A 72089-nucleotide genomic window follows, 5' to 3' on the forward strand; every position below is an offset into this window, starting at 1 on the left:
CCACAGAGCACTCCATTTGAGGAGGCCTATTCATTTCTGGGCTCTTGCCATTGGCATTGTCCTCTAGCTCTGGACTTCAGGCTATGCCACTCTCAGCCCCTCAGCCCCGGTCCCCTGCCCTACTTGGGACTTTGAAGATGACGTCACGTGCCTCAGAACTTCTCTCACCTCAGCTCTTAGGACCCCAGCCATACCTGCTCTGCCCCCCTCCTGTCTAACCCTCCAGCAACGTGGGCTTCCTCTGGGGACCTCATGTCCAACCCTGACAAGCAGCAGAGCCCAGGGAAAAGAGAACTAGGTTCCGCTCTCCTGCCACGTACCAGCTAGATGACTCTGGGCAATTCTTTCATCTCTCCAGGACTCAGTTTCTCAACTGGAAGATGGGAATTTTTAAAAAAATCCATGCCTAAATCCCAAGGCTGTCATGAGAATGGATTAAGGCAAAAGCTGTGAAAGTGCTTTACAAATGAGAAAGCCTCCTTTCACTTTCTTCTGATGGCAGATCCCCAGCTCTCCTTCCCAAGGTTCTTGCTCTCCCCGCACAATGTACCCTGAGCACTGCAGGTGCCTGTCCACCTTTGCTTCATGAAGAACCATGATATGTCGCCATTTAAAATCCAAATAAAGCCTCACGAGTGAATCTACTTACGGGAGACAGAATAAAGCAATGGCTAAGAGCTCTAGCAAGAGTAAAAAATCAAGTCTCCAATTTTTAGCTCTTCCACTTACTAACAGTGTTAACTTTGAACAATCATTTTACCTCTCTAAGCCTCAGTTTCCCCATCTATAAAGTGGGATAATAATAATAGCTGTCTTATCAGGTAGATAATGTATATGTAACATTCCTGTCTTACCAGGTAGACAATGTATATGTAGCACTAGGGACATATTAAATACCCAATACATGGCTACTGTTGTTATCTCCTCTTATTTTAGTCTCGACTCTTGAAAAATGAATCAGTTGTCAGACTTCATAGCTTGTCACCTCTCTCTCGATGGTCCCAGTGTCAGTTCCTTGGCGCATGTCCTTGTTTTGTCCTCCTTCAGTGATGACCACAGCCTCCTTTTCCTGCCCCCAAGTCACCCACCGCACTGTGTTCTGACCCTATCACCACCATGGGATCCCAGGGAGCCAGACCACATGAGGAAGAGGGAATGCAGACGAGGGGAGGGACCTGCCCAAAGTCACAGGGGTGCTACATGGGCAGAACCGCTTCTAGGCTCATGAGGCCAATCATTTGGATTGTCTCCACCCAAAAGGCTGCTTCCCAAATCCTCCCAAAGGGCACCATTCCTCTTTGGAAGCTATATGCATGAGGTATTTTTACCTCCTTTTAAAAACTGCACCTCTCTCTCTCTGTTGATGTAATATATATGGCTGACATTTTAAAGTCCATTTTCAAAATGTATACTATCTTGTCTGTGTTTCCTGAAAATAAAAGTCCGTGCCAGCCATATTGTATTGCATTTGAAACCCCTAGAGGTAGGGATCTCAGTTCTGTGTGAGTCTCAGGATATCAAGGCCCAGAGGCCATAGCAGGAGGGGGCAGCCAGGGCTGCCTTTGGGAGGAGAGGAAAGGCACCCACAGAGATGCCAGAGCCACGCAGATGTCATTGGAGGAGGAGATGTAATGTTGTGGACGTTAGGGAAGGAAAAATCCATTTCTGAATGTGGAGAATCCAGGGATGCACCCATCAGCTCAAATGCTATGCCCATCAGGACAGCTTCTCTGATCCCCCAACTGCACTTGAGCTTCTGAGGAAACACCACAGTTTCCCTGGACTCACTTTGTGACACTTAGTGGATTTTCTATGGGAGTTTGGGACAGTTAAATTTGTGCACAACTTTGCTTTCTCTATTTATGACTCAATTTGGTGAATTCCTCCTGAAAAGAGGCCAGATTCTATCAACTTTTGTATCCCCTCCCTCCGCAACATCCTCCTAATGTCATGCCTCATACTAAGTAGGTGCTCAATAAATGTTTGAGGAGGGGAAGAAAGAAGGAAGGGAAAGAGAGAAAGGAAGAAAGAAAAGAGGAGATAGAGGAGAGGAAGAGAGGAAGAAAGGCTGGAAGGAAGATGGGAGGGAGAATGGAAGGAAGAAGTGAAGGGAGGAGAATTAAGGACAATGCCCGTAGGTGGAAGAAATCCCCTATAAATGCAGGGGCTCTTCTCCGTGCTCTTGTAGTGCCACCAAGGGGCCCTGGGAACAGATTTAATTTTCTATTATCACCCTGGGGATAGAGCCCCTGCCTCCTAAGCACCCTGTGTGGAAACCAACACTTTATGGATAGCACTGAATATGTGTTGCCAATGAGAAGTAACAGCTGCAAACTCATTAGGATGATTAAGATGGCTCAGATCATCAACCTTGAGCAGGATCCAGTAAAATTTAAAAAAATCCATCAGCACCACTACCTCCTTTCAGAGAAGGAGGTTGCCAGGCAGAGAGGAAGTGCCAGCAGCCAGGGTCCTCTGGCCCAGGTGCAACTGCAGCTTCCAGGTGAGAACACAACCGCCAGGTGGCAGACACATGGTGATGGCTGGGAGGCCCAGGGGCTTTGCACCTTTCATATGGGGCAGGAAAAATGCAGTCTACTGAAGTGTGAACCAAATGGAAACGTATTCTCACATTCCTCTTCCTTTTTCTGAGACATAGTGGACCTCGGATTCTCATGCTGGTTTCTTTGTAGCAGGGTAAGGATTTGTCCCACGTGCAGGGGTGAGCCAGGCCCAGGAAGAGCAGCAGGCTGGGGCAGAGCTGCTTCCAGCTGATGGCATGGCTTTGGGCTATTTGTTTGCCTGACCTTGTCCTAATCTGTAAAATCTATTTTTCCTGCTCAAGGGGTACCATGTCGCAGTTTGTCTATATAGACTTTCTAAGTGGGATTTGGAAAGTTGTTTTTTTTCTCTAGAAAAAATCTTAGAATGCAGCTCTCGTTATTTCTATTCAACACAAATCCTTCTCCCTCTCCACATACATCTGATCTTTCCTTAAGTGTCGCTAACCACATGAGAGTCTCCTCTGCTCCGAAACTCACTCTGCCCTCTGTGTCAATGACCTGGTTACTCTTCATCACAGGCTTCCAAAAAATCTCCAGCCGTTCACTCAGTCAGAGGATCCTTTATCAAGAACATGCTATGTGCAAGGCTACAGGAGAAACAAAGATGGGTCACACAGTTTCTTTCTTTAAGGAGTTTTTTTTTTTCCAGGAGAAATAATTTAAACAAACAAGTATTATAGTATAATGTCCTGTATTTCATACACATAATGCCCTACGATGAATGTCAAAGTTGATCAAAATTTTAGAGGTCATCTAGCCTTTAAAATATCCGCTTCCTCAAGGTGGCCTTAGAAATCCCATCACAGCATCATCTTTGCACCTAGCATTTGGAAGGCCTAAGTTCTGTGGTTATGGAAAGAGATCAGAGCTTCTTCATGGAATTATTTAAGAGAAATGCCTGTTCTTCTGGGTGTTTCCATGTCTCTCCCAATCCTGCTGGCCATTTGAATCCAGGATTTAGCCTCTCCAGTCCTCAGTTTTCTCTTCTGTTAACCGAGAGGGTTGGACTACGTGGCTTCTGAGACCCTTCCAGAGCTAACATTTTATGATCTATGATTAAGACTGGGATGACATTGTTCAGCCGGCTGTCCAGAGGGTGACCCGCCAAATTTCATAAAAACAATCATCATTAACCTATGTTAATTGGTCAATAAAACCAGCTACTAGTTAGTATCTTTAAAGAAATCTGTGCATTTTCTTCCTTCCCTCTCACTTTACCCTTCCCCTCTCATTATTCCTCTCTCTTTCTCTCTCACCATCTTCTCTCTCTATCCATTCTATTTGTGAGCCAAAAATTGACCTTAATAATGACTGATAAATGCAAGAGCAGTTCTCAAGTGATCTGTCTGAATCAATGAGAAGGAATGTGGAATTAGTTGTCGTAAAGAAATGGTGCCACCAACCTAAAAAGTCCTTGAACATGCCACATCCTTCTCCAGAGTCCCCTCAAAAGTCTACCCCTTCAACATCCCTTAATTGATTCTCTTTCTTCAAGAGGTCAGCATTCAGGGTACATGCAAAAACTAGTATATTCAATTTTCAGATGCGTTGTTTAATTACTCACACAGCAACAATATTATATGCTTGTTCATCTCATTGAATGCACAGATGTGCAGGTTCTTAGCTATACTGTGAGTGGCTGATTAGGGAAATCTAAGGACCATTTATATTATTATTTCTATGCAAAAGGTCTGGACTCCTGAGGTCCTTTGTAATTTTTATCCTCGCTTCTGAGAGTTGCAAGCAATCTGGTAATCATGGAGAAAGATCTTTCCATTGGAGATAAGACCACCCAAATTTTAAAGAATGCTGGCAATGGCCTGAGAATGCCAGGTCTTTGCTTTAGGATCTAGATGGAACTCCCAGACATTTGACCTGGAACAAGCTCTCAGCAGCATGGGCCCCAGGATCCAGGGTAAATGAGATTCATGCAAAGTCTGCAGCAGCAACAGCAGCAATACTTTGCAGAACTCCATTTCCACCACCCTGAAGGGATCTGCTGTGCCTGGGACCTCTTTCTGCCTGTCTTTCTGGTACAGCTGTGCTTTTCCTCTCTCACCATCCAGCCATCAAGGGGGCCTGCAGTCATAAGATCATAAAAATCACAGCAGCAGCAACAACAGCAGCCGTCTTTCATGGAGCATCTCCAAGTGTGTGCCACACCTTTTGCAAACACTGCCAAACAATTTGCAGATGAGAGGATTCAAGCTAAATGACAGAGACTGGGTCAGGAAGCTGAGGTCTGAACATCTCTGGCAGCCCTCTTTCCTCTAAGCCCCTGCATCCCCTGTCCATTCTCGGTCCTAGGAGCTGACATGAGTGTGTCTGGGTTCCTGATCCAAGGAGTCACTTTATACACAGTAGACAAAACCCAAATTGCAAGTGTGAGATGCATACAGAAAGCAAGGTGAGCCCTAGAGAAAAGCAACCCAGATCCAATCAGAGGGGTAAGGGGAGAGGGAGCAGAGCAATGGGCCTGAAAAGAGGAGCAGTAAGAGCAGGCATCCCCAGGTCCAAGACTCAAGATAGGGTCCTTGGGGAAGGTTAGGGCTCCACGATGCACACCTGTTCAGACATGTCATGGATTTCAAGGCAACAGGGACACCAAAGTGCCAGAAATGGAGCAATCACTTGCAGAGCATGTGAGCACTCACACCTTAGGCAGTAGGTGGGGCTTTGCAATGTTATATATTACACATGGACCAAGTCCAACTTTCAATGCACCAGGGAAATGCACTTGTTAAAAGGTCTCCAAGAAGAATAAAGAAATTTAAGACAACTAAATAGGGAGCCAATTTAAGACAACTAAATGAGGAGCCACCCCACCTGTCCTGGCCTGCAAGCTCGTGTTCTCCCAAAGCAGGTCTTCCTGAAGTGGGACAGCTGGGCTGACCCTAGCCGATATTTTATCAGCCCACCTTGGTTTCTGATGAGCAGCGAACCACTGATTATTGCCACTGATGGCTGCTGTGTCCTATTTGTAGTGGTCTCGGGGGAGGAAGATCCACAAGCTTCTTCACAAATTCATTTCAGCTCCTCTCCTTCTTCCAGGCTGAGGCTTCCCCTCTGCTGCCAATCTCCCACCACCCCCTTAAGATGAACAGGTTGGGTCACTATCCCCTATAGTTCCTTTGTAGGCTAGCAAGCCGTATGAATTTCATAATTCTGCTTTTTCTTCTAACACAGGACACCCAGGTCTACCTTTTTTTTCCTGAAAAGAGAGAACTACAGGACACAGAGCAAGGCATTGGGGCATAGGAATGGCACAAGTCAGACTCCTGGGAGGGGGTTCCAGCTTTGTCACTTATCAGCGGGATCAGCTTGGCCTTGTGACCTGGCTGCTCTGAGCCACAGCTTTCTAATCTGTAAAAGGTAGACAGGAGCAGCAGTTACCATGAAGCATTCTCAGGATTACAGAAAATTGTGTGCAGGGCACCTGGCACAAGGGAACTATGACTACTACTGTGTCAGCCTCACAGACACAAAATAATCTCTTCCATATGGTTAGGTTTAAATCAGGTTAACAAATATCCATTGTGACCTGTAACACTAAGCCAAAGTACAATTTGGGAAATGAGAATGGAATATTAGACATGGTTTCTGTCTGAAAAAGCTCGTAAGTGATTTGGCAGAGACACCCAAACCCCTCTCACCACCCCCGGCAAAACACACAATTCCATGCCCCTGCAGCAAGATGGTCAGGCTAGGTTGTCGAATGGAGGCAAATTCTCTGGTGGGGTTTTCTTCCCTTTGGTCCTCTGAGCTCTCTGTGAGGTCTGTGGATTGTGGCTCCTGTAGATTTATCTGAAAGATCGAGCAGAGGTTCCTTACCAGAGAATAAGAAGTGGAGTGACGAGCGGGGAGAAGGCCACACTGACAGTAGGAACGTGCCCTACTGTCAACTAGGCATGTTCTCTGCCTTAGTCTCTGTGCTGTATGTGCATTCCAATCATTTCACTTAATCCTAAAACAGCACTGCAAATACTACAGTGGATGCTGTCCTGCTTCACCCCGATCCCCCATCAAGATTAAAGGACTCATTTCCCAGCTCTTGGACCTGTCTGAACTACCCTTTATAAAGAGAGCCAACTCACCCAAGGTCAAGCCCCATATCCAATGATGGTCATTATAGGGCTCTAAAGGCCTGGTCCCCCTCACCCCAAGTCAGTACCACTCTGCAGAACCATCCAGCTTCAGGGCTCTGCATCACCTACATTGCTGCTCAGTTTCTTCCTCTTTCCAACTCTACTTCCTTCTCTTCCCCAGCAGATTCTGCTCCCAGAAACACTCCACAATAAACTTCCTGCACACTTATTTCCCTATGAAGAAACAGAGGCTCAGAGAAATTAAGTAGCTTTCCCTAGGTCATGCAGCTTTTAAGTGATAGAGCTGGGCTCAGACCCAAGGTTGTATGACAACAAGACTGTCATTTTCAGTGCACAGGATGAAATCCCTTGTTAGGAATTCAATGGCTCAAACTCTAAAATTCCCTGGAAGAAGTAGGATGCATACTTCAGACCAGTAAACATCCAAATGAGATAAGTTCTTATAGTTTAAAACAGATTCTAGCACTTAGTCCCTTCTCCTACTGCAAAGCTGTCCCTAACCATCTATGCAGACTGTCTCATGTAACTAACAAGTGCAGCACGGCCCAGCTGGACAGCCAGCAAGAGAAGCCCAAGAACCCAGCCATGGGGTTCTTACAAGCCACGTACAACTCTCAGCTCTACTATGACTTTAAATAAGCTACTCACCATCTCTGGATGGGCTTCAGTTTTCTTATCTATAAAATGGAAATAATAGTCCTACCCCATAATTGGTTTTAGAATTAAATGACATGATAAATATTTTTAAACTATCTTGAAATGCATAAAATCGTCCAGTTCAATGGGAATGCAGAGCCTAGAAAAGGTGGGGATAAAAGTGTGTTTACCCAGAAACCCAAGGCTACTTCCACCAGCTTCTCAGCCTTGAGACTCTGGGTTCATGGACTACTGATGCTCTCAGGGGACCGTCTGACTAATGTTCACGGTCCACCCTGGAGCAGCATGCGACATGGACATACAGGAGATTGGACGTCAGAAGACCCAAACTGCACAGTCCTAGTTTTCTCAAAAACGAGCTCTGTGAACTTTATAAGCCACCTCCCCCCTCTGACTCTTGTTTTGTCTTCATTGAAATGAGGCAGTTGGGCTGGATGCTCTTTAGTGCTCCTTCCATCTCAGGCATGTAGAATTCTGTGATGCCTGGTGGCTTCTTCGGAAAGTGTTTCTCCTCCTCCACCCGACTCCTCAATCTCAGACTTCAGCATGAATTCGTTACACCAACTTGCTAGCTCCACCCTTCTCTCCTGTTGGGGGCCAGGGGCAGGGGTGGTGGGGAGTGATGCCTTTGCAACCCAAGCAGGAGGCAGAAAAGGAAGGGACAGGATTACTAGCAAACCAAAGGTCACCTAGAGTCCCTGGTACCCTTGGACAACAATAAGCCCACACTGGTGGCTCTTTTCAGGAGGATGTATGAATGCTGCTTACCTAAATGCCAAGCCTTCACAGGCAGGTCTGAGTGTGCACCATGCCACGTGCTGCCTGGTTATGCATTTATATCAAGCATCACAACACACCCCATTGTTGACCCTATAGAGCATCTCAGGAGCTACACTCAGATCTTACCATAAGTCACAGCAAACACAGTTAGGAAGGAAAACGTACTAGAGAGGAGTTGAGTAGATATACATCAAAGTGAAATAAACCACAGTTGTTCAGAAAGTCAGTTTGCAAAGTTAATGATCGACAAGTTCTGCCCAGGCTAGGCCTTGCTGCCTTGCCCCTCTGCACCTCAGCACCTGGGGCAACAGAAAGAGAGAGCAGCTGTAACTATCACCTCGTGGAAGCTTTGGTTTCCCCTTTTTGCAAAGCTCTGCTCCGAGAAAGATGTGCTTCCCAGGAAAAGAGAAAGGGTGATTTGGTTTGCAGGCATAGAGAATGTTTCCACAGCGAAAACTCATCGTAGTATGTTGCAGTTTTTAAAGAGATTGCTTTCACTTGAGAAAGGTTTTTAAACCAATGGAAAGGTTTCAGGAAGAAACACAGAACACTGGTGACGCTGAGGGCAACAGGAGGGCTTTCACTTTATTCATTCTTCATGTATTCATTCAAAAGTGCTTGATAAGTAGCTGCAGTTTACTTGACTGTCAACCAAAATTGTGAGAATCCCAGTGTGATTTCAAATTGCCCTTTTAGGAAATTAAATAGAAAAGTGATAACGAGCAACTTTTTGTCATCAGTTCTAAAAAGCCATTTGTGAATTTACTTTTATACAGGTTTTGTGACAACAGGGCCACCAGACATTTTGTATTATACATGCCACTCCTGCCAACCGTAGATGTGATGTTTAGAGATGGTTCTGTGCAGTTGCCAGAGAAAACATGACATATGCATAAACCCAAAGTCGTTTGCTAGTGTTGAGTTTAACTCTCTAGTTTAGAGATGATCACGAGTTCATCTTATGTGGCAACTCCATTGGCTGGGGTGCTGTGTTGAGACATCTCCTGAGGCCAATATGGATCAGTAGGAAAAGTGCCTTAGGATCTGGGCAAGACGGATACTTGGCATCCTGGCTGCTCCATCTTGAAGGCTGCATCGCAGCATCCTTCAGGCCTACTGATCAGGAGCATTCTCCAGCTGTTCATTTTCTCCTAGGAATGCATTTGTGATGAGGTCTGGGCTCTTTTTTCCAGGGGCGAGTCTGAACTGGAGAGATGAGTCGCATGGCTACAGCACGATACCCAAGTGCTGGGCCCAGACTGTCTGCCACTTCCCTCTCTGTTCCACACAGCCAGCAACAGAGCAAGCTTTTTCCTCCCAGCAGAGAGCCAGTGTCAGGCATGGTGGAGGCAAGGCCAAGCAACCCTGGGGGCGATAGAGGTGACCGGGTTTGGGTTGGACAAGCCCAGTAGGCCTATTTCTCCTAGGACCATGAAAAGCCTGTCCCCCACATTTGGTTGGGAGCTAACTGTAAAGGTTGCAGCTCCTTGAGAGTTAACTCCAGAGACAGCTGCACTCCTCACCTTGTGTCTGCATAATTAACCAGCAGTTGTTCCTGCTTTGTGCAACATGGACCAGGCAACCCCCGTGAGGTCCTGTGGGGACATTCTCAGTCTGATTGGCAGACAATTGGCAGGCAGACACAGCTTCTGCAATGCCTGACTGAAGGGACTGAGGACAGTCCAATTTTTTCTTTCCCATCTCAAATCACATTTATCCTTCTCTTCTGTCTCCCTTCCTCAAGACCTTCCCACCATGACCAGCCCCTCTGCACACTGACCCTGCTATTCTCCTTGAGGTGGTCCAGATCAGCCCTGATGTCTGCTTCTGGGTTGGAATTAGAATTGAATCCCTAAAACGTTAAAATGTAAATTCTACAGTGTCTAAGCTAGGAGAACCTTAAATATCTTGTGGACAATCTCACCGTTATGCAGAAGAGGAAACTTCACCTTGGCATACCCAAGGATACACAGCCAGCCAGGGCAGGGCTCAGGCTGACTCTAAGGGCTGATCATGGCCAAATTCCACTCACATTTCATCCTCCCCAAAACCCTACAAGACATTCAGTCCACAATCACCTGGAGCTGCGTGATCTCCCTAGATAAGCTTCATGCCATCATTTTAACTCCCATTTCTATACCTTCAACACTAACATCTTATTTTAATTCCAGACCTATTTTTTTAGGTACCTAAGATTCCTCAGATGCAACCCAACAGAACCTTGTTGCCTTCTTCTTTCCTAAACCTATGCAATCTTCTGTGTTCTTGCCTGTCTCCATTACATTCTTCTGGATGTGGATCTATTCTGGGAGGCAAATGAGGTACCTGTTCCTCTGGAAGGGAAATGAAACGTGTCTCCCAGCCAGATGGCCACAGGGAAATTGCTCTGGGGCTGAGCCTCAGACATGAAGATGAACATGAGGCTACCATGATGACTGGCTTCCCACTAGTGGACTCTCAGGGAGTGCACACAGAAGCTTGGACATCTGACATCTCTCTGTTCTCATCCAGCCTCAACTGTCCACTTTCAGGGACTGAAATTCCTTCCTCCGAAGAGATTCAATCTGTGGTAGTTCAATCTTTTTTCAGGCGAGGGAGGTGTGTTAGAACCTAGTACTTCCCAAAGGTGAAGTGAAACCTGCCTCTCTCTAAATTCCACAGTGCTAATTAAATATCCCATGTGACTGCCTATCTAATATTAAACATGACCCCCATGTTTCCCAGACCAAACACCTTCCCTTCTCTAGACCAAGCATCTCCAGGTCCCAGTGTTCACGGGACCTAATCCCCAAACCACCCCAGATACACACCCTGTTTATGCCCATGGGGGTTAAACCCTGCATAAGGTGCTAAGGACAGACCTGGACAGAGGAGAATTTCACCTCATCTGCCGTGTTCCAGCAGGAAGGTCAATCTGCTTGAAAACTGCCTGAGTTTACGGCAGTTGTGCGGGCCGCCCAGTCCACAGGTCCTCTTCCCAATCCTCCAAGAAAATGGGGCCCAATTTCCATCACAATGTCTCCTTCCTGCCCTCAGCCAGGACACCTGCCTTGTTTTCTCACAGCCTCTCCAACGCTTTTTTCAAACTCCTTCTCAGATCCCTCCTCTTCTATGGGTCTATGCTATGTGCACCTCCTTACTGAAAGTAGGAGAGGGTCATTTCTCTTAAACATTACCTATAAAATGAGGAACTGAGCTGGGCAGTCACTAAGGTCTCTCCTCACTTATATATCCTGTTATTTAATTGTCTTATCTGTTAACTTAATCACAGCTTCTAGTTTGCCTTCCTCCTCAAGGGCATGATAGGGTCTGACCCAGTTCTATTGCTAAATAAACACTTGCTTATTAAATTGAGTTGATACATATTAAGGAATGGAATGAACCAGGAAAGGGAGCTGTTGATAGGGAAAAGGTAGGTGCTGGTTCAGAAACAGGCAGAGGAGGGGACCCTTCCCCAGGAAGGTGACTTGGGTCAGGACAAGAAAGATGGGAATAGGCTAGAAACAATGGACAACACTCAGAAGGGAAATAGGAGAGAGATACTATCATGGCCACACATCTTGTTTAGGATTCCGGGTTAGGGTGGCGATCGAAAAAGAGATTGACGGGCAAGGGATATGATTGTCATTAGTCCAGGAGCTTCAAAATCAGGATTTGCAAGCCACTCACATCAACACTCTCAGCCTCCGTTTCCTTCACCTCCAAAATGAGAGACTTGTAGCAGAGCCTCAAAGTGTGGTTTGGGCTTGTTAGGAATGCAGGGTTCCGGGCCCCACTCTGAGATGGAGTGGGCATTCAGCCAGATCCAAGGAGATGCATGCTAAAGTGGGAGAAGTGCTGTCCTGAACAACCTCTCTGAGATTCTAAAGCAGAGATTGTTAAGAGTGAGCCTCCATGATGCTCAGAGTCTGCTGCACCATAGAATCACCTGGGGAGCTTCGAAAATCCCATGCCCACAAGAGAACTTTGTGGGATGGTGGATTATTCTACATCTTCACTGGGGTGGTGGTTACATAAATGTACACATTTGTCGAAACTCATGAACTGTACCCTTTCAATGGGGATATTGTAGTACGTGCAAACTATGCCTCGATAAAATTAATTTTAAAAAAACTATCCCTAAACTTCAATCATTACTTAGAGTAAGGCTGTAATAAAGAATACTATATTTAAGAGTATCAAGACTGCCTTGAAATATACTGTATTTCTCCCCCAAGGAAGGGGCTGTGCTCAGGAATAAGTCTGAGTTGGCTCATTTTCTAAGGATATAAATAAATGTTTCTTTACTTGATGCCACAGCCTATACCAATTAGGGCAAAATTTCTGGGTATCTTTTAAGCCTCTCCAGGAAATTCCAATGGGCAGCAGGGCTGAGAACTGTTTGAGTGCCTCTTGCAGATGTTAGCAGTCAATCTTTACCATACCACTGCATTGGGATCTTTCCGAGTGCCCAGCACTGTGCAGAGGGCAAAAGGTGGAGAGAGAGATGAAAGCAGGAAACACACTACATCTCTCAGTCATTGATGGTCTGGTTTGGAATATACAAGGCTGGACCTACCCAAAAAGCATGAAGTTACTACTGAGGCAGGGCCACTCTCACAAAGAGTTTGAGTCTCTGGTGTTTGGCTGGAGCCTCCATCCTTGCCCTACCCAGGCCTATCCCAGCTTCTTGGATAATGTCAAAAGGCATGAGTCCCTTTCCTAAGATGCCAGGCCCCATGGAAGACAGCTTTGTCCTGCCTCTCAAACCAGATAAAGGCAGAGAGCACTGCCCTAGAGCTGCCACTTTCTGCAGCCTGGTCTGCCTCCTGCTCTGCCAGCGAAGCAGAAGATGCCCAGACCACAGTGTGCTGCCCTCCAGAGCAGGGCTAGAAGCCCAGGAGCTTTTGGTCATGAGGCCTCAGGAAGCCCATAGCTCATCCAAGGTTGAGGGGTCAGGGCAGGAACTCTGGTCTCGCTTGTCACAGTCTCTCCTCCAGCCAGCACACAAGAACGGGACACAGGCATGGGTAGGTGGACCATCAGCTGAATTATAAGAAAGCATTTATAGCTTATCTGTAAGTTTGGATATGTCAGGGCATTTGATGGGAAAGTATGAATTGTTCTACCCAACTTTTATATTTAAGGTTGTATGTTTTTTAGAACTGGAAAGAATGCTTCATTCCCACAATATGGTTAGTTGGAGAGGAGAAGAAAAAGAAGATATCAAAAAGAAAATCTAGTGCTGGATGGATATAGAGTATGAGGATTGGAGCTGGGAAAACAGAGGACGTGGTGGGATGGGGAAGGAAAGGTTGTGGAAGGCCTGCATCCCGTCTCAGTTCCTCCACAGCTTCGTCCCAGATTCTGTTTTTGTTTCCCTGAATCAGACTTAGTCTCCCTCCATTCTCCCATCCCCTGTGTGCCCCCATCCTGGTCCTGCCTCACTGGACAGCCTCTCCGCAGCCTTCCTCCTCCCTGCTCCAGAATTCTACCTGGTGCCCCCCAACCCCACTCGACTCATTGTCCACCTGGCCTCTGAGGCCAGGCACCCTCATTCCCGTCTCCCACCCACCTCACCCAAGGAAGCCCAGCACAGACAATCTCAGCTCACTCCACCCTCACTTCTTTACCAAATGCATTTCCAAACACCCTCATGAGCTTGCTGATCTCTTTGCCATCTCTCCCTGCCCCACTCCGAGGGCTCCTCCTGCCTGGTGAAGACTGCCCTGGGTACCCCAGAACTGCACCTGCAGCAGCCAGCACAGCTGACCTTGGGGCGATAAGCAGCCAGGGAAAGGCTTTCTTAAAACAAAACAAAACAAAACAAAAACAACAACAATAACTCAGTAAGCAGATTAAATGAAGGTAGAGACGGAGCCCTCTACCCCTCTCACACACACACTCATCCTCACACACAGCTATACCACACCCCACAAATGTTGCTTATGTTTCCTTGGTCATTCTGTCCATCCTCCCGTCTGTCCAAAGCCAAGGACACTTCTCTACTCTAAATTTTTGTCCCGAAGACCCCAAATACTGCAACTCTGACCCAATGCACGAAGCCACCCCAAAATACAGCAGAGGACACCAGGACTTTCATTTTCCCTCAGTGTGGCCCATCCTTTGGGTATGCCAACTCCATGGCCACCAAGCACTGCATGTGGGACAGGGCACGGTTTGGAGGCCTTGGTCCAGCCACTGCCCCAGACCCACCTTGGCTCTCTCCTCACTGACACCCGAGAAGCCCAAACTTCCCAGTGTTTAGCAACAGATTAAACTCTAAGCCAACAACAACAGAACAGGGTGGAGTGAGTGGAAAGCAAATGAAATGTTAAAAAAAAATTAAGCAATACTTGCATTCTCATTAGTAGGAACATGTGAGATGAAGCACATTATGTTATTAGGCATTCTCTCGATTCAGGAAACACAAGCTGAATAAATTTATAAATATCAGCATTAAGTGGGATTTAACGGGGAGCTGTTTATCTTCTGCCTGTCAGGCAGGCGGCAACGCTCTCCATGTATCACTCGCCAGCCGTGCAGTCCTCACTCTCTTGCCCAGGTAAGCTGGGGAAGAGTCTGCTGCAGCCCAGCTCTGGTTGTGGGAGGGCTGGCACCAAGGAGCTGCGAGCTTACCTCACCTCATCTCACCTCACCATGCCGGCTGCGAGGCGGCCCATGCGGTCCGTGCTCAGGAGGTCACACTCCCACGCTGCATCCCAGCCCCTCCAGCAGCACAGCATGACCTGGGTGACTTTGAGGAAGCTATTTAACCTCTCTAAGCTAAAGCTCCTCAACTGCAGCATCAACAGATCAGTGCCGACCTGTTAAGGCCATCGAGAGCATCAAATGCTACTGTTCAGCAGGTGCCTGACACATAGTAGGTCCACAAGCAAATGATTTTCCTGCTTGCATCATTTCTAGCACAGAGCCGGAGGAAATGGTGTGGTGCAGGTGGCCGCTGGGCCCTGCTGTTCTACATGGGAGCAAGACAGCTGCTAGGTGAAGGGGAATGACCAGGCAGCCACAGGGAGGACATGTGGCCTCAGGAAGCCTGGGTGCGTATCCTGGTTCTGCTAGGAACACGTGTGGGGCTTTGTGTGGGTGACTCTCTGGCTCCCCAAGCCTCCCTTTCCTACTGTTATATCCTTAAAGTGCCTCTGAGGCCAACGCCTTTGTGGCAATTGTCAAATGAGTCCATATGCAGTGAGTATCATGTTGAGGGAGGACAAGGTTACCAAGAGCTGAGAATGTTTCTCCAAGTGATGAGACCTAGATATTGGGTACATGGAGGTCCCCGGTCCCTTTGTGATGCCTGCATCCTGTTGCCTCCTTGCCTGGACCCCGCCTCAGCTCGGAAAGCCAATTTCCTAGATTCCAAAGGCCATCCCAGACCAATTAGCATGTCCTGCAGCTGTCAGCTCCCTGTGCCTAGCCTGGACCTCAGCCCATGTCTAGCACCCAGGCTCCCAACCCCACACATATTCACAAATAAAAGAAAATAACAAATGACATAAATTCTTCACTCCTGGTCTGGCTTGCTGTGTGTAAAGTGCTATGACAATACAAGACACAGAGGCAGGTACCCGATAAAAGCTGTTGAAAATGTGACTGACACCGATTTTCAGCTATCCAGGAAGACACGGATCCTTACAAGGTCTGAGCGGAGTCCTCAAGAATAGTTGAGAATTCTTGGCTTCCATATGAACACAGGAGATACCCACACAGAGGCTTGGATTTCTCAATACCTGACTACCCCTAAACACTCCTTCTTTCCCTCGTCTCTCTGCTGAGACCTCTAGACCCCAAGGATCCACCCAGGACAACCTCTCCAAAGGTACCCTGATATGCTTTTCTTCCAGGCAGCATTTCCACAGAGCTGTGGGTGAAAGTCACAGGATGAAAATGTGCCATGGGACTGTATCTCCCACCAACACACGGCAGGCAAAGGGCACACAGAGTGCCCCCTCTGCCCATCCCAGGAATGGCCATCTAAGAATGATGCGATCTTTTCTAAAAAGAAAGTAAATAAGGGCCGGTGCCATATAAGAAGACCTTGGGGGACTGTGGGGATGTTCCTTAATGTCTCAGAACATCTGCCTCCATCAGTGAAACGAAAGATTCAAAGCAGCTCATCCCTGAGTTGACCTCAATGCTGAATCCTAAACATCACCCTTAGGATGCTATCTGGCTAGTCAGGGAATGAAGGATCTGGGAGCCGAGTTGCAGAAAGCTGCAGCAGCTTCCCATTTACAGATCCTCTAGTGCCAGTTTTTCAGGCTTCCTGACTAAGAGAAGCAGCCAGGCAAATTCCACCATTCAGCTACATTTACAGGAAGCTGGCTATTTGGGAGGCTTTCTACCAGAGGCTTTGGGGAAAAAAATGCAGAATTACTGTAAAGATCGCATATTTACCTATGAGAGAAAAGATATCCAAGGATGCCCCTAGGCCTCATTTGATCTAAAACTAGGCCTGGAGCTACCTAATTGTGAAGTCAGTTCAGGCTTCTATAACAAAAATATTATAGACTGGGTGGCTTAAACAACAAACATCTATTTCACATGCTGCTGAAGGGAACAACCATGGTCAGGAGCATGGTGAGGGCCCTCTTCCTGGCTTGGAGGTGGCCATCTTCTTGCTGTGTCATCACATGGCAGAGAGAGAGAGAGAGAGAGAATGAGAATGAGAGGAAGCAAGCAGTTTCATATTTTATCTTATAAGGGCACTAATCCCATCATGAGGGCTCCATCCTCATGACCCAATAGCCTCCCAAAGGCCCCATCTCCAAATACCACCCCACTGGTAGTTAGGGTTTCAACATACACATTTGGGAGTACACAAATATGCAGTCCACAAAACTAATACCCCTAAGTTGTCTGCATATGTATGCTTGTTCTGGTGCTGCTTTGAGGATCTCAGACGACAGACTCGAGTGTAGATCAAACGTCTCTAGGCCTCAATAGGGTGAATCTAAAGATTGGGTCACAATAATGGCAATAAGCCACAATTCACCGGATTAATCTCACCTTCTCCTTCTGGGGTCTATCCACATTCAAAGTACTGTAGAAGTCTCTGAGCAGTATCACAAAGACTGACATAGACACACGCAAAATAGAAAATGGATAGATGGTAGTATGGGGTTGGGGGTGGGGTGTGCGTGTGTGTGTGTAAGTAAAGAGGATGTCTTGTGCTTGGGATACATGGGGATATATTGTTTTTGAGGCTCTTCGGTGGCAATGCTTGCCCTGAGCTCAGGAGACAGTCAGGCCAGAGAGATATATCTGTTCCCTACTTAGAAGAGAGCACTGACACATGAAGGTCGGGAGGAGGCCAGAGAACAGTGTGTTGAAAGAAGAGAATGTGACCAAGCCCCCAGCATTAAAAATGAACTTTGAATTGGAGATGAGGAATGAAGAGAAAGTCAGAGAAGAGGGCACACGTGGAGCAATCTGAAAGACAGGAAGAGCCACAGGTGTGCACAGTAACCGGGATGTGAGGTTAGTAGAGAGCTTCAGGAAGGAGGGAAAAGGCAATCATGACCAACACTGCAGCACAGTCACAAAGACGGGGAATGAGTAAGAGCCATTGAGCTTGGCATTGATGACCTTCATGGGAACCATACAAGGAGAAACCTGTGGAATGAAACCTACTACACAAAGCCAAGCAATTAGTTAGCAGTAAGGACATTAAGGCAGTCTTATGGGTTAAATCATACACACCAAAAATATGTCAAAATTCTCATACCAGTACCTAGAAATAGAATCTTATTGGAAAATGAAGTCTTTTCAGGTTTAATCAAGTTAAGATGAGGTCACTAGGATTGGTCCTTAAGCCAGTATGACTTGTGTCCTTGTAAGAGAGAGAAAGATGCCAAGTGAAGACACAGACATACAGAGAGAAGACAGAAGATGGAGGTGGAGGCTGAAGTGATACAGCTGCAAGTCAAGGAACTCCTGGGTTACCAAAAGCTGGAACAGACAAAGAAGTATCCTCCCCTAGAGCCTTCAGAGGGAGCAAGGCCCTGCCACAGCTTGATTTTGTAAGCCAGGTCTCCAAGATTGCAAGAGAATGAATTTCTGTTGTCTGAAGCAACCCAATTTGTGGGACTTAGTTATGGCACCCCTAGAAAACTAATACAGGCAGTAAGGGAACTTTTATAAGAAATGTGTTCATGAAGAGATGAAGTTAAACGCTTTTAATAAAGAGAATGTTTGCTTTTCATGGACATACTTGAGAATGTTTACAGACTAAGAGGAAAGAATCGAGAGAGAGAGAGAGAGAGAGAGAGAGAAGTTGACACAAGGATTGAAGTGCTGACATTTTAAGTGGGGGATGGGTGCAAGTTCAGGACAATGAAAGTGAGGAATAAATGGAAGCAGATGGAAGACCCTGTGATGAAACGCATTGCTATCCTAGGGGCAACTTCACACCAAGCTGCGAAGATGCTGTATTAGTCAGAGTCCTCCAGAGAAACAGAATTAATACAACATAGAGATGGAGATATATACATAGATATAGAGATAGATCTCTCACATACAGACCTATATATCTATACATGGAGAGAGAGAGAGGAACAGAGGGGGGGCAGGGGCACAGAGAGAGACACACTGAGAGACAGATTTATTATAAGGAGTTAGTTCATGTGATTGTGGAGCTGAGAATTCCCAAGATCTGCCATCTGCAAGCTGAAGAACCGGGAAAGCCAGCAATATAATTCTACAATCCAAGTCCAAAGGCCTGACCACTAGGAATTCCAACGCTGTAAGTTCCAGTTCAAAGGTAGAAGACTGATGTCCCAGCTCAAGCAGTTAGACAGAGGGCAAATTCACTTTTCCTCTGCCTTTTTGTTCTATTCAGGCCCTCAATAGATTGGAACTTCTACATTAGGGAGGGCAATCTACTTTATTCAGTCAGCTGATTCAAATGCATATCTCATCCAGTAACACACCCACAGAAACACCCGAGAAATAATGTTTAGCCAGACACCTGAGCACCCCATGGTCTAGTCAAGTTGATACATAAAATTAACCATCACAGACATATAGCAGGTCACTCATGAGACATGCTTGCTTGACATGCTGGGCTTCTCTGTAGGTTTTGCAAGGAGAAATCATACCTTAAAGTATTCACAGGAAGGAGGAGGAGGATTTATCTGACCATCTTCCTCCAGTCTCCCATTTCCCACCAATCAAGATTTACCCAACAGTGAGCAAATCCCCCTGGGCTTCTGGATTGCATCATCCAGTCCCCATTCACCACAACACCAAATCCCATGGTGTGATCAAGCCTGGAAAAGGAGGGAAAACTCAGAATTGTCTGGGCACCCAACGAGAGAAAATAGAGGCAGTTGAGGAGATCCAAGAAAGCACACAAAGTTTGTGTCCAAAATTAAGAGAGAGAGAGAAAAAAAAAGAAAAACAGTTAAGTGAAAATATAGAGACATTTTTAAAATAAAAAGAAGTTGAGGAAACTGACTTTGAGTGGTAGGTGATGTTCAGAGAGATCTCAAGTAAACTGTGGGAAAGGAAGGAATGGGGAACATGGCTATGACCCCAAAACCTTAAGGACCTGCAATACGTTTTTAAAAAGTAAAAGAAGCCTTGTTATAACTGCAATACTATAGAATCCTAGAAATTCAGAGCAGACATTACACAACATTTTCCTTAATCTTTTCACTTTAAAGATGAGGCAACAAAGGCCGGGAGAGAATTAATGGTAACTAACTTTCATAAATGTACAATGTTTGTTATGAATGAACCTGTGTGTGTGTGTGTGTGTGTGTGTGTGTGTGTGTGTGTGTGTGTGTGTGTCCCCACGATGTCATCTACACATTTCTCTACCTGGTGGCTCCTGCCTGAATTACAGGCAGAGTCCAGCCAGTGGAAAGAAGCAGCAGAGGACACTGTCTTGGAATCCCAGAAGAAAATTTTTAAGAGCTGAGACCTGAGGCCTCCTTCACAGACCCAGGCCAGCTTCTCATGGACTAACCTTAGTCCTCAGAGACTCAGAATGTTTGCTGCCTCTCTCTCCAGTTCTGTGATCCCTCCTCTGTAGCTCCTTTTCCATACGAGAAAATACCAACCGGGGGAAAGCAAGGAACAAAAGGTATAATGTTTGACCAGCGGTCCTGGACGCTAAGTCTTTGAAGACTTCCAAGATGGTAAATGGAAAGAACAACCCACATGCATGCACATACATATACATATACACAATGCAAAGACTAAGACCCAATTAGCCTCTCTCTCTGTTTCTTTTACAGGAAGGGAAGTATCACCAGCCTCAACTACTACTCCCCATCCCTTGCAACTGCCATTCTTTCTGACTTGTCTCTAGAAAAGGCCATGTGACCTCTCCCTCAGGCTGACCCATTGTCCCAGCCAGAATGTCCAGCCAAAGCAGAATAAAGCATCTACTGGACCTAAAGGAGTGCCCCTGATATCTCCCCACTGGGTTCTGAAAGGATTCCCTAGGGTATTTTATCATAGACACATTTAAAATGCCAAGAATGAATCGATGTGTCTCCAAATTTCAGTGTCAGTGCTAGAGGCAGATTTATAGCTCAAATGAAGTCCGTTAAAAAAAAAAAAAAAAGAAGAAGAAGAAGAAATTCCACTTTATTCTCTAGCTGTGAAAATATTCTCTGAGGAGTCTCCTGTCAGAACACCTATATGACCAAGAGTGGAATTTATCAGAGCAGATGTGAGAATAAGAGTTTAGTGTTAGTTCTCTATTGCCATGTAACAAATTACCCCAAACTTAGAAGTTTAGAACAACAAACATTTATTATCTCAGACATCTATTCCTGAGGGTCAGCAATCCAAGAGCTGCATAGCTGGGCGATTCTGGCTCAGGGTTTTTCATGAGGTTACAGTCAAGCTGTCAACCAGTCCTACAGTCATATGAAATCTTGACTCAGGCTGAAGGATCCACATCTGCAATGTTGCCTAATTTCTGACTGGAGGCCTTGGGTTCCTAGTGGCTGTTGGCAGGAAGCTTCGGTTTCTCTCTACATGGGCTTCTCCATGGGGATACCTGAGTGTTCTCATGACATGGCAGTGGACATGTGATCCAAGAAAGAGCAGGACAGAAGCCTTGTCTTTCAAAATCTAGCCTCAGGATTGATATACCATCAATCTGCTGTACTCTAGTGGTCGTATAGACTAACCCTGATAACATGTGAGAAAGAAATACACAAGGGCCTAAATAGTGGGAGGCAGGGAATGCTTTGCCTTTGGGATTCTCTAGTGGCCACCTTTAAGGCTGGCTACAACATAGTAGGTGGTAAATGCAATGGAACTCATGACTCCAATATATAGAATAAAAATAGAATTACTAATAAATACTGAAGCTTGGTGGTGCTCAGATTTGAGCAGGCATCAGAATCACCTGTGTATTTAGCAATACACAGATAGCTAGAATCCACCCCTAGAGTTACTGATTCAGTAGGTCTTGGGTGGGGTTGAAGAACTGGAATTTCAAGTAAGTTTCCAGATAATGCTGATGCTGCTAGTCTGGGGGCCACACTTGCTGTAGATAACTTTGTCAAAATTTAGAATTTGAACATACTTCAAAGGTCTTCCGATTCAATGGTTTCCAAGTCCAGATGACCATTAGAATCACCTGTGGGAGATTCTTCCCCACCCCAACTCAAGAGTCTATGACTTTTTAAACTCCTCTAGGCAAGTGCATGATCAATCAGGTTTGGAAATCCCCAACGCCAGTCTCCTCTGCTTAGCACCCTCAGCATCAACCCTCCTCTTAAAGAAGACTCTTAGCAAATTGTGGTGTATGTATATACCATGGAATACTACTCAGCCATAAAAAGGAATGAAGTAATGGCATTCGCAGCAACCTGGATAGAACTGGAGATCATTATTCTAAGTGAAGTATCTCAGGAATAAAAAAACAAACATCATATGTTCTCATTCATAAGTGGAAACTAAGCTATGAGGATGCTAAGGCATAAGAATGATACAATGGACCTTGGGACTCGGGGGAAAGGGTGGGAGGAGGGGTGAGGGATAAGACTACACAATGGGTACAGCGTACACTCCTTGGGTAATGGGGGCACCAGAATCTCAGAAATCACCACTAAAGAACTTAGTCATGTAACCAAACACCACCTGTTCCCCAAAAAGCTATTGAATTTTTTTTTTTTAAGAAGACTTGTAGCATAGCAATAGGCCATTAACTCCCTCCTAAGGCAATGCCCATTACAGTGTGGGCAGATCAACTGCCTCAAACGTGCTACTCAGACTTAAGCAAAACTGGCTTGTCCACAATGTTCACACATTGCTCACCAAGCATATGGATTCTCTCTCCTCATAACCACTGTCTAGTTTTCTAAAAAGGACTTTTATTTCACCTTCAGTCTTCTATTTTTTAGGCAAAACATCCTTCGTTCCTATAGTTCATCCTCAGTGGGCATGGTTTACACTGTTCTCATGGTTCCTAGTCCTCTCTGTTTCTCTTTCTCAGTCTCCTTCTTTGTAGGTAATGCTTAGAATGGAGCTATTAACCCAAGTGTGGTGCAACTCAAAGAAGTATAGAGGAAATATAGCACTTTTATCTTGGATGTGCTTTTCCTATTGGTCCCACCTAAGAATATAACAACCTTTCAGTCAGTCCCAGCACACTGGATAGGTAAATTATGACAAATAGATATTTAGAAAACTCCCAAGCCATCTGAGAAAGTACCCTCAATGAATATCTTCGAGATGTCTAAGCAGCCCAAAAGATCTTGACTTCCTATTCTCTGAGAACTGCAATCTTTATTCACAGAAATGAACCCCCAATAGCCTCAGTGAGAGTGGACTGGACCAGGGTGTCAAGCAACACAGGCTGGGATGAGGAGATTCTCTTTGATGAAAGAGGAGTGGTCACTCTCTTCATGAGGATCTAATGGGTAATCTCAGGACCTGCCTTTTGCCTGATGGCAAAGAGAACTTCCCTGCAGAGATACAGAAAGAGAAGCCAATGCCCCAATAGAAATAGGGGGGAGGAGGGGGAAGAGACAGAGAGAGAGAGAGAAAGAGAGAGAGAAAGAAAGAAAGAAAGAAAGAGAGAGAGAGGGAGGGAAACAGATGGCCAGCAGCCCAGTGAGTGACCTTCTGGGTCCTGGTTCTGGTCATTTCTGAAACTCAGCTGCGTCATTGACCTTGGGTTCCATAACCCATCTCTGCATCTCTATAGCCCATCTCCTATATTTTTTGCCTAATCGGGCCTAATTGTTTGCCATTTTTCAACTAAAGAGTGTCAGTGAATAGAACACAATTTCCAGAAGAACTTTGGCACTGCTCGTGCTATTATGTCTGCACTGGGTGGAAACAAGCCTCCCTTGTGCAGGGTTGGTATTTATTCCTTGGGCCTCTAGACCCAACAAGACCTTTCTTTTCAGCTAAATCAGTTGAGGACCTGTCTGCACTCCATTAAGCCAGCATCTTTCCCACCCCTAGCACAGCCCACTCCAGGGTGAGCCCAATTTTATATTCAACAATAAAATCAACAAAACCTTTTAAAAACTTTTTGGAAATGCCCGTTTTGGGGTGAAGAAAGCACTGTGAGAAAACTGGAGCTTCAGCTCACACTGACGTGTTCACACCACCTCACTCCCTCTCACACGGCTGCAACCCTAAAGTGGATTCACCCACATGAAAGCTGCCTTCCAGTCTGCTCTCCTACTTCCACACCTTCTCTCTCAACTATTTCTTCTTGGAACACTCAATTACTACTTACTGCTTCTCAATATTGAGAACCTACGTGTACCAGGAGCTGTGTAGGTCAGTGGGGACACAGAGAGGACAAGGCAGTCAAAGGGTTCTGGCCTCAGAGAGCTTCTAAGAATGCCCTCCTTGCAGCTTCAGAATCCCACCACTCACAGAGCTCACTGCTCAGATACTTGTCCTCATCCCCTTCCCATTCCCAGCCTGCCTGCACCGCCATCAAATTGCACCTGCCCTAAAAATCTATTCCCTGAGGGTCTTGCTCTCTGGTTTCTGAGTGACGGCAAGCTCACTGAATGGTCCAGTGTCTGCTAATAACTCTGCTGAGCCTTTGGCTTAATATCATCACACTACTCCCAACAAAAATATTTGTGTTTTAACACATCTCTAAAGTCATAGTGCCTGAAATAGAGAAGAGACCTGACCTATTGAGTGTCATTTCAAGCAAGATGCTTGACTTGTTCTTCTAAGTGACCTCTTCACGAAGATTCCACTTTTCCTGGGCAAAGCCTGGGGATTCAAGGATCTTGTCCAGATTCCAGTTCCCTTCCTGATGGTGTTCCCTAGTCCCAGAGACAGACTCTGGAATTGGAAGGCCTGGGTCCAAGTCCTGATTTCTGCACACAGTCATTAAATGACCTGACCTTGAGTATGGTGTTTAGCTCATCAGAGCTTCACTTTGCTCATCCATAAAACAGATCAACAGTAACCTCATCAATTGCTCATGAAAATGATATGAGATAATGCTATTAAATTACTCTGGGATATGAATGCTGCCATTATTTCAAGCAGTCTCTCCACCTTCCCCCAACTCAGCACAGCACCCGTGGCAAAGGAGATGTGAGACAGGAGAGCTCAGCCCACTCTGGGTGCATGGCTGAGAAAGTGCTAATGAAACATTTTCATCTTCTAGGTCCTTCACCAGTGGGCAGGGAAGGAGAAGGAGTGACTTAAAACGTGCTGAAAACACACCTCTAAAATAAATCCTAAGCTCATCATTCCCTTTCTTGTCCCTGGACCTAGGTCTACCCTGGACCTAGAATAGTATTAACTGACTGTCTTTTTGAGCTGACTCCAGACAGCAATGGTGATCCATTAGGCTCCCAGTTCCAGAGGCTCCACAGAGCAAAGTGAGAGGAAATGTTGCCTGCTTTCCTCAGGAGTATCATGGGAGGGGCTGTGGCATCACCCCTGGTGTCTACTCTCTGGAAGACGACAGAATGCTGGTGGCTAAGGGATTCCACACCCCTTCCACCTTTTTGTCCACATTGTTTCCTCCTCTGTCTTTTACATGGGCATCTACGTCTACTGTTGAGCCCAATCTATGACCCATCCATTCATTCATTCACTATGTATTGGTTGTCTACACTGCATCAGACACTCTGCATGGAAATGAAACACAGCAACCCCCATTACCACACCCCACCTCCATGATGCCTGTCTCCTAGTCCAAGGAAGAGAAATTTGTAGAAAAGGACCATCCAAACTAGCTTACAGAAGTGAAGGGGGTTGGACTCCTGAGTCAGTCTGTGATAAGGAGTAAAAACTTAAGCAGAACTGGAGAAGCCCATCCTGCATCTCCCTTTCCTTATCTGTAAGAATCAGGCCTCCTTCCTGCTCTTGTCCCTTGGTCCCTAAGACCCTGGGGCAGCTGGAAGGGGTGGATGTTGGCCCAGGGATGGAGAGGGACTGGAGTGGGACAGTGAGCAGGCCATGAGCAGTTTACAGACAAAACCCCAGGTCGGTTGAGGAAGCCAGAACATGAGACAGAGGCGACTGGAGTCAGAAACAAACACCATGATCTGGAGTCTCCCAGGTCTGTGTCTGAGCCTCCATCAGAGCACAAGTACGTGGAGGGAAAGGAGTCTGGTCTCAAGCAGTCAGCTTCTTCTCCTGAATGGGAAAAGATGGACCTGGGAGACCAGCTGGCTGGGGTTTAAACCCCAGGCCCGCCTGCCACCATCTACATGGCCTTGGTGAATTTGCCTGATTATCTTAAGCATCAGAATGTTCATCTAAGAAAACAAACAAAAAACATTTGTAAGGGTCTGCCGCTGACAGTTCCTGTCCTGCTTTTCTCTAACAATCAGTGCCACTTCGGGTGAAACATTCCTGCAGTTTTTAACCACCTGCTACCTGATGTCATAGTTCCTTGTGTAGTCACCAATACAGAGTCCTCCTGAGGAGCTATGAGTTCCAGGCAGGAGTTGTGACTGTCCTTCCCTGGAATAGCCACAGAACTCAGTCCAGTGTCTGGCACACGTAGGTGATCAGCAAACAGCTGTCTTCCTCCTTCGTTCAGCCCACGGAGACGCGGGCTGTGAACGCGCTTTGCCAGGGGAGGATGGGGAAGCTGCGGCGCCTCTCCTTGCGCAGAGAGGCCCAGCCCTGCGGGGCGGAGGGGCTGGAAACCTGACAGCTCCCGCCCTGTGACAGCCGCCGCCTGCGGAGTCCCAGAGGGCAGCGCGGGGAAGCAGAGCGCGCGCTGGGCCCTGGTGTCCCGGGACGCTGCACGACGACGCTCCGTTAACCTCCTGGCTCGTTCTGATACTGAGGCTGCATAAAAAGAAGGATCCCATGCAAATGAAGGCCAGTGTAGCGGAAGGCTAATACTTTTAATTAAAGGAACGCACCTGGAGACCCAGCTGCTGAGAGGAGAGAACTAGAGAAAGTCCGCTGTGCTCTGGGGGGGAGGGGGAGAGACACCCTGGCCCTGGAGGGGCTCGCCGGTCCTCCAGGGCCCTTCTCCTCTGCTACCCCACCCCTCCTCCCTACTCCTCCCACCTTCAGCAGGCAGAGGGGACAGGAGGTGGCCTGACCCAGAGGAGTTAAGGGTGAGGCTTGGGCGCCTGGAGGAGAGGGGACTTTCTGTCTTTTGGAACAACTCTGACATTGTGTCTGGGGACTCAACCCTCAGACCCCGATCTGAAGGTGCGGAAGGAGAAAGTGATTGTCCCCAGGCCACTAGGCAAGTGAGAAACACTCAGGCTTCCCAGGACTGCCAGCATCAGGGCCTTCTTGCTGCCCTGCTGCAAATTCTAGGCAGCAGTGAAACCAAGGATAACACCTTGGGGAGCCTTTAGAGCACTCACATTTCTTCTTCATCATCACTGGCATGACTAAAATTTGCAGAGCCCTTAACAAGCCCTGTGCCATGCGCTTCATCATCTCATTTAATCCTCGCACAACTCTTGAAATGAAGGTGTTCTCATTATCCCCATTCCACAGGTGAGGTCACTTGGGGTCCAGAAGGGCTAAATCACCTGTTAAGGTCCCACAGTAACTTGCATAGAGGAGTCTCCAAGACAGTCCAACTCAGAAGTTCAAGGTTGCAGACCTTTTTCCTTAGAGATAAGGGTACCAAGAATGGTGAAAATGTTGGACACGCCGCACTTTGGACAGCATCTGACACATAGTTGGTGCTTGCTCACTAAGTAGGTGTTCTGTCATTGCAGTGGCCTCCTCCTTTAGCCAGACCTCCCTTCCCATGGTCAGGGTGTGTGTGTTCCCCTGGGGGATGACTCTGGAGAGAAAAAATGTGGGACACATAGACCACCTGCTGGGCCCCAAGAGCCAGGGTCGGGGGCAAGGGCATCTCAGATGCCTGGGTCCTGACCTCTAAACCAGTGTCTTTCCTGCAAGTGAAGATGGGAAAGGGTGAGTGCTGGCGCAGTCTCTTCCTCTCTCTTTGTGGAAAGGTATGATGAGGATTGGGGATAAAGCAGAACTGATATCTCTGAACCTGTAACTAGTATCCAGAACCCAAAATGGCCCTGGTTGGCTTTAAGCTTCTTGTGATTCGGATTCACCTTTTTTTAGCACTCACTACATGCCAGGCACTCAAGTATCTTGCAATGTGCCAAGCAAAGGTATATCCTTATTCACTTGCCTTTTAGAACCAAGGTTCCTGTGGACACCAGGCACGGTGGCTCACACCTGTAATCCCAGCAACTTGGGAGACCAAGGCAGGAGGATGGCTTGAGCCCAGGAGTTCGAGACCCGCCTGGGCAACATGACGGGACTCATTTCTACTAAAATAAAATAAAATAAATTTGCTGGGTATGCTGGTGTGCGCTAGTGATCCCAGATACTCAGGAGGCTAAGGCAGACAGATTGCCTGAGCCCAGGAGGTTGAGGCTTCAGACTGCAGTGAGCTGTGATCACACCACTGCACTCCATCCTGGGTGACAGACTGAGACCCTGTCTCAAAAAAAAAAGGTTGCTTTAGTCAAATTGGATTCTACCTCATCATGCCATCTCCTGTGTGGTTACTAATAATGAAAAAAATAAACGGCCTAAGCAGGGACTTCCTTGCAGTCACTGAATGGTCCTGTGGAGTGAAACCCACCAGTGACCTTGGCCTGAGTGTCAACAGGTTACCAAGCCCTGTAGAACTCCTTGCTCCTAGAAGGACAATAACAAACACAATCTTATACAGACCAAGAGTTCAGTAGCACCAAATCCTTGTCTAATGGTCTGCTGAGAACCAGTTCTGGGAAGGAAGATCTTCAAGAATGGATAGTGACTTGATGGGAATTTCTGGACCCAGTCATGACAGAAGGGAATCTTTTGGACTTCTGAAAAATCAGCAAGTGCCCAACAGTCTTCACCAAGCAAAGCACATGTTGGAGGACAATAGTCAATGCCAATGTCATCTGGAGTCAAACAGTAATGATCTTGTCTACCACTCCTCATAGGGCCTGAAGCTAGAATGCAGTTATTTACTCCTTCTCTCATCTTCTTCTCCCTGGATCTCACAGCAGGCCAGAGTAAGTGAGTCCCACAGAAATGCCCTCATCCTCCCCCAAGGCCATTAGAACAATACCTCCCCCTTTGGGGCACCTGTAAATCAGGGCCCCAGAAGGGTCTGGCAGTGCCGGAATGAGGTGTGGCTTGGTAAGGAGACCTGCATGGTTAGTACAATGGCCTGATTGTGTGGATTGTTCCAACCCAGCAGCGCTCAAGTGGTCACATGTTCCCTGGGCAGCAGGTGCTATAACCTTTCCCCAGAGATTTGGAGCCTTCCATGGTGAGACTGAGTGCCGACAAGGAGGAGAGTGGTCTGGCTGTCTCCCACTGCCCTTGGGATCTGGGGAAGGTCACTCCCTGACCCTGCCCATGGCCTGTGCCCAATTCTCACCCATATTCTACTCAGAGGGTCCTCAGCAATCCAGAAAAAAGAGAGAGGCAGGCAGCATGCCCAGGTAAACAATAAAAGGCTACTGAATTTCTGCTTCTGCCACTAGCTGCCAAGAACCAAAGAGGGGCAGGCACGGCTAAGACTTCAGTCCAGTGTTTATCTTATTAACTGCTGTGTGCCCAGCACCCAGCACCACACCATCACAATGAGGCCATTGTGTAACCCTTGCCACTCAGTCATTCCATCGAACACTCATGTAAGCACAAGCTTTTACTGAGCATTTACTCAGTAAAACAACAGTGCCAGACACTGTTCTAGGCACTGGGGATACAGCAGTAAACAAAACTACCAAGAATTCCTGCCCTCATGTAACTTACCTTCTACTGGGGGGAGACAGATGATAAATAAATAAGTGAAGTAGACAATATGTCAAATGGCGAAGAGAAATAAAGCAGAGTGAAAGGGATAAAGCCAGTGGTGGCGCGGTTGGGGAGGCAGCGTTGGTTTGCAATAGGGGGATTGGAGAAGAGTTCCCTGAGAAGCTGTCTTGGAGCCAAGACTTGGAGGTGAGGGATCAAGCATCTCATCAGCCCATCTATGGCAGTATTGGTCCTAGACCAGCATCCCCTCCTCACTTCTCTGATCTGACTGTCATCAGACAGAAACTTCCCCTGGGCCACTGGAAGATTTTGAGGTGGGAGGAGCCATATCTGCTTGCAGTGACTACTGGGCTTGGGGAAGCTGAAGCTCACCAAAGGACATGGGAAGACAGGATGGGGCTTACACTCATTCTGGTCTTCACAGGGCTGCAGCCCATCACCACCAGTCAAGGATAGAATCGAGAGTCAAAAGCTGACTATGACAATATTTCCCCACCCATCCCCATCACCACTTCCCTCTATCCTCAGGGCTGCCATCATCCCTTAGAATTATGGGAACACGGTGCCCCACCAACACCCCACCCTGCCTACAACCTGGCCTCCTCCAATCCGTTCGCCACACTGTAGCCAGAAAAAGCTTTCCAAAACACGTTTGTTCCTTCACTTTCCCCAACTAAGATCCCTTTGCTTTTTAGTATAAAGTCCAAATTTCTCAACATGCCTACAAAGATTTTTGTGATCTAACCCAGCACACTTTCCCAGACCCATCTCTCAGCTCTCACTACAGATACACACACACACACACACACACACACTCACATATACAAACATGCACTCTATTACTGTACTTTATCTCCCACTACACTGAACTTAGTTCCGTAAATGTACCTGGCCCTCTCTGGCTTCTGGACCTTTTTCTGCCAGTACCAGAACATTCCACCTTTACCGTTCACATTCTCACATTTGCCTGGTGGATTCCAACTCTTCTTTCTAGTCTCTGCTTAGAGGTCTCTTTTTCTGGACAGCCAAGACTCTGTGGGGTACCCTCACTGCTCCCCACACCTCCCCCTCTACACTCTAGCCACATTACAGCACGAAGCACACCTCCCTACTAGGACCTGTTTATTTGTTCCATGAGGACATGGTTCTTGTTTCAGTCGCCACCGTGTTCCCAGGTCCTAGCAGATAGTCCAGCACTTAGTAGATGCTCAGTAAATGCTTGTACAGCTAAATACATCAAAGGGGAGGAAGACAGGAAAATAGAAAAGGCTGTCCTGGTGAGGAAACCACGGCACTATATTGATCATCATAATTGCCTCATCCCTTACTTTTCTCCATTTCTTAATAGTTTACAAATCATTTTCACGTCACCCTGCTAATAAGATGTGGCTGTTACATGTATAGTTTTACTAAGTGTGAGAAACCCAAGAATTTGAGGTCACTGCTCAGAGCAGGGTGGTATCACGAACCCAGGTCTCTCTGACTTTGAGTCTAGGGTGCTTTCCATAACTCACAGCTCCTTGGGCTCTAGAATGGAGAGACTAAGTTTCAAACATGGCAGTACAGCTATCTCCTGAATCCTGAACAAGAGACCATAAGACTGAACTCAGTCACCTAATTTGACCTGTGAAAGTGGCTTGAGGATCTCGGGGGTCGACGTGTACCCTTTCTTTATTTCCTGGTTACCTGTGGGCAGTCAAGGCTGCTTTCAGGATCAGGAGCATTACCCAGTCAGGATGCACACCCTAAGCTTCTGTACACCTTGGTCACTGCCTGGAAAATGGCAATGGCCCTGGACTGGGGAATCTCTCCAGGTACTCCCTTCTTACACTTCCCTACCTGCTTACCTTTAATCTTTAAAGGGATATTCAAAAGCTGCAAAAAGACAAGACAGACTAGGTTTAAGGGAAGCCAACTTGTCCATATTCATTCTAAAGGTGCCCCACCTGTATTCCCACAGTTCCATTTGTCACTTCTCATCTCTCCAGGAAAATATTTATACATACAGTTCATTACAGAGCAATCTTTTTTTGTGGGGTACACTATCTTGGCTCACAGCAACCTCCACCGCCTGGGTTCATGGAGAAACTGAGCCTGGGATGCCATGGCTCTGGAAGCCATGGGAATGGTATCTTCTATTCTGGATTCTGCTCTCCAGAGCCGCAGGTCCCTGGTAGCATGGAACACTCTCTCAGAACTCAGAGAGTTCTCAGACAGTAGAACTTGGCAGCCCATTGAGCTGCTGGAGTAGGCTCTAGTCTGTGACTGTAGTCTTGGACACGGTAAGAGCAGACTCCTGAGCCCCAGAGAGTGCACACTCAGATCCAGGATGGAAGGAATCAGCTCATTCACACCTGAGAGACCACCTCATCAGGTTGTCCTCATTGCTCCCATTCCCCAGCCACCTTGCCCCGCTGCCATTTTTGGGACCTCTCTCTGTCTCTCGGTATCCCTGGTATAATGACTGTGACACCTCACCAAGGTCCATGAGCAACACTTCTCTGCCATCTTTCTTGTGGCTAGTTTGACTTTCAGCCACTGACATTTATTGAGCACTCACTGTGCTCCAAACACTTTGTCTGCCTTAAACATCCTAATATCGTACAAGAGAAGTACCATTATTAGTCTCAGTCTTCAGACATAGAAACTTTGGCTGAGAGAAGTTGAGTGATTGGCACAAGGTCACACAGCCAGTATGAGAATGTGCCAGGGTTCTGGCTTTGGCCACCAGATTCCCAGCCCAGCTGTGTGACCCCTATGGTCTCTCTGCATTATGGAAGAAAGGGTACCAGACCCCAAATAGCAAAAAAATCATTCTCTCAAGACTCTAGGCCATCTTCACTGGAGCAAGTGATTCTACTAAAGAAATAAAATCTCAGAGCAGACGGGATCAAAATCTCTAAAGTGCAGGGAATGTGGACAAAGTGAACAGAAATTACCATGGACACAGCACACTCCAGGAGGTTCAAAGGAGTGGTGTTTGGAAGAAATAAAAGGAAACGCTACATGACATAAAATATGGTAGGCCTAAAAATAGAAAGAATTTTAAAACAAGTTTAGAAAATGTGTAAATGGATGACTCACTCATTCTTGCCACAAGTGTGTTCTGTGTCTGTGCTTTGCAAGCCTAGCAGGAGTTCAGTCGGAGAGCAATGGGATTCACCATGACCCCAGCCTTTGATTTCCTCTACATTCTTTCAGTTACCTACCCACTCTGTGGGCCTAAAAATCATACATCTCATTACTGGGGTCAAGCTTCTTCTCAACAGTCCACTAGTGGCCCCTAACACTGACACTGTTTTTTAAGTTTATTTTCTAGTTTATTCTAATGCTTCCTTGGAGTTATTACAGTTGTCCATGCTTTGGAGCTACTCCATGGGGTAGTGAAGAGAATGCTGGTTCAGGCGTTAGATGGACCTGAGTTCAGATTGTGGTTCTGCTGCTCAGCAAATGGGTGACCCAGAGCACCCTCTGCGGCCCAGTTGCCGCAAAGCCCTGGCTTCACTGGGTTTTGTGAAAGATAAGTGGGGCTGTGTATAAGGCACTCCACAGTTCCTGGCATTAAGTAATACTTAGTAAATTACAGTAGTAGTAGCTGTTGGTGTTAGAAGGAAATACCATGCTTAGCATTCCCTCGGGGTAATGGTATGTCCACTCTGGTGTGGGGGCCATAAGCAGCAAGGATAGCCAGTGAAGCACAGAGAGGAAAATGGGGTTCCAGAACCCTAAGCCCTCAAGGCTGCTCCTTCAGATGCAGGGAAGGCAGGTGCTGTGTGGTCCACAACATGACACAAGAGGACACAGCCCTGTAGTGAGCCTAGTCCCATGAAGGAGTGTGGCGAAGCACCCAAGTTTGCTCCACTCAGAATGTGCCAGAAGCCCTCCTGGGGTAACAAAAGGGCCAGTTAGATCTGTTGAATCTTCTCTATGCCTCAACCTCATTCCCTTGCTCCACTCAAACCTGCAGAGCCTCTGGTCCCTTCAACAGCCCCTGGGCACTGGCAGGAGCTGGGGAGGATAGGCCCTGTTCCGTGGTTTGTGCACACAGCAGGAACCACTGGCATTTCAAGTCCACAAAGAACAAAAGCCAACCCTGAGTCTGATGAAAAGCCCTGGGCCTGGGTTTTTTCCTTGGCACTTCCCCAAGAACAGCTGTCAGGAAGGCAGCCACTCCAGGGCCCTGGCACTGGTTGGAGAGGATTCCTGCGTCCTGACTCCTGCTGCTCTGGGCTGGACCACAGGGGCCTAGCTGAGGGTAGGGCATTCCTGCCCGGTGAGCTGCTCTCATTCTTATGGTTTTCACTGAAATGTGCCTGTGGAAGAATCACCAGCAGAATATCATAAATATGACCCTCCAGGATACCTCTATCAAGGATCAGATATTAACGGGCAGATGATGTAATGCACCACTCTCTCAGGAGCAAATGAGATAAATGGAAATGTTCATGGAGGCTTACTGAGCAACGGCGGTTTCAGCAGTGGCTGCTCCCACCTTCACCATAAGGTCCATCCTCAATGGAGTCAGTGTAGTTGTGAATGGGAGCTTAAATGGAGGGATTTACTCTGGGCACACCAACTCTCTTACAGCAATGGGGATGGAGCTGGAGGCTGTAATCCTAAGCAAATTAATGCAGGATCAGAAAATTAAATGCTGTATGTTCTCACTTATAATTGGGAGCTAAGCATTGAACACACAGAGACATCAGTATGGGAAAAATAGACTCTCTGGTCTACTTGAGAGCGGAGGGAGAGAGATGGGTTAAAAAAACTACTTATTGGGGGTGACCTCTATCTACAGCCAGCCCCCCTTGTCTCTCACAGGATCCCTCCTCCTGCTCCTGGCATGCTCCTGGCAGCCATGAACCCGCCCGGTTACATGCCCACTCGGCTCTGCCTGGAGAAGTGCTGAGCCCTGATGCCCAGCTTCAGCGTCAAGATGCCAGAAGAACAAGAACCCAGCACCCACCTGACCTACCCAGTGCCTGCGCCCCGGCCTGCAAGACACCGCGCCCTCCTCTGCTCTGCGTGGTGCGTGGAGGGGCCCCTTCAGATCGATCGCAGCCGCTGTCACCATAGCCGCCATCATAGTCGCTGCCGCAGGCGTCGGTGGGAAGGACCTGAGGGTGGCTTTCCCAGCCGGCTGCCACACAGGACCTCTGGATGCTTAGCCCTCCCGGCCGAGAGATCTAAAGTCAAGGCATGACTTAACAGCTTATCTTGTAGGAGAACAGCTCAACCCAAAGGCAGATTGCTAGTTTGGAGTTTATTACAAGCAGAACTGCTATGATGTGCTTTTAGCACTGAAGTGAACTCCATTGTAAGTGCACAAAGTGGCATCTCTGCTTTCCCCCCCGAAGCACAATCATATACACCTTGCAGACTTGAATCACTGGAGATGTAAGCCAACTGTTACTCTCAGTTTCGGAGACCCCCTGTGGACAGCATGAAGACTGTCCCTGATCAAAGTCTTAGTAAGCAGGAAGGAGTCAAGGTTAAGGAATGCGTCTGATTACCCTGAACTCTAGTACCTTGGAAAGTGAACCAAGGCTTGAGTTTTTCTCTGGAAGCCTGCCTTGCCTGCTTCTGTAATCTGGCGCTCTGCATGTGAATGTTGGATCCATATGGACACTTCTGTATGTTACTGTCATGATTCTCTTGTCTTCCATGGGTTCAGACTTGGCACCTTATTTTACTTCTGAGCCACGTCTACCGTCCAGAAACGTGGTGGGCCTGTAGAACTACATTGCTCTGCCAGACCTGTGACCACTCATAGCTCATGGTTGCATAATGGAAAAAAGTAGGATAGAAACATGGAACATACAAAGCTTCATCAGGGGACTTTGACAATGCTTTCTCTTACCTTCTCTCTTTTGGGTTTCTACCAATCCATTGCCAACAATAGTGTTGGTATTATTTTGAGTGGCCCTGTAACAGTATCCGTGGCAGTTTTTGGTGATTTTGGTTCATCCACAAAGTGTGTTATTACAGAGGAGGAAAAAAGTGCTGTCAGGATAATAGAAACGATGTCAGCTGTGATTGCACAGAAAATCCAGAAGAGTTCAGCAGAGGAGACAGCTGTGTCTATTCAGGAACAGACAGCAACATTTTACATTGGAATCCTCTTATTTTGCCACCTATCTCAGAGGACTGTGCTGAAGAGACAACATGGCCTCCGCCTGGTTTTCCTTTGCACAGCCCCTCAGGGGTCCTCCAGCAGCTCCAAGAAACCGGAGGATGTGCAAACAACCAGTCATGTTCCAACTTCAATCCTGTAACTAACTGCACAAAACAGGCCTGGGAGTGAACTGTGTGAAGGACCTTGATTCAAATCAGAGAAAGTCACTTTTTTTTTTTTTTTTTTTTTGTAGTATAATGTCATGTGAATGTGTCTTAAAATGTGTGCCATTTTATATTATTTATGCCTTAAAAGTTTTCTTACCCATTCCTTCCTTCCTCTCAGAAAGAAACAACCTTGTTTTGCATAGCTTTCAATCACCTGGAGGGCAGAGGGATCATTCCATGTTTTCTAACAACCATAGTGGCAGTAAGAACTCCTCATGCAAACGATTCCATCTCTTGGCTGCTTCAGCTCAGAGGAAATGCAGGGGCCAATTGAAGGTTGCCACCAGTCAGGTTTTGAGGTGGAAAACCATCTTTCAATAGTGTATTATCAAACTTTCTGAGAACACTTTGAAGTCAACCAAGTTTTGACCCAGTGTTTATAATAGCAGACCTGGCTCATGAATTTTTCAAGAGTGCCCTCCACCAAAGTGGTAATGTGACCAGACAACTTTCTCTCTATCTGCACGTAGGCACAAGTGATGTTCAGTCTTCTAGGCACTAGTCATAAGTGGTGTCATGGACATGGTAGAGTTAAGATGCAGTTGAATGATTGCAGGATGCAGAAAAGGAACCAAGACCAGAGAGACAAATAATGCCTTACTATCCCTCTGCTTTAAAATTACATTGATTCATAAAATGGCTGGTATAGGGCTCTTTTTGACTGTTTCTAAGAGTAGGAACAAAATAAGACTTTAAGTCGTGGCTTGAAAAGAAAGATACACATTTTCAGAAGAAAGAAAGGGGAGGGCTGCAGGGAGCCTGTCTTGGAGGGAGCTCTTCCGTCAGCTCCATTAGCCTAGGAGTGTGCTCATGGTGTCACACTGCCAGTAACTAGTCACTCTCTCACTTCCAACAGGGGCAACAGCCTGAAGGTGAGAGTGTCAGAAAATACTTACTTTGGAAGAAAAGGTGTTTTTTTTGTTGGTGGTGATTTTTTTTTTTCTTTAGAGAAAATTCTTTTTTTTTTAAATTTATTATTATTATACTTTTTGTTTTGTTTTTTTTTTCCTGAAGTTTCCTGACTTTTTTTTTCAGAATGTCTTCCTTGTAAACAGGCACGTAAAGCATTGGTCAGCAGAATTCCTGATGACTGCTGCCTCTGTGTGACAAGGACATTGGAGCTGTCTTTGGAAGGCTATTCTCCACATTAATAAATGATAATAATATATTTTTTAAAAACTACCTATTGGGTACTATGCTGACTACCAAGGTGACAGGATCTGTATTCCAATGACAGCAGTAATGCAAACATACAATTCTGTAGTCATTTATATTTTAATAGCATTATACTCTTTATACTCTTTTAACCATCCTCATCTTGTATATAATCTCATTGTATATTAGAATACAGCTATTAGAGCAATAAGGAAGAATGGATAAATATAGTCAGCTTTTTGTTTTTGTTTTGTTTTGTTTTGTTTTGTTTTTGAGACAGGCTCTCACTCTGTCACCCAGGTTGGAGTGCAGTGGTGAGATCACAGCTCACTGCAGAGTCGACCTCCCCAGATCAAGCAGTCCTCCAACCTCAGCCTTGCAAATAGCTGGACTACAGGCCGAATTGTCATGCCTGAGTAATTTTGTTGTTGCTGTTGTTGGAGAGACCCTGTTGCCCAGGCTTCTCTCCAACTCCTGGCTCAAGTGATCCTCCCACCTCAGCCTCTAAAAGTGCTGGGACTATATATATATATATATATATATATATATATATATATATATATATAATACATGTATATATGTATATATGTATATTTTATGTATATATAATAATAGTCCTTGGAAAATTAGCTTACTACTTGAAAAAAATATATATGAATGACTGCTTTGAAATATATGTATTTTATATATATACATATATATATATACACACACATATATATGTATATATATGCAAACTTCCTGTGAGAGTAGGTATGCTTTTGGCTTCTGAGATGAACATATTCATGATGATAAATATTTACTATGAGTTCAGCTAAACACGAAGCTCAGCAATATTCATATCTATTTTTCTCTATTTCTACCTAAATCTGTATTTGAAAAGTTGTGCCTAAGCCTTCCTAGTTAGTTAGATTTTTATCCTTTACCATTCAATGCGTGTGTGGCTTGGAGACTGTTTTCACAGATCAGGAAGTTGACAATTATGTCCCACATCCAGTGGACTAACAACTCAGAGATCCTCTCTGTCATTAAACTTTTAGATCAGAGTTACTTCGTATAGATGGAGTCAGCCTTTTTTAGACTTTCTTTTCAGCAATCCTCATTAAAGGAGGCATTATTTTATTGCTTTAAATAAATTCAAAAAACACATATCAGAAACTTTTGATATGTTTGTTGTGTGCCATATTGCCAGTAATTAAATTAAATACTAGAAAATGCACCATTAAATATGATATTTGACATACAGTTGGACCTCCATATGATAGGGTTCTGCACCCATGGATTCAACTCATCATGGATTAAAAAATTTCAGGAAAAAAAATTGAATGATTACATTTTCACTGAACATGTGCAGACTTTTTTTTGCTTATCATTATTCCCTAAGTCATATAGTGTAACAACTACTTACATAGCATTTACATTGCATTAAGTATTTTAAGTGATCTAGAGATAATTAAAGTACATTGGAGGATGTGCTTAGGCTACATGCAAATACTTCGCCATCTTATGTAAGGACATCCGAGGATTATTAGCATCCAAGATTTTGGTATCTGTGGGGAGTCCTGGAATCAATTTCCAGTCGATACTTAAGGAAAGCCTTCATACCAAGTTAACATGACCAAAATATATGTATTTCTGATAATAAGGATATTTTACTGCAAATGTATCTTAAAAATTTCAAAGACCTTAATAAATTTGGAATTTTATTAAAGTGTAATGAGGCTTCTGAGTATTCTGTATTTTCTGAAGCAAAAAGTGAGTCTTACTTTCTATTCTGGTAATGACATGTTCCCAGGGAACTGTAGGATGCCATCGGTGAAATTACTAAAATCTAACAGGGTTTCAGTCTTTTTATCTGTATCATTGTCATTCTGTTAAGATCTCTATCCATCAATAGTTTGTTCCTGAGCTAAAGAAAATTGACTGAGCCTATCAATTTGATAAGCATCCAATTTATATCTTTATTAAATAATATTTCTCAGTATCCCTGTTGATTTTGGTTACATTCAGTAGCCAAAATCAATAGGAATACAGGGGTAAATTTGGTAGCCTTTTAAATAGTTGTATCATATGTTTTCATCAATTAATTTGTGCATTTATTCCTTTATTCAAACAGATAATTATTGAATATCAGTTATATCTTAACCATTGTCTACTTTCTTGACATATAACTGTGTGTAGTACAAACACAATCCTTTTCTTGTAATTTGAAAAGCAGAAAAGAAGCCTACTATTACATTGTGAGTTTTACAAAGAAAAGTATAAGGTTTTCTGAGTCTTTAAAACAAATAGCCTAATCTAGCCCAGGAGCTAAAGAAAGAATTCCCTGAAGAAATGTTGGAACTTACACTTGATGAAATGTGACTTAGCAGAAGTGGAATAGAGAAAAGAAAATTCCAGTTCAGGGGGAAGAAACCTGTGCTCTTGCATTAACCCATCAGTTTGGATAAACACACTCAGGTATTCATTTACCTGGGCTGGCTTGGAAATCAAGGGAAAAAAAGATACAGCATAAAAGAAAAGACATGCACAATATTCTAAGAGAGAGTAGTTTAATAAAAATCGAAACAAATGTATACCTCTACAATTTAAAAATGGTACAAATTTCATAGAAACAGATAAAGAAAATCAAGTAGTCAGTAGGTTAGCATTTTCAGAAGATAGTGTTTCTGATACCTTTAGTCATGTTACTGACCTATCCCTGATTCTGTGAGTGCAAAGCAAAGCAAAACAAACGTCCAAGAGTGTAAGGGAAAGAACCTGAGAGGCTACAAATGAGAAAACTGTTGGCCACATTAACAAAGCTTCCCATGCCAGATTCATAATCTAGAAACACCCCCATCTGGCCTAGAGGCCTTTCTGTATACTGAGGTAATAGTGGGGAAGAGGTCTTGAGATGACACCAGTAGCCTTCTTGACACAAAATGTAGAAAAAATTCCTTGGAGTTTACCAGCATGTCATTTCTCATTGTCCAAGAATCGTTGCAAAATCCAACAGCCCAGTTCCAACACTGCCCAACATCCACCTCTCAGTAATATCTTCAAAAGTGAATGGCAGGGCTTGCCATCAAGAAAACACTTAAATTCTGTTGGAGTTGGGGCGATGTTGAGATCATCAGAACCAAAGAGTAGCTGTCTCAGAACTTCAAACAAGGGGGATGTAACAAGTGGTTATTTTATTATCCCAGGAAATATGCGCTGCAGGAATAAGAAAACAGTCACATGAAAACATAGTGTCATAAACTTCTAATGGATGTGGGCTTTGCATAGTGTCTACATATGTCAGGTTATCACTGAAAATATGGAGGACAGCAGGAACACTTGAGAAGTTTACTGATGTTCAAGGGTTACTCCATATTCATAACAAGCAAATCCTGAACCACAAAAATGGGGAAAAATTACTATATTTTTTGGAATATATAAAGAACAGAAATTATTGCTAAGCTCACATTCGCTAGAACATTTAAATTTGTGGAATTTTGAATAATTCGAAGTGAGTAGCAAAAGCAGCTTGCTCTTATTCTCAGAAAAATAATGTAAATAATAACTCTTATTTTAAATAACCACTTTGTCTCAGATTTATGGATTTTTCACTGAGGCATGCATAGGTATAATAAAGTAAAAGAAAATCCACATACGCTTTTGAAAGATTTCTTTGTGAGAATTCTCTGCCAGAGTATCTCTTGAGAAAGGGATAAATCCAGTGAAATTAGTTGCCAGTTTACTTTGTGGCTGTTGTTATAAATATTCCTCTAATGTTTTTAATATCATGGATGATTATACAAAGTATTTTGTGTATTGTTATACACCACTGTAATACTGAGTGTCAGTAACCACAAGCTGGGGCTTGACAAGCTTAGCTGAGGTAGGCATCCTGCTTCCTCAGAGCCAGCTTACCTAAGTGCACCCTATAGTCTTTCCATTTGAAGTTGGAATCCGCCATCTCCTACCTACAGAAGCCCCAAATCCTTGAGGGTCTTTCCTTTTGCTTCTTTACACCCTGCTTTCACCATACACTGTCAGAAATACTTACCTTTCCCCCAGAAGTCCTGGCATAATTTGGGGCCATTATGTCAATTTCTTTATACACTTTGAAAATTAAAATTGGAAATGGTAATTTTCTCTATGTGATTTCTCTGTAGTTCCTTGACAATAATAGCCCTGCCTAACAAACAAAACCTTTCTACCTTTTGAAAATGGGAAGACTAAATATACTATGAAGGAGGGTACATTTTCATAATAAATTATGTTCCCACTTCAGTATTAGACTGATCACTGTTACAGTTCTCAAAACTTGCATATAGGAAGAAATTTACCTTTCTAACACATTTCTAAAATTAGGTAAGAAAGAAGAGAGAAAGTATTAGCATGCATCACAAAATTCATAGCGAAGGCTTAATTTATTAGATTCCTAAGGATGGGTGAGCCCAAAGTTTATACCAACTGGTATCCAGGAAATGGCCATTGAGGAAATATATTGGATGGATTCCCAAATTTCTAAATATCTAAATATATTTAAATACAAATTCAAAAAGCTTCAAATAAACTTTTTTACTGCAGTTTTTCAGCAACTGAATGAATTTTGAAAGGAAAGTTTTTTCTGGGGTGTTTTCTACTGTTTTTGTTTGTTTGTGTTTTGCTCCTGGATCAAGAAAAACTGACTTTGTCTCTTTTGTTACTAGACAAGCAATTCACTTTCAAGCATCATGAAAGCATCATTCTGAACACATCACAGAAGGCAAAGAGAATGAGGTCATTTTTCCCAGTGACTCTCTTGTTCTCAGTCCTAATCTGGAGCAGCTCCAGGTCTGGTTTATGGTACCTTTCCTTCAGTTTCTTATACATTCCTCCTATGGCTTTCTCCTTTCATTTCATTCTGTCTTCACTGTCTTTACTTCTCTTTGCTTTCCTATTCCAGTCTCTCCAAGTGACACTCCTCTTCCTCATAAAGCAAATGAGAAACTCTGCAATACACAGCATGGATCATCTTCCTCCGTAGATTCACATGACCCTGAAGTAATAATGAAATCACTGGAACACATAGTCTACTTTTATTCATGCCTTTTTATTTCTTGTTTTATCTTAAAGTATTTAGCAATTTGTTGCAATGAATGAACCAAAAATTAGAGACTGGTTTCTCTTTTGTTTCTTCCTTTTCTTTCCTTCTTTTCTATGTATGTATGTATATATGCATTTGCACCAGAAGTCAAAATCTGGCCTTCAACTCTTTGCCCTCAAGTATCTACCTTTGAGTTAAAAATGGTAACTTATGATTTGATAATTAATTATCTTATAATACACAAAAGCTTCATTACTAAACCTGTTTAGTTTCTTTATTCTCAAATATTTTACCTGCATGCTGATTCTTTATTCTCAAAACAATAGCGAATATTACTTCATAGAATGACATAAGACTTTTCCAAAATTTTTTCTTTTAGCAGTTCAAAAACCACCTGCTAACCAGAGCCTGACCCCATTAGTGCAACTTGCTTCTTCTTTTCTAAGGCTTTGCCCTACACGTAGAAGCTGACTTCCATGCTATTCTCAGAGACATTATTCAACAGACAATCGCCTTCCAATGTTAATTTCCTCTCTTTCATTTTCTTGTTCTCACTTTATCTTTGTTATTTTCTCTCAATTTTAAAACCTACTTTATTTACTCCCACTGTTTTGAAATAAAACTAAATACCTACATTGACCCAATATCTTCACTTGATTTTTGTACTATCTCCTTTGTCCATAACAAAGCATATTCCTGACCACATGAGTATGTTCTCTGTACTCATTTGTGAAACTTTCCGTCTTTCTTCAACTCAATGGAATCTTTCATACCCAACAGTTTACACAAACCATGTTCTTCATCTCACCACCAACATCCTTTTAACTACATTTTTTGTCTGACCACGAACTTCCTTTGCTAAACACACATATTTTTATTCCTATTATTTCTAGTCCCTTCTTCCATAAAACTCATATGAACTTGGTTTCTGAAAATTATTTTTAAAAATAAAATAAAACCTTCTCTCCTATTTTTCTTCTATCAACTCATGTTTACCAGTTTTTCTTTCCTAGCCTGGCCCATTAATACATGGATTACAGAAGGTGTTTTATTTAACCCCACCCCTCCACTGCCTCCTTGGCACTTTCCTGATTAACCCAAAAGCTCCAGAATTGGGGACAACTGGGTCCCCTTTCATTCCCCCATATGGAGGTTGGGTTGGGTGGCCTCGCAAAGCCCCAGCTGCCTTTATATATTTCAGTAGTGGTTCAATTGTCTTTCTGGAAAATAATCATTTCAGATCACTAATTTAACCCATTCACTTTCTCTTACAGATACAAAGAGAATGTGCAGGGAGAAAGCAGAGTTTTCTTTAATCCTGGAGCTGTGGATGATGGACAGAGAAGCTGACTGTTTCTCTCTGCACACTCTCTGAAAAAGCCTTAGTTCCTCCTCCCTGCAGTCCCTGCAGCCCCTGCAGCCCCTCTCTTTACCCTCCCAAGACCTTTAGTGCTCGCACTTTATCCAGCTCATGTAGATACTATTCCCAGTAACCAAAATCTCCTGCCATTATTAACACAAGAGGAATAGAGGAGAAATCCATCCCCCATCCCTACTCCTGTCAGTGCAAGACAGCCACCCCAAACATCCGTTCATCTCCAGAATTTTCCCATTAGTAATAAGGAACAGTTAAGATCAACCCTTTGGGTGCATATTCCTAACCTCCTTTCCCAAGTGTAGCTGACTTAATTGATACATTTTCTAAAGCCAAAAACTTGCACTTGAATTTGCTGCTAATTTGCTGGAGACACCTCGTGGTCCGCAGTACCATATCTGAGAGGAAATCATACAGTCAAGTAATTAGCCATTGTGAAAGATGGGGGTGGCAGCTGCTTGTTATTAGGGATTCTATACATTTCAGATCTCTCTCTCATATATGCAATATGTATATATACACATACGTAATGTATTATATATGATACTGGAAGTAAACTACATATTAAACAATATATAACATGTATATTCATGTATATGTATAATATACATCTATATTATATATAGCTAAAGACATAGATACATAGATATGTAGGTAGATATGTACCTCTAGCTCTACCTATGGTATTTTTTTCTCACTCATCATCACCATTGCTCAGGCTGGAGTGCAGTGCTGCTGTCTCACTCACTTCAAATTTTGCCTCCCAGGTTCAAGCTATTTGCATGCCTCAACCCCCTAAGTAGCTGGGAGTACAGGCATGTATCACCACACTCTGCTAATCTCTGCATTTTTAGTAGAGAGGGGGTTTCACCTTGTTGGCTAGGCTGATCTCGAACTTCTTACCTCAAGTGATCTGTCTGCCTGGGGCACCCAAAGTGCTGGGATTACAGGTGTGAGCCACCACACCAGGCTTATAATACATTCCTGGATGAGGTGCTATGGAGCAAGGACAGGCAAAAAGGCTTCTAGGTAGGGTCCTGGAGGGATACTGCAGGGACCAAGAGTGGTGCTTGGTGGAGGAGAGGATCAGGACATACTCTAGAAATTGACTTTCAGGAATAGCTACAGGTAGCCAGGCACAGTGATGGAGCTGGATCCAGTGAGGTGGGGCTGCGATTCTCCTGGGCTGGAAACCAAGAGGACTGCCCAGAGACACTTCTGTCAAGATTGCAGCCAAAGAGTATAAGCTCACTGTATCCCTGGCACTAAGGTTCTTTCAAGAACGCTAGTTGTTACTTCATGAAGAGTCATATCAAGGTATACTATTTTTGGAAAGGCATTTTCTTCCCTCTGCCCTCTTCTAAAATAAGAAACAAAGAACAATAACAATAAAAGCATTCCCTATTGATGCTATTTGTATGGAACAAAACTTGAACTTTTATAAGGTAAAGATCGGTCAAGATAGCTTTCCTAGCATCCCGACTCTAGAGCTCTCCTGTTGATTCCATGAGGTATGTATTCAATAATAAGAGCATTGACTTTTTGCTCTGTTCTGGTTCTGCTTCTGTCTCCACTTACTTTATTGGGGCCTTCGCTTTTTTTGATCCTATTGTGTCAGCCTTGTTTAATATGTAGTTTACTCCCATTATATTCTTCTCGGTATGGAATTTGATCCTGGAAGAGAATTTGGCCTAGTTATTTTAAGAGCTGTAGAAACCATATGGTTCCAGCCTCTTTTTATCTTATCCTGCACTCTTGCTTATTGATGTATGCAAACTCCCACCCTACTCAGTTTCAGCAGCTCTTTTTTAATTACCTTGCACACTTTCTAAAGAATCCTTGTTGCTGACTTGGGGAGTTCTCAAATCTACATATGTTCTGTTCACCCTCTCTGCTTCATCCTGAAAGGATTCTGATTCCTCATGGATATTGCTGTTGCACCTGATTTGTCTATGAGTATTCATATTTGGGATTTTTGTAGAGTACATTGTCACTCAGTGTTGTTGTAGATATTGTTCATGAATTTTGATTTTGTTAGTCTAGTTTTTCACTGTTTTTCTTTAGAGGTTTGGAAATGGTCTGAAAGTGTACTGCACCTCTCTATCTTTTCAGAATTTTAAGGTGCAAATTTTTAAAATGTGTAAACAAGGAATGCCTCTAAACTGGATCTCAGTGTGTTTAGCAGGTTCCATGAGTTGTGTGTAACAGAAGACCAGAACAAAAGAATTGTAGAAGTAGCTTCTCCACAGGCATCATGGCCTTCTTCTCTTTAAGTGTTTAGGTATGCTGTTTCCTCTGTCTGGACGTCACTTCCACTTCCAATACTTCTTTTTTGAATTAATACTTGTTTTATCAAGGATAAATTTTGATTTAATTGCCTTGCAGAAACATTTTTATATTTAAAAAATTGTATTGTACTTTCTATCAATTGCATTGCATTCAAGGATCTCCCATTATTATGTACAAATATATATATAGTGTGTATACATATACACACACACATACATATATATACACACACATACATATACACACACCCATAGAATCAACAACACTATTTTTTAAAATTTCTGGTACTTAGGTCAAAGTTGGGATCAAATTCTAGCAAGGGTGCAGGTCTTTATGCATTGCAGACGAATATCATTCATTGAATTTTTATTTATTGAATGTAATATATCTTGTTATGTCATATGCATTACTTAAAGATTTTGTTGGAATTAAGTAAAGGAGAAATATGGATGGTGAAAGGAATAAAGGAGAAAAAATGTGAAAATCAACCTAACATTTTCTGTAAATCTACTGTGAGATAGGTACTTTATAAGCATTAAGTGTAACCTTTACCTATATTTAATCTCACTGTAATTTTTTTGTTTCATTTTTGGTTTTGTTTTGAGATGGAGTCTCTCTCTGTCACCTAGGGTGGCCCACAGTGGCATGATCTGGGCTCATTGCACCCTCTGACTCTAAGGTTCAAGCAATTCTCTTGCCTCAGCCTCGAGTAGCTGAGATTACAGGCAGTGTCACTGCACCTGGGTAATTTTTGTATTTTTAGTAGAGAGGAGGATTCACCATGTTGGCCAGGCTTGTCTTGAACCCCTGACCTCAAGTGATCTGCCAGAGTCAGCCTCCCAAAGTGCTAGGATTATAGGCATGAGCCACCATGCCTGGCCTAATCGCACTCTAATTTTATTTCCACTTCAAGAATGTATAGATGAGGTAACAGAAAAGCAAAGAGATCATTATTTTAACCAATGATATTTTATTATAATAGCAAACTCAGAAGTTCAGTTTCTATTTGTCAGTACTTGCCCTTTTTAAACCAAATAATACCATCTTTAACTCTGAGTGTCATGAAGTCAAGAATTGTACCATTCATCTGTGTGTCCCACACAAGGAGGGCAAGACTTAAAAAAGAGTAGGGGCTGAATAAATTTAAAAACACTGTATTTAAAATCACAAGCAAAGCCCCAACTGCATTTGTACATCTCACTATCTAGCCTGAGCTATAGGCCTTACTACCACTTAGTGGGAAATGTGACTTACAGTATCTTCTAAATTGGAAGTAAAAAGAATCAGATCTTTAAAGTTAATTTTGCAAACTTGAAGCGAAACAATGGGCATAATATGCAAATACATTTTCTAAATAAATTCAACCCATCAGACATCTAGAATTCATGAAAAAATGGTAAAAATGCCTAAATCCCCAGAATCTGTAAGAAAATGAAAGTGTGATGGTAAATTTTATGTGTCAGCTTGAATTGGTCTCTGTAAAGTAGATTTCTCTCCCCAGTAGCTCCTGAATAGAACAAAGGGCAGATGGTAGAGGAGTTTGACCCTTTTGTTCCTGCCTCACTTCTTAAGCTAGTACAGTATCCCATCTTATCTTCTCCTGCCCTTGAACTGGGGTTGACACCATTGGCTTCCCTGGTTCCCAGGCCTTCAGACTCAGATTGAATGACACCTCTGGCTTTCCTAAGTGACCAGCTTGCACATTGCAGATCATGGTATTTTTTGCCTCCACAATTTTGTGAGCCAATTCTTCATAATAAAATTAGTCTTTCTGGGTGGGCAGATCACTTGAGGTCAGGAGTTCGAGACCAGGCTGGCCAACATGGCGAAGCCCCGTCTTTACTAAAAATACAAAAATTAGTCGGGTGTGGTGGCGGGTGTCTGTAATTCCTGCTGCTTAGGAGGCTGAGGCAGGAGAATCGCTTCAATCTAGGAGGTGGATGTTGCAGTGAGCCCAGATCATACCACTGCACTGCAGCCTGGGCGACAAGACACCGTATCTGTCTCTCTCTGTCTCCTCTCAGTATTATTCTATCTCTCTCTCTGTCACTCTGTTTCTCTCTCTATGCTGGTGCTACTTTTCTCTGAAGGATGATGACTAATACACTAAGGAAAAATTACATAAATATATGATAAATTTAACAAAATAAATTCGTTCAAATCGATAAACATTATAAAGTCAACTTAATAATAATAACAGTAAATAGCAATTTTCTTTTTTTATAAGTTATTTCAAATATACACATCTGCATAATATTCATGATTTTAAATTCTGTAAGCATTAGATTGAAAGTCAGAAGCTAGCCAAGAACATATTATTTTATTATTGCTTAACATTCTCCTGGATATTTTAATCTCATACATTTAGAAATTAGAGGCATAAAATGATAAATATTTTCATTATTCTCTGAAACTTATTTACCTAGAAAAAACTTATAAATAAAAATTTACTAAGATAACTAGGGACAAAATAAACACATGATAATCAATGGTTTTCATATAAAAAGTATACAACTACTTCTGTAATGCTTATACTTATGAGAACAAAATATGAAAATAGCCAGAAATGTTTAAGAGAATAAAGGTATACTGAGAAGGCACTAACCTTAGGTTGATTTTCAAACATATTAGTAAACCAAAAAAAAATTAAAACAATGTTATATTGGTGCATGAATTCATAGAGAAGACAGTGAAACAGAATAGTGTATTTATCTATATGTGTCTTTCTGTGCATCTTTCTATCAATCCTGAGTGCTTAAGGTGAGATTCACTTGCACCTGAATCAGGAGAAAATATTTGGAGCTTCAAGAATAAATGCAGATGGCACTTAGAGATGCTGTACCCAATGTCATAAGGGATTCTGTGAGGGAGCATTCAGATGAAATAGGTAAGTTTTTATTTTGTATTTTCAATTTTTTTTTTTTTGGAAATGAGAAAGAAAAGTCTCAATGAAAGCTAAGAGTCAGACATATATATAGAAATATTGCTGCCTACTCCCAGGCATGCGAGTGACCAACTCCTTACTTCAGGGAGTGGAGGAGAGAGATATCAAGAGTACAACAATTTTCTTAAGACACCTACCCCACCTTTCATCAAATATCCCCAACCCTAGATTAAGTGCAGGAGTCCTGAAAAACATTTCCACAGGGAAGGTCAGGGTCCCAGGCTCATGGGTGCTTTCTTACTGCCTTTAGCAGAACAAAAATGAGTAAAGCAAAGCTTCTTGCTTCAGAAATATTCAGTCTAATACAGTGTGTACCCTACACCTAATCATCGCTTCATTCCAGAAGTTTTAATTGCAGAAAATTCACTGGGAAAGGGATGATATTTGCCTGTTTTTTAAGGATAAGGTTGGTATTGGCTGAAACTTATATTTATTCTCCCCAAAGAGTCCCTCCCAGGTTTGTAATCCTGATGTAAGAGGGTGCTGCACCAAGTTGCTTCTTTCCAACCTCTCCTACTTTGTGTAGAGGAGGAGAGCGGGGAAGGCAGAAAAGAGAAAAAAAAAAGCAAAGAAGTAAAAAGAGGCAGAAGGAGAGTCCCTTTTCCTTGACACGAATGGCATGAATGGGCTTTTGCGGAGAAACTCTGCCTGACCCTGGAGTCTGAGTCAGGCGGAGTCTGAGTCAGGTGGAGTCCCAGTTAGAAGTCCTCTGAGGAAGCTGCACTAGAGTCACTGCCCTCAGACATCAACTTCCATTTCTTCTCCACTACTGTAGTCTAAAGAGGTACTGCTTTCTTCCTCTTCACCATCTTTCTTCCTGTTCTCTTCTGGTTCCATGGAGATGTGACAGTTTACCCAAATAGTCTGTGATGCATCTGCTCCTGCAGCCTGGAGCCCCTGCCCCTCCCCAGACCCTTCTTGCAGACCCTTTGCTGATGAGGACTGCGGATCTGTTTGTCTCAAGTTGGGGGCCGGACCTCCTGTCATCGCCATATTCTTACCCTTAGCATAGGTCGATTCTCTGTATGCAGCATAATCTTCAGGTGACAAAGTCTTGAGCCAGAGATCCAATTTCACTTTGTATTGCTTCTGCAGCTCCTCAGCCTGGCTCTTATAATGATCCTTCTGGCTCTGCGGGATGCGCTGCCAGCGTCTGCCAATCTCTACCATGCGCTCCCTCAGGGACAAATGTTGCAGCTCCTTACTTGACCAGGAATCTTGGTGAAACTTGTGGTATCCATTCATGGGGGGTTTCTGAGGCTCTCCATGAAATTTTACCTTCTTGAAAAATGGATCTGTTTTTGGAAGAGACCTCACTTCTTCAATATTTTTCTGAACCTTCTTTTGCACTTTGGTTTGAACTCTCTTGGAGATATCAGATTTCTTGCCCTTCTGGTCTAAGTCAGGGTGTTCTTCCCTGAATCGAGCAAGTTTTTCCTCAAATTCTTGCTTTTCCTTCTGGAAATCCTGAATATATTTCTGTTTCATCTGCTCTGGGAGCTCCTTGTATTTCTCTGACAGGATTTTGGTCAGTTCCTGGCTTCTCATCCCAGGGTACATTTGGGAGTACTGGGGCCAATTCTCCTTGAAGAAGCGGATATAAGCAGTAAGGGGCCTCTTTGGAAAGTCTGGATGGTTCCTGCCTTTTTGGCTTTCGTTTGTATTTTTAACACATTTCTTAGCTTCCAGGACTAATTCTTTCAAAGTGCTGAATTTTCTCAAGCTGCAAGAAATCTCTAATCATTTGAGTCTGCACATTTCACCAGAAAAGTTTTTAAAAGCTACTTTTCCCCAGTCCATGTGTGACTGAGTTGAGCTGAACGTGCCGTTGTCATCAGATGGGAGATTATTCTCCATGCATTCCAGTAACCTCAAGACGTCTGCATTGGACCAATGGCTTTGGCTTCTAGGCAAAGCCATTTTGATGTCTCTGGCTTACTTATAAGATCCCGGTTATGTAGACATCAGAGTAAGAACACAGAGTTCCTTACTTTTAAGAGTCACTGGATGATTTCTTTCTGGAAGTCCTGCAGTATGTGTGATTCTGTATTTCTGAGGAGAAAGAAAGGAAAGTTACTCTGCTTCATTGGGATTGATGAAAAAAATTACACCCTATTTGCCATACATCCCTTGTATAATTAATTTACTCTTAACGATATAAATAAAATATAGCCCATTTCTTAATTAAAATCCATATTTGCCTTTCATATGCTACATGTGCAATATTCAATATCTCCACACTCCACCCCAGCCTTCTTTCTGCCAGATCTCACATGAACTGATCTTAAATTGAGTTGCATAAGGCAAACACCAGACCACTCATCACTTAAGAAGCTTAATAGAACAGAAATGCCCTGAAGACAGAGTCAAAAGTTAAAGTGGAAGGAGAAATGCCTAAACGGGAAAGACTGTTCATTCTACAGTGCCCTGAGTATGGCCGTTTTCTAAGCACAGCCCAAATGGCCATAGCTAAAGTTGCAGATGAGAAGTTAAAGATGCAATAGGACAAGCCCAAGAGCTCCTCCAGACATGCATCCAACTGTTACCTTTTTATGAGGGAATGTGAACCTGTGATAAAAGACTGAATTAAAGATTCTCCAGGACCCATGCATGGGAATGAATGCTTTCTAGTGAACCATACTGCTTCTCCTTTTAAATATCAAGGATTTAATGGCAATTATAAAACATTTCAATTTTATTTGGTTAAGTGTTCATCATCTTTAAGCCTCAGTGAAAATTTGGCTTCCTCCAGAAAGTGCCTCCAAAATACCTGGCATTTTCCACTATAGAACTTGAAAACATGGCAGATCCGATAACTACTGCTTTTTTTTTTTTTTTTCCCACCAATTTTTTTTTGCCTAAAGTAATTCCTCTGGGGCATGATTTCCCAACTAATTCTCCAAATTCTTGTAACTCTTTCACTAGTCTTTTTAGGATAATCTTCTATTCTAAGACAAAGCCTAACTTCAGTAAAATTGTGTACAAATACATACAACATTAAATTAAACCAGATCTTAAATAGAGGGTGCATAAGGAGTGTAACATGGGGCCTTCAGGGGAAAATATGCATTAGAAGGGAAAGAGAACAGAGTTAAGATGCCAGTGAGAATGATGATTTCCAATTTCATCCATGTCCCTACAAAGGACAAGAAAAGCTGAAAAACCAAACACCGCATGTTCTCACTCATAGATGGGAATTGAACAATGAGAACACATGGACACAGGAAGGGGAACATCACACTCTGGGGACAGTTGTGGGGTGGGGGGAGGGGGGAGGGATAGCATTAGGAGATATACCTAATGCTAAATGACAAGTTAATGGGTGCAGCACACCAGCATGGCACATGTATACATATGTAACTAACCTGCACATTGTGCACATGTACCCTAAAACTTAAAGTATAATAATAATAATAATAATAAAAAGATGCCAGTGGAGGTCGAAATTCTGAGAATGAGTTTCTGAATATGTGAGAATATTTTTGAGAACCATTTTTAATTCTCAGTAGAGTATAGAAGGATGTAGCCTTTGAATGATGTTAAAAATTCACTAGAAGTATGAAGAATGTTATAATATCACATGCCTCGAAACACAAATTCCTTAATATATAGATTAAAATGTTTTAAAATATTGAATAATAATTCAAGTCCATATTTGAGGTAGAAGATAAAATAAAGAATAGCTCATATATCAAATTTATTATGTGAAAAAGACTTTGGAAAATTGTTCATAATAAATGAAAATATAAATAAAAAATTAAAATTTATAAAAAAGCATTAAAATAAACTGTGAAAAACTTAGAAGAGGGTAAACTTGAAAGTTATTGAATTTTTAACCTCAAAAATCTGAAAAAAAGTCATTTCATTAGTGTCCTAAAAAAAAAAAAACTTAATAGTATAACAGGAGAGTAATTAAGAAAAAAGTAACATTCAGAAAGGAAAATAAAAAAATTAAAAAACATTTGATTTCATACTTTGTGTTTAAGATCAAAACATACTCTGAAATGGTTCAGGGATAAAAAAGATGTCAAACTTCCAAATATATTGTAAGTGATGATTATAAAAAATAAATACATAAATATAAGATGTATTCTAACTCAGAAAAAGGAGAAGTCACATAGACTTGATGTTAGAAAAGAGATGTGGAATACTCAGAATCTGAATTTAGGAAAAGAAGTACTGTCTTCCCAATTGTAAATGTTAGGATGATGTGTATAAAGCAGTGAAAATAAAAATACAGTTGTGTTTTTGTTGTTATGTGGCTCTTTCATGAGCCAAACATTTTTTCAAATTGCCAGTTAAAGAGTGTGGCCCCCCAAAACATATGTCTAAGTCCTGACCCCTGAAACCTGTGAATATGACCTTTTGAAAATAGGATCTTTGCAGATGTAATTACCTTGGTAATCTCCTAATGAGATTAGTCTGGGTTTAGGGTGGGACCTAAGTCCGATGACTCTTATCATTATAGAAGAAATAAAAGGAAGATCTGAGACATGTCAACAGTCATGTGGAGACAGAGCTCACTGGAGCTATGCTGCCACAAGCCAATGAAAGCTAAATGTTCCCATCAGCCATCAGAAACTAGTAGACAGGGAGGGGCTGGATTTCTACTCAGAATCCCCAATGGGAACCAACTCTGTCAACGTGTTGATTTTAAGTTTTAGGTTTTCAGTATGTGAGAGAGCAAATTATTGTTTCATCTGTGATAGTTTATTACAGCAGCCCCAGCAAACTAATATGCAAATGTTTTACACTTATTATTAATATCTTATTTTTCTCCTTGAATCTCTATGAGGTCATTTTATGCTTGCTGTTGTATTACTTCCATGAGAAAACTGCGACCAGGTGTGGAGGCTCATGCCTGTAATCCCAGCACTTTAGGAGCCTAAGATGGGAGGATCACTTGAACTCAGGAGTTCAAGATAAGCCTGGGCAACAAGTGAGAAACCCCCATCTCTTACAAAAAGAAAGAAAGAAGCTGGGAAAAACTAAGAATGTATACAGGGCCAGGCACGGTGGCTCACGCCTGTAATTTCAACACTTTGGGAGGCTGAAGCAAGAAGATTGCTTGAGCTCAGGAGTTTGAGACCAGCCTGGGCAACTTAGAGAGACCCCATCTCTAGAAAAACAAAAATTTAGCCAGACCCACACTCGTAGTGCCTGTAGTCCCAGCCACTCTGGAAGCTGAGGTGAGAGGATGGCTTGAGCACAGGAGGGCAAGACTTCAGTGAGCCTTGATTGTATCAGTGCTCTTCAGACTAGGCAACAGAGTGAGACCCTGTCTCAAAAAAATTAACCTTGTCAATTGTATGTGATTGCCCCCTTTTCTGTGTTAGAATACATCTTTTATTTGTTTACTTTTTACTTTTTATCATCATCACTTGTAAAATACTTAGAAGTTTAAGACATCCTTTTATCCTTGAACCATTTGAGGGTAAGTTTTGATCTTAAACATAATGTATGGACTCCTGTGACTTTGTGAAGCTGTATGAATTCTTAGTTTTTAATTTTTATTAATTTTTATTTTTTTAATTTTTGTGACATAAAAAGTAAAAAATAAAAATAAATAAAGAAATACAAACGTATAAGCTTCACAAAGTCACGTTTTCTATTTTATAGAGTAAAAATCTCAAAAAATAACAAGAGGCTTTGAAAAGAACATTCAAATAACAAAATAGATTTTGTAAATTAAAAATACCATTACATAAATAAAAACTTCAGTGGAATATTAGGAAAATAAAAAAGTGCCTTTGAGCACTTTGAAAACTTTGCAGAGGACCAAGGCTGCATACAACCTGAAGTTACAGTCAACATAGAACTTTTCATATTCTACAATAAACGTTTCCAATTAAATTCTAGATGTCATGCTATAGATAAAACTGTAAAATATCCAGGACCTTCCGCCCAGAAGTTCACAATTTTTATACACAAAAAAAAATTAAAGGAAATACTCACCTGAATATTCTATAACTGGTCTGAACAGTGCTTGCAGGAAATTCATGCATTTGGCGCAGGAGTTGGGTGTCCTCTGGGCTTTCTGGATAACAGATGTTATTCTCTGAGATTTCCACAGTCTAGCAAATTCCAAATGCCTCTATAAGTAATAATCCTTGCTTTTTGGAGGCCAAAGTATCATAGGATCCTCAAAGCCCCTCCCTTATTAGGTTTCTGCAGTACAGAGTACAAATGAAAGGATTTACCTTTCCACCATTGTTTACATCAACTCAATTCCTAATCTCTGTAAATAACCCTCTACAAACACCCTCTAGTTGTGGTTAGTGCTGGTTTATCTTGTCATTTATTTATTTATTTATTTATTTTGAGACAGAGTCACCCTCTGTCATCCAGGCTGGAGTGCAATGGCATGATCTCGGCTCACCGCAACCTCTGCCTCCCAGGTTCAAGGGATTCTCCTGTCTCAGCCTCCCGAGTTGTTCAGATTACAGGCATGTGCCACCAGGCCTGGCTGATTTTGTATTTTTAGTAGAGACAGGGTTTCACCATGTTGGCCAGGCTGGTCTCAGACTCCTGACCTCCAGTGATCCGCCCACCTCGGCCTCCCAAAGTGCTGGAATCACAGGTGTGAGCCACCATGCCTGGCTTTTGTCATTGATTATTAAACAACACCCACATGGCAAATTCATGTTTGATATTCTGGGGCCCCAAGTCTACTTTCATTTCTGCACCCACATCTGATAGTATTTTTATATGAGATTTGAATACACCATTTCATTCTTTGATAATTTCTGCCCTTTCTTCACTGAAATCTAGGATCTGCTACCATCTCACCTGGCTCATCGACATGTAAATCCCTTCAGTACTGATCAATTTCTACCGGTCTTTAGATTTGAAGATCAAAATGCTAATGATGATGATGGATGGTTTTGGAAAAGGTCAAGTAGAGCCTCAATGTCTGGCACCTATGGCTGATTTAATTTTAAACTCAGGGAAATGAAGTAGGTACTGTGCATAAAAAATATTCAGGTGATTTCATTTAAAGCATTTTTACTAAATTCAAGCTAATCAAAAAAACCTTTATTTAAATGACAACTTATTTGAATAATTTTTAAATTTTTATTTTTAATCAATATATAAAAATTGCACATATGTATGACATACAATATAATATTTTGATACATGTATAAATTGTGCATTGATCAAATTAGGGTTTGACAACCTCAGGCTTCATCATTTATAAAATAGACTTCTGCCATTTAAAACTTTATATCTAAAGTTACCAACTAGTAATTAACTGAACATATCAAATAACAAGATATTATTTAAAAGAGCCTAAATTAATAAAATGTTTAAATACATTTTGAGCTTTAAAATACAAGAAATAAATACGACTTATTTTAGAAAAAATTTTAAAAAATATAGACAAAGGTGGATATAGACAAAAACATGTACAGGAAAATATCAAAAGGACTAAATCCCTTGGAGATTTTAATGGTAAAAGCTTGCTGATATTATTTTTAAAATTATCATCTTTTAAAAAAACATTTTATGGCCATTTGTTAATGAGAATAAGCTTCTATTGAAAGTGAAATCTTTGCTTCTATAAGAATATACTCTCAGATATGCATCTCTTATAGAGCTAACATAAATAATTATTTAGATGTCTGTAGTTACAATAAGCTTTATATGATGGGGTTTAGAAATATCTATAAAGCAAGCCCTGGGGATAATTCTAACACATGCTACAGTTTGGGGATGTAAGCTCAAACTGTCATCCATCTAGTGACTTAAAGTTTGTCTTCTACTCTAAAATATATCAACACACACACATATATGTGCACATGTAAATATATACAAATAAAATATTGTAGTGAAATAAAATACCTTTTTTTGCTTGTTAGTTGGTGTTGAGAAAAGCTCTAGCTCTGTTGCCCAGAATGGAATGCAGTGGAGCAATCATGGTTCACTGCAGCATCAAACTCCTGGTCTCAAATGATCCTCCCGCCTCAGCCTCCTAAGTAGCTGGAATAAAAGATGTGTGCCACCATGCCTGGCTAATTTTTTAAAAAAATATTTTTATAGAAATGGAGTATCTCAGTGTTGTCCAGGCTCATCTTGCAGTCCTGAATTCAAGCCTTCCTCCTACCTCAGCCTCCCAAAGTGCTGGGATTAAAGGCATAAGGCACTATGTCTGGCCTTGAAAGGAATTTTTATTCAGCCTTTTCCAGATGTTTTTGCTTTTTTCTGGTGCTAGTCCTAAGAAAATTAAGAAGTCCTAAGATAACTGTTCCCAACATGTAAAACATGCATTCGTTGGTTATTATGGCAATATTCCCTGCATGAGTAATTTTGGTGGTGAGCTTCTGTCTCATCATTTCTAGAAAAAATGTTATTTCTGTCATAACCCCTAATGCTTAGTAAAAAGGCTCTTTCTTTGTATGTTGGTCTTCTTCTTGCAAATTAGACACCCAGTATTAGCTTGTATTTCATTGTTAAGGACCAGCCCTGTGCTGGAGAGCTCTGGTTTCAGGGCTACTACTTACCATGGTACCTCATGGCTGTGCTCTTTCTTTCTTCCTTGTTCCACTTCACAACATCTCACACAGGACAAAAAGCAGAGCAGATATGTTCAGATCCTCTGATGTTAATTGAGGCCACTGTGCTTTTTGAGAAATACAAAATTTGGCCCCAAAACATCCATCCAGATTGTATACAGAGTCTATAGTGACCTCTCAAATATGACCTCCTGCTTTAACAGAATCAGTTCAGGTTCTGGATATTTTTTACCAAACTCAAGTTAGCTGCAACTGCTCGAGTTTTCATCAATTCAGATACAAAACTATTTACCTTCTTTGATTTCAACAATAAGAATCACAAAACTAGATCTTACATACAAAGTACACCTCACTAAATTGGGGGATTGGTAAATAAATTAAATTAAAAGTGGTTATTATCTATTGCTATTTATATATTTCCTTGTAACCATTTCCAATCTTGGTGCCCATCCCTCATCAGATGGTGCTTGGTGCGCCTCTGTGGACATGTCCTCTCTTCTATTTCCACAAAGGCAAAATGCTGTTTTCTATATTTAGGAATACTATCAACTTCTTGTTACTGTTGCCATTACTTCAGAGTCACCTACTCATATGTACAGTTTCTAAACTAAAATATGGCAAGAAACTTGTCAATGAAGACAATTCCATGTGAAATTTTAGGCATGTTTCTTTTTCTGCAGAGTAATTGACTGATTTCTCAAATTTTACAGGGCTAGTTTAGTCACAGCTCTTCCCTCTGAGATCTTCATTTTCTGAGAAACTAACTCTGAATCTGTGTCCTGATGAGGATCTGCCATCACACATACCACAAAGTGCCACCCATGTCAAGCATGAAAGTCTGCACTCAAACTGGCACCCACAATTGATATCACAGCAGAGAAACAACGACATAGAGCACAACTGAGAGGAAGAGCTGTCTCAGCTATGCAGCCAAATGCTTAAGACCAAATAAGGAATCCACGCCTCACACACTCTGGGTTGGAGAAGATAGGACTGCATTAGACAAGTCGGTTTTTCATTTGTTTGTTTGTTTTTGAGATGGACTCTTGCCCTGTTCCCCAGGCTGGAGTGCCCTGGCACGATCTCGGCTCACTGCAACCTCTGCCACCTGGGTTCAAGCAATTCTCCTGCCTTAGCCTCCCAATTAGCTGAGATTACAGGCGCCCACCAACACGCCCGGCTAATTTTTTATTTTTATTTCTAGTAGAGACAGGGTTTCACCAGTTGGCCAGACTGGTCTTGAACTGATGACCTCAGGTGATCCCCCACTCTCAGCCTTTCAATGTGTTGGGATCACAGGCGTGAGCCACAGCGCCTGGCCTAGATAAGTACTTTTGAGGGATAAGATGGTAATATCTGAAATATTTGGCTGGAGATGTTCTTTATATTGTTTTTACTTCCATCTCTCTGTCTGTTACTTGTATCCTATACTAACAATCAAGGCTCCTTTTGACGGAAATTATTTTAATCTCTTAGCTGTTGCCTCTTTCTGCCTATGGAACATCTTGCACACCACTGCCTGACCAGATTTTATAACTCAGCATTCAAGCAAAGCTCCTGTCATAATCTAAACTCTTCCTTATGGTATCCTTGCTTTTCAGTACTAATCTGAGATACTCCTGCTGCTTTTCTTCAGAACAAACAGCTCTTTCAATAAAGCTAATGTCAGGAAACTTGCCATGCAAATAAACACAACAAATAAATTGAAACATAATCTATTTTATTTTTTCCAATAACAAACCTCTTAAGTGAATTTATGTCCTTAATGAAAGAGTTGTTTACTTTTCCAAGTTCTGCAGTTTCTTTTCTAAATTGTTCCCATTTTCCTTATACTTTCTACAATATTCTCAAGATGCTTCATTGTTTCTTTTCGGGCCAGCCTCTCTCTCTTCTCCACTGCCTTTTGAAAAGCTGAGCAGTTGGACCTGGGAAAGATGCCCTACCAGCTGCAGGAACAATTCTGATAGAGGATGCCAATCTGGGATGATGGCACATTTTCTGTGACAGCTAGTACCACAACCTGGTTACTGGCTGCTAGCATTCTCTGCCCATCAGTGGTCTCTAGATAGTGCACTGTGTACGTCACCGGCAATAGAGTAGCTCCTCTAGTCCGTTATCTTTTCTGCAGTCCCTGTGCACCAAGAGTATCATTACTAGTTAGTTCTAAAGCTCCTCACTGAGTAATGGCAGTATGCTGCCCACTGATAGTTTGGTAAGCTGGAGCTTGTACCATCACTGCAAAAATAGCAGATGACACTGCTTTCTCATCTTCATACTTTTCTCTAATTCCTGGCTTTCCAGGTGCATGTAAGGATACACTACTCAATATTATCCTGTTGGAAATGCTCTTGGACAGTATCTGTCTTACCTGTTAAGAATCAGATATCCATGAACTGTATTCTGAGAATCTTTACCCTTTACACTTATGAAGATGTGAGTTGCAGAAAAACACTTCTTAAATCTTTGGTAGAATTCTTCTGGACCACTCTCGATATAGGAAGCTTCCCTGAATGACTCCAGCTCTGTGGAAACCATGTGGATGCTCCACGCATGATGCTACAAAAAAAATCACAGAAATTTGTCTTGATCGTCCTTTTTGATTCTTACAGGCTTCTTCCTTCCTATTAAAGTGATTGTTTTATTAATAGGATTAGGGTAACATAGTGTTCTCTGTGCATGTTTCCCAAATATGTTTGGAAATAAACTACAGGTGAGGGAAGAGACTCACAAGGGAATTCCAAGTGGCTGGGATTAAAGGATGCGTGAGTGAATAAATGATCTGGTTCCAAGATTGGATTAAAAGAAAAAAATTGCCACTGATCTCTTTTCCACATTGTGATCATATTGCCCTCTTCTCTCAGTTGTCTCTAGATTTTCTGCCTATCTCCCAGAAAATTCAGAAAGAAAGATATTTTCTTTCTGAAATTCAAAAGTAATAAAATAATGAATTTAAGCTCCCCCTATAAAATAAGGTCATGTGTGTTCCTAAAAGTTAGAAAGGTTAGAAGTATAAAATTCCAATATGTATTAGGTGACTGTCCTCAGACATTTTAAGAAAACCTCAGATGAATATCAAGGATAGAAAATTAAATCCTAAAATACTATAGAAATGTGAGATAAATGTAAAAACATTCTGTTAATTCAAATTATAAAAAATGCCATTTATTTGGACTATGCCCCAACAGACCAAATCAAAATGCAGCTATTCATGCTAAAGTTCTGCATCCCTGAATTTTTAACTACATTGTTTACCTGACTTAGTAGAAAATCAGGACGGATGCATAATAGCCAAACGCCAAAACAGGCCAGTTTTAGCCAGCATGATAAAGAAGTCCTCTATTCTTTCATCTACGGAAGAAGAGTAACCTGATGTTAACCATTTCATTTGTTGTATTATTTTGTTTCTTTGCTCCTGTTCAAGAAACCTTACAAAAACTGGCTCTTGTCCCATACCCAGCATAGAAACTCTCTATTTTTGGATGAGATATTTCCTGATTTTTGAATCACAGATAGAAGCCAATTTGATCATTTAGCTAAATTTGCAAAAATATTGTCTTCTCATATCTTCAAATATACAATGAGAAAACCCAAAGAGATATGAGAAAATCTGGCCAAAATCACACACACACACACACACATACACACACACAATCAGGAGTTGAACTGAGAACAGAAATAACATTTTCTGATTTGAAGGCAGTAGAAATTTTATTGTCTAATAACAATAACTTTATTTTATATAATCTTGAATTTTTGGTTACTAACAATAAGTCAAAGGAAAGCTCACAGGAGGACACCCGGGTAGACATTCCTCTCTGAGTCTGCAGCATCATCAACTATAGTTAGTTGAAATGATAAATTAAATTATGCTGGCTAAATGGAGAACACAAGAGAAGAACTCTATGTATGCTACTATTATGCATTTGCTTGTTTTTGCCACAAATAATTTTCCTTTCTTTTCTTTTCTTTTGAGACAGAGTCTTACTCTGGCACCCAGGGTGAAGTGCAGTGGCATAATCTCAGCTCACTGCAGCCTGCACCTTCTGGGTTCAAGGAAGTCTCCAGCCTCTGTGTCTGAAGTAGCTGGGATTACAGATGCCCACCACCATGTCTGGCTAATTTTCATAATTTTGGTAGAGACAGGGTTTCACCATGTTGGCCAGGCTTGTCTCGAACTCCTGACCTCAAGTTATCTGCCTGCCTCAGCCTCCCAACATGTCATTTTCTTTTTTTAACTACATGGTAAACACATCTTAGTTCCTTCCTGGGCTCATATTCCTTGATGTGACCTTTATGCTATGGCTTTCCCAGAATTTCATCATAGACTATGATCTCTTCCCATTTTGTATACTCTTCCTTAAAATTTCATATCACTTCTCTGGTTTGAACTACACACATGCTATGTTTCCACAGCAGTTTTTAATTTTATTTCTATGAAGAATTTTACTTCTGCCCCCCAAAATGTGACAAGGCAAATGGATCAATAACCTCTTCAGGAGGTGAGAAGGAATCTTAGGTTTCTGATATAACTGGCAAGGTTCCCAGTGTCTTACCTTAATTTTATTTCTCAATTTAGGAACGTCCCAGGTGATAATAATTATAATAGAAGTTATCAAAACAGAAGAAAGTAATAAATTTTTGGTTTAATGGCTGAGAAAATTTACCAACCTATATCTTAAATGTCCTTGGTGGCTGATACCACCTGTATGTACAAGTAAATCTAAGCTAAATAAGATTAGCTATAAAATTTTCTTTGAATCAATGACAAACAAAATTGGTAACAAGGTAATATTGAGAGTGTAATGGCTGTTGCTTATGGAAATTTTAGTGTCGATAGAGAATGCTCAGGAACTTTAGGTGGAAACAGAAAGGAAAATTGAGTTGAAAGCCCAGAAGGTAAAATTCCACAATGTGAGATCACTTGGAGAGACACAAATTTCAGAAGGTGATAGAGTTTTCCTGTTACTTAGTAAAGTGCTACAAAAAATGTGTGGGAGGAGAAGAGAGAAAGTTAACTAAGCAGTCTAGGTAGTACAGACAGAAAGAATAAGGAAGCATTGCTGATAAGTATTTTCATAATTTGGATAATCACCTTGATTTAGCCATCAATTTAAGAGATTAAAAGACATATAAGATCCTTCTTGCCATATGATCCTTAGTTAGCCAGTTGCTGAATGGGGAAACACTGGACACCTCGACAGTGGTGAAAAGCAGAGTGTACTTATTCCTGAATACTCATTCCCGGTTCGAACTAAAAGCAACTCTTTAGTAAAGGATCACCTGATTTTCATTGAACACAAGCTCTGGGTATTTCTTCTGCTCTGTCTGTCATTGAATTTTTTTTTCTTCTAAATCAAAGAAAAAAAAAAAGAAAAAGAAAAGGCCAGACACAGTGGCACATGCCTCTAATCCCAAGCTTTGGGCGATTGAGGTAGGAGGGTTATTAGAGTTCATGACTTCGAGACCACCCTGGGCAACATAGCAAGACCTTGTCTCTGGCAAAAAATAAAAATAAAAATAAAAATAGAAAATAAATAAAATAAAATAAAAATAAATAAAATAAAATAAAGGAAATAAAAATAAATATTTAATGTGTACTCAGCATTTCCAGATACATCTGGCAGCTCAGTGTGCTGCATGCCTAAGCTTGAAGGAAGAGGATGGGAACAGAAGTATTGTAGAAAGCACCACGTCATCTCCTTACATTCAGGTCCTCTTGCTCAGGATGTTTTTCAGTTTTCTTGCTGAACAGCAGATGGCAACAAATTTCACTTTCTTGCAAATAGAGATGAAATCCAGTTGTTGAAAGTAATAGTCGTTTTTTTGATTACCTCCTCTATTTAGATAAGTAGATGAAAAAAAATAGCCCCCATTTACTTAAAATTGGGATCTTTATTAGAGTAAACTAGTCTGTGCCCTAACTGATCCCATGAGAGGTTTTCGCTGATACTGAGTATCTGAGAGAAATGTACCCTCAGTTTTATGAGACTGAATAAATTACAGATGATACAAATTCTTTACATATTAGTCACAACTGAGCTCTTGTTTATAATCCAAGTTATTTTCTTTCCTTTTTTTGTTTTAACATAGGTTTCTCAATTTATTATAAAAATTTGCACTCTCTATCATCTGTATTCCTCTTTATAATGTGTGTTTTGTATATTTCTACAGTAAATGAGATGGAAATCATTTTATTCTTAGTGAGTAGCTTAATATATATGTCAATTTAATTCCTGACAGTCTCCATCATTGTAAGTCCTTTTTTATATTTTCTTATCACTAAGAATCTTCCTATTTTACTGGTACATGTTGGCCATCCTCTGAAAATTTCAAAATCAACCTTATAGAAGAAAAATAAGATACAATTGTTTCAAATATATAAATAATGAAAGTTCATTAGCATGTGAATCTTGACACTAATCTTCTTACGTTTTTTGACATTATCCTTTAATATTTTCTATCATATTATTCTATCCATGCTTTGGGGAAAATTTCCTAATTCTATTACAGAAAAATATTTGTTTATATTAATTCTTTTATTCTTATGTAAGGAGAATATTAAGAACTTCATATATCCAGAGCACAACAATCCATGTCTGGAACAAAGCAGGCATTTTTGTAAACATATATTCACGTACAACTTTTTTTTTTTTTTTTTTTTTTTTGAGACGAGGTCTCATTCTGTCACCCAGGCTGGAGTGCTGTGGTGCAATCATAGCTTATTTTAGCCTTAAACTCCTGGACTGAAGGGGTCCTCCCACCTCAGCCTTGTGAGTAGCTAAGATTACAGGTGTGAGCCACCACGCATGGCTTATATATACATATATATTTTGTAGCGATGGGGTGTTGCTATATTGCCTAGGCTGGTCTCAAACCTCAAGCAATCTTCCTGCCACTACCTTCCAAAGTGCTGGGATCACAGGCATGAGCCGCCATGCCAAGCCATAAAAAACTTTAAATTGTGTTTGTGTGTAAACAGTTGAAATGCGGTGATGAAGGGTGACTAAGGGGTTTATGCAGAAATTTCTAGAGAAAGGGTAATTTGGGTTGTCAAGTCATTGCCATGGAATGGGTGAAAACTCCTGGGTGTTGGCATGGCAATGGTAACCTGCTATGGCACACTGGTGGGCGTGTATTTTGGAAAGCTGCTTCTGCCTGGTCCCTGTTTTAGCTAATCCTCAATTTGGTTTGGTGTCTAAGCCCTACCTCGAAAGTCAAGTTTAGCCCCCTACCTTGAGGAGACTTGTTCGAGGCCCCACAGCAACACTCATTCCCAGGTATGGAAGACAGTGATGTTGACCAAGCTTTAAGTTTTGTTTTTTTTCTGTTAACAAGCATTTGTTAATTTCCACAGTATACTGAAGAAGTGTGTTTGATAGTGGAAACACACTAGTAAATGTGTAATTAACTGTGGCAGAACAATTATTAAAACAAAAACCAAGGGGCTATTGTATGATCGTGAAATGAGAATAGAAAGTAGGGAGTATATGTCTACATTTTGTTCTTCTATCCTCCCATCTCTTCTCTTACGGCCTGGGGGATGACCTTAAATTAAATTAAAATGAAACAAACTGCCAGGCATGGTGGCCAGCTCCTATATTCCTGACTACTCCATAGGCTGAGGGAGGAGCATCCCTTGAGCCCAGGAGTATGAGTTCAGCTTGGGGAACATAGTGAGACCCTATCTCCATTTTAAAAATTCGGTCTATCTTTCTATCCAAATATATATACATTTTTATGTATATTTATATATATCTATATTTATTTATTTATATTTATATATTTATACATTTTTATATATATTTATACATATATTTTTGTATATTTATATATTTATATATGTTTATATATACTTATATATTTATATTTATATATATTTATATATTTATATATGTTTATGTATACTTATATATTTATAGTTATATATTTATATATTTTTTATATTTATATTTATATATATTTATATATTTATATATATTTATATAAAGTATATATTTATATATTTATATATATTTATATAAAGTATATATTTATATATTTATATATAGTATATACATTTATATATTTATATATGGTATATATATTGTATATATTTATATATATTTATATATAGTATAGATTTATATATATTTATATATAGTACATATTTATATGTATTTATATATCATATATATTTATATATTTATATATACTATATATTTATATATTTATTTATATATGTATATATTTCTATATTTATGTATATGTATATATTTATATATATTTATATATGTATATATTTCTATATACTTATATATTTATATATGTATATCTTCATATATTTATATATTTATATGTATATATTTGTATATATTTATATATGTATATATTTATATATGTATATATTTATATGTATTTATATATGTATATATTTATATGTATTTATATATGTATATATTTGTATATATTTATGTATATTTATATATGTATATATTTATACATATTTATATTTGTATATATTTATGTATATTTATATATGTATATATTTATATATATTTATATATGTCTCTATTTGTATATATTTATATATGTATATATTTATATATATTTATATATGTGTATATTGGTATATATTTATATATTTATATATCTATATATTTATATGTATTTATATATGTATATGTATATATTTATATGTATTTATATATTTATATATGTATATTTTTAAATATTTATATATTTATATGTATATATGTATAACTTTATATATTTATATGAATATGTATATATTTATATATTTATATATGTATATATGTATATCCTTATATATTTATATGTATATGTATATATTTATATATTTATATATGTGTATATGTATATATTTATATATTTATATATGTGTATATGTATATATATATTTTTATATATATTTATATATTTATATATATTTTTATATATTTATATATATTTCTATATATTTTTACATATATATATTTTATATATTTTTATATATATTTATATATTTTTATATATATTTATATATATTTATATATATTTTTATATATATTTTATATATATTTATATACATATTTATATATATTTATATATATTTTTATATATAGATATATATTTATATATATTGACATATATTTTTATATATTTATATATTTATATATATTTTTATATATGTTTATATATTTATGTATATATTTATGTATTTATATATTTATATATGTTTGTATGTATTTATATATTTATATATATTTATATATTTATATATATTTATATATATTTATATATTTATATATATTTATATATATATTTATATATTTATTTATATATTTGTATATATTTACATATATTTATATATTTATATACATTTACATATATATTTATATACATTTATATATTTATATATATTTTATATATTCATATACATTTATATGTATATTTATATGTATATATGTACATAGGTATGTATATTTATATATTTATATATTTATATATATTTTTGTATGTATTTATATATTTATATATTTTTATATATATTTATGTATTTATTTATATATTTATATATTTATATATTTATATATTTATATATGTATATTTATGTACCTTTATATTTATATATGTGTATTTATGTACATTTATATTTATATATATTTATATTTATGTACCTTTATATTTATATATTTATATATTTATATTTTTTTATGTTTTTATATATTTATATATATTTTTATATATTTTTATATATTTTTATATTTTTATATTTTTAGATATATATTTATATATTTACATATATGTTTTACTATATATTTATATATTTATATATGTCTATATATTTATATACTTATTTATATATATTTATAGATTTATATATATTCACATGTATTTATATATATTTACATATTTATTTATATATTTACATATATTTATATATTTTTATATATATTGATATATTTATTTATATATTTATATATTTATATATTTTTTATATTTATATATATTTTATATACATTTTTATATATTCGTATATATTTATATATATTTATATATATATTTACATACATTTTATATATATTTATATATTCATATGTTTATTTATATATATTTTCATATATATTTTTATATATTACATATTATATATTTATAAATTTATGTAGATATTTTGTATATTTATGTATATTTATATATTTATGTATTTATGTATATTTATATATTTATATATTTATATCTATTTATGTATATATTTATACATATTTTTATATATATTCATACATATATTTATATATATTTTCTATATATTTATATATTGTTATATATTGATATATATTTTACATATTTATATATTTATGTATATTTATATATATATTTACATATATTTATATATATTTATATATGTATTTATATATATATAAAATAAAATAAATAATGAATAACCACCATGACTTTATCAGACACCCACACATTAGGCTTCTGTGCTAATACACTCTCTATAATCCCTGCATCCTAACAAACATAGGAAACTTTCTAAAAAAATGGAAAATGCATGAGGTTTAGGGTGGGGGAGGGGGGAGGTATAGCATTAGGAGATATACCTAATGCTAAATGACGAGTTAATGGGTGCAGCACACCAGCATGGCACATGTATACATATGTAACTAACCTGCACATTGTGCATATGTACCCTAAAACTTAAAGTATAATAATAATAATAAAAAAAAAAGCTTCTAGAATTTAATTTGTTTTCACATCAACCTAAAATCCTAAAAAATGCAAACCATTAAATTAAGGCTCCTATCTTTAACATCAAAGCTTTCAAATCTCTCTTATGCATTTTTAAGTTTAAATATTGAAATATTTGTTGCATATCCATTATGTCCTAGACATTATATTAACTGATTAAGTGTTATTATTTCCTGGAGTATAGTAGTAAATAAAAGTGACATTTCTTTAAGTTTTAGATTTTATAGTATTATAAAAGAAAAGCACCAGTGGGCTTGTGTTACAGTGTGCTCTTTTAGCTTAGCTGTCCACAAATGGCTTGTGTTAACCAGCTCAATTAGACCCTCTGCCTTTTTGCAAGGACAGAGTGCTTTCTGTATCCTAGGGTTGTTGCCTTAGTGTGCCAGAAAACTCAGATCATATGTGGGCTTGGAGAATGAGTGCAAGATTTATTGATTGGTGAAAGCAGCTTTCAGCAGATAAATGGTGTGCCAGGAGGGGGATGGAGTGGGAAGGTGGTGTTCCCCTGCAGTAAAACGTCTCAGCAGCAGGGCTCATCTCCAAGAGCTCTCAGCTGATTTCCATGTCATTGTACCATTAATGGCTGCCAGCGTCAGCTGGTGCCTGTCAGTGTGCTCTTCTTCTTTAGTGCCAGGCTTTTCTGGCACTAACACTTTACAGTTTGTTTAATCTATTTTTCAGCACATCAGCTGATTATATATATGTGTATGTGTGTGTATATATATGTGTGTGTGTATATATATATGTAAACAACAAATCATCAACACTTTCTCACTTCTAAAATACTTTCCCCTTCTCTCTCCTGCTGCTTCCCCTGGTGACTTTCCCACCATCCAGGAAACAACACTTTATCTTTCACCTATCCAGGATTTGGAGGTATAAAACAATCGGAAACTGAGAAGCTTGTTTTCTTTCATTCTTTTTTTGTTTATTCATTTATGTGTTGGTGTTTGCTTCTTCTCCTTTTTTTTTCTGATACTTTCTTTGCATCTGTCCAGTAAAATCACTGAGTGTGGCAACATAATAGATGACTACATAAGGTGGGGGAGCGAAAGTAGATCCAGGAAAAAGTAATATTAATATCTTGATCATGTATGCCTTCGCTTTAGTAGATCCTGTTTAATATTTGTGGAAACTGAAAGAACACCTGCTAAAATCCAGGTACACACGCACCTGGGTAATATGTCTCCAAACACCTGTAAAAAAAAAAAAAGAAAGCGTTTGTGCTTTCTGCAAGATGAGTCTTCCACTAAGTTCAGTGTGAGATCTGGAGGCAGTTTCTGAAAATATTATTTTCCTGCCATTTTCCCTTCTGGAAAGCATTTTATATTTCTTCTCTAATGAAAAACCTTGTCTCTCATATTGTTATGAATTAATGTCCTAGTGAAGTCGGAGTCTTGAAGACATTCTTTACACAAGTGAAGGGAGAAAAGGTCCAGAGAGTCTATCTTCTGCAGTAACTATGAAGAACCTATCCAGTCATCTTCCCTAGGCCCTATTATAAATGTGAGTGGATGAAAAATAATATTTAGATTCCCCAAACTCCCAGTCTTGCCATGTCTCCAGATTGACCTAATGTAAATGAACTGCTCACTATTTTATAAATGTTCAAAAAGCCAAAATATATTATTGACTGTAGATGGGGAATATTTATTAGGGCTGTTACCTTGACCATTCCACAAAGTTTTGTTGCTGGTGGATAAAGTAAGAGGGACCTTTTTTCTGGTAAAATCCCTTGGAGGGGCTATACTCTACCCACAAAGTAGCATGAGTTATGGAAATGTGTTTCTGGAAAGAAGTCGTGGAAATACAGGGAAGAAAGCATTTCAGGAAAGAGGAAAAACACCTGCGCACATGAATGTTCCACATCCTGATACCCCATGGTCAGTCAGTATCTGGATTAGCTCCACATCTGGTTTATGGGACATTTCCTTCAGCTCCTCATACATTCCTTTTAAAATCTCCCTCTCATGGGCCATTCTGGCATTGCTTTTATTGAGTTGCTAAAAATTGTCTTTGTCCTCCTTTTGAAGCATCTCCAAATGATGTTGCTGTTCTTCATGGAGAAATGCAGGCATCTTCCGATATTCAGCTCTGATTGCTTCTATCTTTAAATTCACATAATCCTGCAGTAACAATGGGTTAGTCAAAAACAAAACTGATTTACTCATCTCCTATTGAATCTCACTGATTCCTCTTTGTCTCTTGAACATCCCATATTTTAACTCTTGGTCTTGCCAATTCTCAGACTATATGAAATTTTACTCTTTTTTCTTTTCTGCATGAAGATCAACCAACATAGATGTATCTACCCAAATATATTCACTTTATTCATGATAAAATGTTTTTTCTAAGATAGTCATAAAGAAGAAAAACAAATTGGATTCCTCTTTTCCAACCCATATTTATACAAAAGTAAGACAGTTCCTGCTTAATAGTTAGACTCTAGAGCTATATTGACTAGAAAGGAAATAATTATTTTCATTTCTGAAATTTGGGGCAAGTTATTTAAATTCATCACGTGTGAAATAGCCTCAGACTAGCATGCTCAGCTCAATGCATTTCACCAAGCAAAACCTATGCTAATAAGGCTTCGTTTATGATCTGGCCTTCTTTGTCTCTCTAATCTCATTTCTTTCCATTGCCTTTCATACTGACTTTAACATAAAACATAGACTTCTTTGTGGTTCCTCAGCCCTCAAAATAAACACAAACTCAACATTACTGCACATGTTGTTTTCTTCACCTAGAATTCTCTCTCCCTCTCTTTCTCTCTCTAAGTACACACACACACACACACAACACACACACACACACACACTTGTGTTTGCCTTCCTCTTCAAGATGTTGTCTCAATATGAATTTTCCATTGAGGCATTTTCTGACCACCCTGTTTAAAACACACACTCTCGTCTCCAGTCCATGGCCTCTGTTCTCTTTTTCTAAGACCTTGGTATTTCAAATGAGCTAAGGATTCCTCATTTGAAATTGTCCAGTTGGAAGTCCTCTCTGACAGAGTTTCCCTTACTTGTGATTCAGAAATCCATCCACAGTCTCCTTTTAAAAGTTACTTTTTGGATTTATAAAAAGTTGCATTCCACAAATACACTTTTAACTCACCCCTCGATTTTTTCTGGACCATCAAAGCATTGCTCATCTGCCAAGAATCGCAGGTATTGAAAACCACCTTAGAAAATTCTCCCTTATGCAGGCATTTGTCTGAACCTGGACAACTCTTACTGTTTATTCACCTGGAAAATTTCCATTCATTCTTCAAGACTCATGCAAACGATTCGATCTTTAATTCTATATGTCCAATAGATAGATATTTGTGGCAGTTTCCATGTTGTACTGGGATTGTTGCTTTACTAGTGTGTCTGCTACTTCTACTAGATTGTGAGGTCTGGTTGAAAGAACTTCTCCTTTATTGTATCTCTGCCTCCACTCTCATGGAGCCTGACCTGAATTTTCCCATTATAGAAAACTGCTCATCACAAAGTCTGCAATCACCAAGTCAAGAATCTTGCTTTATAATCAATGTTTCCTTTCTTTTTAGATTGGTTTTTCTGTATATGAGTTTAAATCTGTCTGATTACCTTTGGACCACAGTTTATTACTCTCTGTGGTTCTTGCAATTTGGGGGCCTCATCTTTTTTAACACTTCTCTTACTTCAGATCTTCTAGTGCACAATTTCAAAAATTTAGCACGAAAAGTAAGAAAGCAGAGTGCAGTGGATCGTGCCTGTAAAACCAGCCCATTGGGAGGCTGCAGTGGGACGTTTCATGATTCAAGAAGTTTGAGACCAGCCTGGTCAACATTGTGAAACCTCATCATTACCAAAAAAAATTTACCCGGGTGTTGTGGCAAGCAGCTGTAGTCCCAGCTACTGGGGAGGCTGAGGTGGCAGGATTGCTGGAGCACAGGATGTTGAGGCTGCAGTTAGTTGGAATGCACATCTCTGCATGCCAGCCTGGGTGACAGAGGAAGACCCTGTCTCAAAACAAACAACAAAAGAGTAACAATATAAAATATCTTACTAATATTTGTCATGTTAATCATGTCGAAACATATTGGATATATTTGGTTAACAATTTTTATTAAAATTAATTTCAGTTGTTTCTTATTGTTTTATAATGTAATTAGAAAATGCATTCCCACTATGCAGCCATAAAAAATTATTAGATCATGTCTTTTGCAGGCACAGGGAAGGAGCTGGAGGCTATTATCTTTAGCAAACTAACACAGGAACAGAAAACCAAATAGTGCATGTTCTCACTTATAAGTGGGAGCTAAATGATGAGAACACATGGACACATAGAGGGGAACAACACACGCTGGGGCCTATAGGAGG

At 40.8% G+C, this 72089-nt stretch overlaps 1 protein-coding gene and 2 long non-coding RNA genes across 3 annotated transcripts in view; all 3 read right to left on the reverse strand.

The window, feature by feature from the left end:
* Nucleotides 1–41637: 41637 nt before the first annotated feature.
* On the reverse strand, nucleotides 41638–45343 carry LOC129057271 (uncharacterized). The gene is made up of 3 exons (XR_008521837.2): nucleotides 45080–45343; nucleotides 44842–44937; nucleotides 41638–41840 (listed from the first exon to the last, which is right to left on the reverse strand). It is a non-coding gene; the product is annotated as an uncharacterized LOC129057271 (long non-coding RNA).
* Nucleotides 45344–47945: 2602 nt separating this feature from the next.
* LOC129057185 (putative upstream-binding factor 1-like protein 6) lies at nucleotides 47946–50546 on the reverse strand. Its single transcript, XM_054547106.2, has one exon. It carries the CDS (start codon nucleotides 50054–50056, stop codon nucleotides 49235–49237), a length of 822 nt encoding a protein of 273 aa, XP_054403081.1. The 5' UTR covers nucleotides 50057–50546; the 3' UTR covers nucleotides 47946–49234.
* An 18113-nt stretch (nucleotides 50547–68659) lies between these two features.
* Nucleotides 68660–72089, reverse strand: part of LOC129057223 (uncharacterized) — an 8354-nt gene continuing 4924 nt past the window's right edge. The window contains exons 2-4 of the long non-coding RNA XR_008521786.2: nucleotides 71590–71728; nucleotides 69584–69863; nucleotides 68660–68933 (exon numbers count right to left, since the gene is read on the reverse strand). This is a non-coding gene — a long non-coding RNA (uncharacterized LOC129057223). The remainder of the gene's footprint in view (nucleotides 68934–69583; nucleotides 69864–71589; nucleotides 71729–72089) is intronic.

Source organism: Pongo abelii, chromosome 12, assembly GCF_028885655.2.
Source record: "Pongo abelii isolate AG06213 chromosome 12, NHGRI_mPonAbe1-v2.0_pri, whole genome shotgun sequence".
In the NCBI taxonomy this organism is placed as follows: Eukaryota; Metazoa; Chordata; class Mammalia; order Primates; family Hominidae; genus Pongo; species Pongo abelii.

Coding starts and splice junctions, on each gene's coding strand:
- LOC129057185 (XM_054547106.2), bottom strand. CDS start 50,056: ATGTACCCTGGGATGAGAAGCCAGGAACTGACCAAAATCCTGTCAGAG.